This window comes from Macrobrachium nipponense, chromosome 3 (assembly GCF_015104395.2).
Source record: "Macrobrachium nipponense isolate FS-2020 chromosome 3, ASM1510439v2, whole genome shotgun sequence".
Taxonomy (NCBI): Eukaryota; Metazoa; Arthropoda; class Malacostraca; order Decapoda; family Palaemonidae; genus Macrobrachium; species Macrobrachium nipponense.
Genome location: NC_087202.1, coordinates 80365509 through 80429615, shown reverse-complemented (window position 1 = coordinate 80429615; position 64107 = coordinate 80365509). Strand labels below are relative to the sequence as shown.

The 64107-nt window shown below is 36.3% G+C and overlaps 1 protein-coding gene across 1 annotated transcript; it reads right to left on the bottom strand.

Annotated features, from left to right (window-relative positions):
• Window positions 1-5606: 5606 nt before the first annotated feature.
• On the bottom strand, window positions 5607-34769 carry LOC135221839 (uncharacterized). Its single transcript, XM_064259753.1, has 8 exons — window positions 34613-34769; window positions 27656-27851; window positions 24419-24557; window positions 22178-22311; window positions 21297-21474; window positions 11076-11226; window positions 7135-7298; window positions 5607-6581 (listed from the first exon to the last, which is right to left on the bottom strand). The coding sequence occupies exons 2-8, from the start codon at window positions 27847-27849 to the stop codon at window positions 6273-6275; spliced, it is 1269 nt and encodes a 422-aa protein (XP_064115823.1). The 5' UTR covers window positions 27850-27851; window positions 34613-34769; the 3' UTR covers window positions 5607-6272.
• Window positions 34770-64107: the final 29338 nt, after the last annotated feature.

The following is a 64107-nucleotide window of genomic DNA, read 5'->3' as shown; positions in this document are numbered from 1 at the left end:
ACCTGGAGATTTCAATGCTGCTCTCCACTATGTAGTTATCATTATACCTGAAGATTTTAATGCTGCTCTTCAGTAAATAGTTATCATTATACCTGGAAGTTGCAATGCTGCTCTTCACTAAGTAGTTATGCATATTCCTGGAGATTTCAACGCTGCTCTCCAGTAAGTAGTTATCCATATTCCTGGAGATTTCAATGCTACCCTCCAGTAAATACTTATTCATATTCCTGGAGATTTCATAATTGCTCTCCAGTAAGTTGTTGTCCGTATACCTGGAGACTTCAATGCTGCTCTCCAGTAAATAGTTATCCATATTCTTTGAGATTTCAATGCTGATCTCCAGTATATAGTTATCTATAGCCCTGGAAACTTCAATGCCGCTCTCTAGTAAGTAGTTATCCACATTCCTAGAGATTTCATTACTGCTCTCTAGTAAGTTGTTATCCATATCCCTGGAGACTTCAATGCTGCTCTCCAGTAGGTAGTTATCCATATTGGCCAGTCTTTGACCCTTTGTGCCCTAATTCCCAAAGGGGGAAGCTGTGCCACCTACTCCTATCAAGGTTGGGGTATGTAGGCTATGACCCCCCCTTCTCCCATTCCCATGAGGGTGTATGAAAAGGGGGATTATGGCCCTCTTAGAAACGGCTTTCGAATTTCGGATTTTGACTAAATCCTTCCTGGGGACGAGAGGAGTCAATGGTTAAAAATTTCATAGTCTTATTGTGTATAACGAGCAAACAAACAAACTGACAGAAATTAAGTTTTACTATATATATATATATGATATATATATATATATATAGATATATATTAGTAGTGTATATATATAGTATGATATATATATATATATATATATATTATATATATAAGTATAGTATATATAGTAATGTATATATATATATATATATATATATCTTCTATAATATATGTATATATATAGTATTTATGCCCTTCCACTCCCGTCTGTTTATGGTCTTTCTATGCCATTCTATACCCGCACATTTTCTGAGCTCGTCAATCCATCGCCTTCTCTTCCTTCCCCTGCTTCTTCGTTTGCAATCTCTAAGGACCCATTCTGTTATTCTTTTCGTTCATCTATTATCTGACATTCTCATTACATGTCCTGCCCACGCCCATTTCTTTTTCTCGTTATGCACACAAATAAAAGTTTATCTTAGTTTTACCAGACCACTGAGCTGCCTAACAGCTCTCCTAGAGCTGGCCCGAAGGATGAGATATTTTAACGTGGCTAGGAACCAATTGGTTACCTAGCAACGGGACCTACAGCTTATTGTGGGATCCGAACCACATTACATCGAGAAATGAATTTCTATCACCAGAAATAAATTCCTCTGATTTCGCGTTGGCCGAGCCGAGAATCTAACTCGGACCACCAGATTGGTAGCCGAGCGCGAAGTCCACTCGTCCAACGGAAAACTTATGCACACAGAGACTATGACATTTTTACCATAGACTCCTCTCCTCCCCAGGGAAGTTTTAGTAAAAAACCGAAATTCGAAAGCTGTTTCTAAGGGAGTAATAACCCCCTTATTCATACCCCATAAGTTTTTTTTACGACTTTCAGAGTTGACATATATGTAGAAGCCTCTCTCTCTCTCTCTCTCTCTCTCTCTATATATATATATATAATGTATATATGTATATATACATTATATATATATAATGTACATATGTATATATACATTATATATATAAATATATATATAATGTATATATATATTATATGATATATATATATATAATGTATATATATATATATATATATATATATATATATACTATACATGTATATATATATATTTATATATATATACTATATATAATATATATATACACACACACACATATATATATATATATATATATATATATATATATATATATATATATATATATATATATATATATATATATATATATATATATATATATATATATATATATATTATATATATATATATATATATATATATTATATATATATATATTATATATATTAGTCAGAGGAAGACGGACGAAAACCACACATCACTAGGCTGTCTTTTTTATTATTTTGCCGACGTTTCGTAATTGTTTACAGAATTACATCTTCTGGGCTGCACATAAGAAAAGATAAAAACATAAAAAAGTTAAAAGTATAGTCTAAAAGTTCATTTAAAATACATTAGAGTAAAAATGAAATCGATAAAAATAAAAACACAACCAACCTAGAGGTGAGACAGCAAGGAACTAAATGGAAGGAAACCACCACAGTACGAACTTATGCTAAATACAATTGACTCGCAGAAGTATGGGTGTTTAATGATGGTACGAGTTGTTTTATAAACAACGACTCAAGGATTGTTAACTCTTGTGGTTTGGTAGTATGGCCAATTACACTGAAATCTTTGTTGTCAATGTAGGTTTTACATTGTTTTGCATGGTTCCTGATATTGGAGTGCTCTGGGTTTGAGATTCTGCTCCCCGTGCGGAAACTGATTCCCCGATGTGAATCGATGCGCACCTTAAGTAGCCGACTGGTGGATCCCACGTAAATCCCTGAAATACATTTAGGGCAAGTATATTTGTAGATGACACCAGAAGACATATAAGGACACAGCTGATCTTTAATCTTAAACAAGGAGCCTATATTAAGAGGATTTTTGGGAATTAATTTGACTGATATGGCTGGGAAATGGTCATGAATCATTTGCGTGAATCTCTTTTGAAAGGTTAGGTCATGGATATATGGAAAGGTTGCATAGAAACTCATTTTTGGTACAGTTGGAACGTCAGGTTTTCTAGAGAAATGTCTATTTAGTAATTTATTTAATTTTCTATATACTAACCTAGGTGGGAAACAGTTCTCCTCTATGGTAAATTTCATGTTCGGGTGAAGTGTATTTACGTAGTCGAGGAACAGGTCAGCCTCGTATTCACCCTTGAAGAGAGCAAACGTATCATCAATAAACCTAGAATAAAAGAGAGGATGGAATCTTAGAGGGCAATCGTCGAGCATACGCTCCTCCAGGGAGCACATAAAGATATTCGCGAACGTAGGGCCAAGGGGGGAACCCATGGCCATGCCATCTACTTGTTTAAAAAGTTTACCGTTAAAAACAAAAGCAGTGTCCAGCACTGCCAGTTCAAGAAGTGTTTTAAAAAGCGTTCGGTTAAAATTACTAAAAGTGGACTCAGGATCGGGAAATAGCTTGTCAAGAATCAAATCAATGGTCTCACCAACTGGAACATTCGTAGCTGTTATTTTAATTTTAAGGTTAATTCCATTTTTACCCTCCTTAATAGAGCACTAGTCCTCTCATCTAACTGGAATGCCTTTTACAATGAGATTCTATTTCTAGTTAATTTCTTTAAAGGTAACTGTTTTACCACCTAGGTTAGTATATAGAAAATTAAATAAATTACTAAATAGACATTTCTCTAGAAAACCTGACGTTCCAACTGTACCAAAAATGAGTTTCTATGCAACCTTTCCATATATCCATGACCTAACCTTTCAAAAGAGATTCACGCAAATGATTCATGACCATTTCCCAGCCATATCAGTCAAATTAATTCCCAAAAATCCTCTTAATATAGGCTCCTTGTTTAAGATTAAAGATCAGCTGTGTCCTTATATGTCTTCTGGTGTCATCTACAAATATACTTGCCCTAAATGTATTTCAGGGATTTACGTGGGATCCACCAGTCGGCTACTTAAGGTGCGCATCGATTCACATCGGGGAATCAGTTTCCGCACGGGGAGCAGAATCTCAAACCCAGAGCACTCCAATATCAGGAACCATGCAAAACAATGTAAAACCTACATTGACAACAAAGATTTCAGTGTAATCGGCCATACTACCAAACCACAAGAGTTAACAATCCTTGAGTCGTTGTTTATAAAACAACTCGTACCATCATTAAACACCCATACTTCTGCGAGTCAATTGTATTTAGCATAAGTTCGTACTGTGGTGGTTTCCTTCCATTTAGTTCCTTGCTGTCTCACCTCTAGGTTGGTTGTGTTTTTATTTTTATCGATTTCATTTTTACTCTAATGTATTTTAAATGAACTTTTAGACTATACTTTTAACTTTTTTTATGTTTTTATCTTTTCTTATGTGCAGCCCAGAAGATGTAATTCTGTAAACAATTACGAAACGTCGGCAAAATAATAAAAAAGACAGCCTAGTGATGTGTGGTTTTCGTCCGTCTTCCTCTGACTATGTTGCTTGGAGTAGTTCCCTGTGCCTTGTATCATTATATATATTATATATATATATATATATATATATATATATATATATATATATATATAATGTGAATATCTGATTATACGTTCAACATCTACTGTACACTACCATTAAAGAAGCAGAAGTTGGTCACTTTCATTACTGAAGAAGAAAATGAGTGGATGGTAGCGTAAATGATCCAGGCAAGTAATGGAGTGTTATTTAAAAGAATTAGGAAGCTATATTAAACACCACTTTAGGGTAAAAGTGTGAGCTTTAAGGCTGTCAGCGTGGTCGTGGAAGAAATGAAGTGGCTGGTTCCTGTAGGAGTTAAGTGAATAAGTTCGGTTGAATGTTGGGAGTGATTGGTCTGGTAATACTGCTACTACTAGTACTAGTTTATAATGATAATGATCTCATTTTAAATTCTCATTATTAATAACGGCTGATGAAACTTTTGGTGGAAGTGACACTTTTCGATAGCCATATAGTACCAAGGCTCTGAATTTAATGCTACTTTGGCACGCGTCACCTACTCCGATGTAGTACTGAATGCGTATTGTAACTGTAAAGCAGACTGCCGCACGAAGACATCGTTTATTAAATATAACTTACTGACCACACAATATAGAAGTGGGTGTATATAATACTTTGATCCCCGAGGGCCTAGTACTAAACACGGCGTCCCAAGGAGCTTTCGTCATGTTTAGTACTAGCTATCGGAGCACCTTTCCTAGGTATAGTTGAGTGGTATTAAACACCGAGTCCCAAGGAAATTCCGCCCTGTTTTGTTCTAGCACCTCGGAGCACCTTTATTAGGAATAGGTGAATGGTACGAAACTCCCGTGTCCCAAGGAAATTTTGCCCTGTTTTCTACTCGCACCTTTCTTAGGTATGGTTGAGTGGTACTAAACACAGAGTCCCAAGGAAATTCCGCCATGTTTTGTACTAGCACCTCGGTGTATGTGAGTAGGTACGCCAAAGTAGCACCCCGAATGCACAGTTATTCAATTTCAAAACGTTTCCACGTAGTCGTACACTTCACGAAAGCCAATCAAATATAAGATGAACTTTCATAGGTTTCAATCCACGGTGGGAATTCTGTTCAGAGTTGGGGAAAATTGAAGGTGGAAACTTTCCTTGCTTGTTAAAGAAAGAAAAAAAAAAGGTGTCAATATGCATCATGTTTGTTAATGCATAATCGTGTATAGTAAGTAATGAATGTATTAGTCTAATTCCGTGGCTAATTCCGAACAAATCATGGCCTTTGATTTTCGTGAGCTTTATGGCACAATGCTGCCTATAAGTTGGACCATTTCACTTTTTTCAAAATAGGATTTCGAAACAATCATTTAATAATTTCAAAACTGAATAACTGAAAATTATTTATTTATTAATAATTAGGTAGTTTTGGGAGATTTGTATTTTAGTACAGTGATATACATATATATTTAAAACATTATCATATGCAGGCTAGAAAAATTATGACAACGCTCATTGTAACATGAAGACGACTATGATGTTTCTCATATGAGTCCGACAGAACAAAACGTTTTGCATATTTCATAAATAATTGTAAAAAAAAAAAATCATTGGACCACTTGACAAAAGACCTTTGAAGCTCGGATGATCCATGCCTTGGGATGTTTTGTACTTTTCAACACTAGAGAAATGCAGTGAAATTTTCTTTGAAAGCTGATGCTTGGCTACAGTAGCTGGGGTTAAAATATTCTCGAGAATGCCTGAGGCGGCTTATTCCTGGTTTGTATTTGAGTGAAACATTATAGGTCTAGTACCTATCGACTGCTCTAGGGGATATTGCAATAGGCCTAGTACCTATAGAATGCTCTAGGGGATCTTGCTATAGGCCTAGTATCTATCGAATGCTCTAGGGGGTTTTTGCTATAGGCCTAATACCTGTCGAATGCTTTAGGGGATCTTGCTATAGGCCTAGTACCAATCAACTGCCCCAAGAGCAAGAAACAAACCAGCATACTATGCCGACTTCATCAGAAACAACAGGTCTTTTAATTCTTAACAGCTCTCGAACGTTTCCGGTCCCGTGATGACGTATCTCGCCTGTTTGTAAGTCTGCAGCGTCTGATTTCTCGTCTGTCTGACATAGGTGAAGAGCTTCTCGATGACAGGATCGGTGTACTCCAAGTCTGCCAGAACCGACATGTCTTTCGCGTACTGCCACTGCGTCGTGCTCATGTTGTGGAAGTGCTTGGAAGGGACGCCGCTGCTTAGTCTCCCTTCTCTTTCATCTTCAATTTCGGCCTCCATCTGGCTTTTGTCTGGAAGGGCTAGTTCCCCCGTCATGACTTTCATGAAGAAGCGTGACTGGAAAGAATGGGAAAGTGTTTTATGTAGATTTTTTTTTTCTATTCTGGAAACCTTAATTTTACAATGAATGCTTTTCTGGACTGATATACGTGTCAGTTTTTTTTTTACGTTTGTTAATTTTCAGAGTTAAGTTGCTCTTTCATGTCAAGCAAGTGACATAACTATTGTAGATTCACATCAACCGTGCTTTTGATGTCTAGGCCAGTCCCTTACAACGCTCCTGATTAGCTGTTGATAAGCCAATCACAGGGCAGGAGACACTCAGTCTTTTCGAGAGTTCACATGGGTAGGATGTATGTTCCACCTCTCCTGAGGTATACTTTTGAAAGACGTATCCCTCAGGTAGAGGTGGGACATAGATCCTACCCATATGAACTCCCGAGAGAGACTGAGTTTTCAGCCCCCGTGATTGGCATATCAACAGCCAATCAGGAGCGTCGTAAGGGACGGGCCTAGACACAAAATGCACGGTTGATGTGAATCTACTATAGTAAAACAGATTACTTAATACTATTAGACCTTTTAATTCAGTCATGATACCAACACTCACCTGGAAGTCAAAGAATGGGAAGGGGCATATTTGGAAGGGAACTCCTAGAAATGCCATGGAGGGCATTTTGGCGTTGATGAGATGTTTGTAGAGAGGTCTGACTTGGTTATTCTCGATCTGGATACCACAGTCATCGTCCAGGAAGGGGAAGGAATAATGATAACCTGATGGAAATAAGGGTACATTGAATTATTTTCTTAGTTGCAGCTGTGTAAAAATGGATTTAATAATAATAATAATAATAATAATAATAATAATAATAATAATAATAATAATAATAATAATAATAATAATAATAATAATAATAATAATAATAATAATAATAATAAGCATGGCATGGATAGACTATAAGAAAGCCTTCGACATGATACCACACACATGGCTAATAGAATGCCTGAAAATATATGGGGCAGAGGAAAACACCATCAGCTTCCTCAAAAATACAATGCGCAACTGGAATACAACACTTACAAGCTCTGGAATAAGACTAGCAGAGGTTAATATCAGGAGAGGGATCTTCCAGGGCGACTCACTGTCCCCACTACTCTTCGTAGTAGCCATGATTCCCATGACAAAAGTACTACAGAAGATGGATGCCGGGTACCAACTCAAGAAAAGAGGCAACAGAATCAACCATCTGATGTTCATGGACGACATCAAGCTGTATGGTAAGAGCATCAAGGAAATAGATACCCTAATCCAGACTGTAAGGATTGTATCTGGGGACATCAGGATGGTGTTTGGAATAGAAAAATGCGCCTTAGTCAACATACAAAAAGGCAAAGTAACAAGAACTGAAGGGATAAAGCTACCAGATGGGAGCAACATCAAACACATAGATGAGACAGGATACAAATACCTGGGAATAATGGAAGGAGGGGATATAAAACACCAAGAGATGAAGGACACGATCAGGAAAGGATATATGCAGAGACTCAAGGCGATACTCAAGTCAAAACTCAACGCCGGAAATATGATAAAAGCCATAAACACATGGGCAGTGCCAGTAATCAGATACAGCGCAGGAATAGTGGAATGGACGAAGGCAGAACTCCGCAGCATAGATCAGAAAACCAGGAAACATATGACAATACACAAAGCACTACACCCAAGAGCAAATACGGACAGACTATACATAACACGAAAGGAAGGAGGGAGAGGACTACTAAGTATAGAGGACTGCGTCAACATCGAAAACAGAGCACTGGGGCAATATCTGAAAACCAGTGAAGATGAGTGGCTCAAGAGTGCATGGGAAGAAGGACTAATAAAAGTAGACGAAGACCCACAAATATACAGAGACAGGAGAAAGACAGACAGAACAGAGGACTGGCACAACAAACCAATGCACGGACAATACATGAGACAGACTAAAGAACTAGCCAGCGATGACAATTGGCAATGGCTACAGAGGGGAGAGCTAAAGAAGGAAACTGAAGGAATGATAACAGCGGCACAAGATCAGGCCCTAAGAACCAGATATGTTCAAAGAACGATAGACGGAAATAACATCTCTCCCATATGTAGGAAGTGCAATACGAAAAATGAAACCATAAACCACATAGCAAGTGAATGCCCGGCACTTGCACAGAAGCAGTACAAAAAGAGGCATGATTCAGTGGCAAAAGCCCTCCACTGGAGCCTGTGCAAGAAACATCAGCTACCTTACAGTAATAAGTGGTACGAGCACCAAACTGAAGGAGTGATAGAAAACGATCAGGCAAAGATCCTCTGGGACTATGGTATCAGAACGGATAGGGTGATACGTGCAAACAGACCAGACGTGACGTTGATCGACAAAGTCAAGAAGAAAGTATCACTCATTGATGTCGCAATACCATGGGACACCAGAGTTGAAGAGAAAGAGAGGGAAAAAATGGATAAGTATCAAGATCTGAAAATAGAAATAAGAAGGATATGGGATATGCCAGTGGAAATCGTACCCATAATCATAGGAGCACTAGGCACGATCCCAAGATCCCTGAAAAGGAATCTAGAAAAACTAGACGCTGAAGTAGCTCCAGGACTAATGCAGAAGAGTGTGATCCTAGAAACGGCACACATAGTAAGAAAAGTGATGGACTCCTAAGGAGGCAGGATGCAACCCGGAACCCCACACTATAAATACCACCCAGTCGAATTGGAGGACTGTGATAGAGCAAAAAAAAAAAAAAAAAAAAAAAAAAAAAAAAAAAAAAAAAAAATAATAATAATAATAATAATAGCCAAACCACCACCTTGAGGATTCAAACCCTGACCTATGGTTTGCTAGGCCAGCATTATAACCATGAATATATTGTGGAAACATACTAGGCCTACTGTATACATAATTATGGTTTTACCCACTCCCAGCCGCACTAGCTGTGAGTAGACATATTCAATTTTCTTCCTCAAAGGCAGTCAGGTGAAGAATATGTTACCAGGAGGAAATCTCGGTTGGGAATAGATTATAGACATGGGTACAGTAGGCCTGCTAGATGTCACAGTGGTCCTCAACCAAGGGGGAACTGTGCCTACAGATTGGCAGGCTCAAACTGGCTCTAGGACCCCACAAAACGCTGTGCGCATCGGTCTGCACTACTGAGAGGTCATGCTGGTGTGTTTGTGTTCTGTTGTATGTTATTTGGAATGCACCTTTGGAGGTAGACAATTTTGGAAGGGTGGGTCGATGACATTTTAGCATATGATGAAAGGGTGCATGGGCCAAAAAATGGTTGAGAACCACTGCTCTGCTGAGCATATTTATTTCACTTTTTTTGTTTGTGTTCCCTCTGTGGTGTATATATATTATATATGGTATATATATATATATATATATATATATATATATATATATATATATATATATATATATATATATATCTATATAATATATATATATATATTTTATATATATATGTATATAATTTTAAAAATATATAATATATATATATATAGATATATATATATATATATATATATATATATATATATATATATATATATATTATATATATATATATATATATACTATATATATATATATATATATATATATATATATAGTATATATATATATATATATATATATATATATATATATACATATATATATCTACATATACATATACATATTTTCATGTCGGCCTAGAAGATGGTAGGTCCGAAGTTTAAATCATTTACCGTATTTATAAGCGAGATTGCTTGCTTATGAATGCATTAATAATTACCATTATTTTATATAAAAAAACTCATAATCACGAGTCACTAAAATGAGAAAAAACTCACACTAATGTCATCGTAAATATATATCTAAAATAAGTACAACGAAAACGTTTGAAAACTTAACTATCTGATTGATAAGACGATGATCGGAGCAAGTTCTCGAAAGCTCTCGTAGTACTATACATGTTCTTAAACATATATTGACAATGACATCAGTGTGGATTTATTCACCAGAATTATCACTACTATATTTAAGGCAGACGTTTTCATTTCAAAGCATACTCATTTTGATATAATGAGTTTGTCATTCAAACAAACTTTGAATGGCTCGCTACTTTGGCTTGTCATCTACGCGTTACCTACTCCGAGGTGTTAGTACTAAACATGGTCGAAGCTCCCCGGGACGCCGTGTCTAGTGCTAGCCCCTCGGGGATCAAAGTATTATACACACCCAATTCTATATTGTGTGGTATACAAATTATATCAATAAACGATATCTTCGTGCGGCCGTCTTCTTCACATTTAGCACCATACAGTGTTTAGTACTAGCACCTCGTAGTAAGCGAGGATTTTTTTTTTCTTTTAACCAAAATTATCATTACTATATATAATTAAAAGTAGAAGTTTTAATTTCAAATCGTACTCGTTTTGATAACACCAGAATTCGTCGTCATTCGAACAAACTTAGAATTACGAAAGATACTGCGTCCAAGAACACAAAAACCTGCTGTGCTAACCGGTGCAATAAAGGATGAAATCGGCCTCTACAAATGTCCCGTCGATGAGAGTGAATCCGTCGCTGGAAGCTTTCACTGCGCCTTTCACCTGTTTCATATTTGCAGGCAATTCGGATTTGAGTGGCGAAGGCAAGTTGTGCGACAGGATAACCTACGGAGAGATTGGGAAAAATTAAGTCAAATTTCGGAGTTATAAGGCAGAATTTCTACATTCTTGAAATCCCCAGGGAGGTAATGCCGTCAGTGGAACTCATACGGTGCATTGTAGGCATTACTTAAGGTTCTTTGCATAGTGCCTTCGCCCCCTAACTGCAACCACTTTCGTTCCTTTTATTCTACCTCCTTTCGTATCCTCTTTCATCATCTTACTTTCCACCCTTTCCTAACACTTGATTCATACTGCAACTGCTTTTCCTCCTGTTACACCTTTCAAACCTTTCATTGTCAATTTCCACTTCAGCCCTGAATGAACTCATAGGTCCCAGTGCTTGCCCTTTGGCCTAAATTCTATATTCAACTCAACTCAACTACATTCTAAAAAAAAAAAAAAAAAAAAAAGGGATTCTGCATTTTTGAAAAAATGACAATAGCCTACATTTTAAATTTGATTTGATACTCTCAGGATTAAGGTGAACTTCACCAAAGTATGTAGAGTTGACCAAGAATAGAATATAGAATTTAGGCTAAAGGCCAAGCGCTGGGACCTATGAGTTATCAGCGCTGATAGGGAAATTAACAGTAGAAGGTTTGAGAGATGTAAGGAGGAAAACCTCAAAGCAGTTGTACTATGAAACAATTGTCAGAGAGGATGGAAAGTCAGATGGAAGAAAGAGAATATGAGCGGAGCTACAGAGAAAGGCGTGGAAGAGGTTGCAGCTAGGGGCTGATGGGACGCTGCAAAGAACCATTAGTGATGACTACAGTACACCACGTGAGGTGCACCGACGGCACTAACCCCCCACGGGTTGTAGAGTAACCAAGGTTTGATCTTAATATGCATGGCTGTGTTGATTTCATTGTGCCAAGTATTGCTGTAAACTCAGAGGATTTAATTTAAGAGCTTTAAGGACAATTTGTATTTACTATAACTGATTCACTTAAGGTAGATTCTTGGGTGAGCCCTGTGCCTAAGGCCCCGTCCACACGGTCGAGCTTTGGTCGACGAACTTTGTCCGATGTGACGTCAGAAGCGGAGAAACAGCGAGAAAAGTCAGAACTTTGCCGCGGTTTCTCCGCTTCTGACGTCACATCGAACAAATTTAGTCGAGCAAAGCTCGGTCGTGTGGACGAGGCCTAAGAGACGTTTGTTTGGCGGCCTCTGATTGGCTGGTACCGGGAGGTAAGCGGCTCGCTCAGTCTCTCATTTTCGTCTGCAGCTTAGAAAACAAGCAATATGGTTTTATTTCTTCATTTATCTCACGTTTTGCAGAAGATAGGAACGTTTCTGTCATACTAAACGATTCGGCATTAATTGTACAACTAAATCACGATTACCTGAAATCAATAAGATGAACACAAAGGAATTACAACAGTAAAAGTGGAGAGGAGCATATAATTCTTGTACTTGTTTTTACTTATCGGATTTTGCATCATTTTAGACACCAAGATGATAACAAAACTTGTGTCTTCACACAATAAATTCCCCCTGAATATGCTGGTTTTTTCAAATTTGAGATTTGTGTGATATGAGAAGAGAAAATGAAGAATCTGTCTTCTTATGTCGCGGATCACCCGGTTCTGAGAAAACTTTTAGTACTACAACTGCTGACATGCGCTTACCTGGCACAGGGGACACGACCTGGGATTCAGATCTGATGAAGCTTTGCTTTCGTCATTCACCTCTTTCTCTCCCTCCTTCTCGTTTTTTCAGTCTCGTGTGTCAATCAATTTACATTTTATCATTAAAATAAAATAGACAATTAAAGATTCTTGAGAAAAACATAAAGAAATTAAGATTATTTTTCAACTAAGGCTAAATTTAACATAAAAATTCTTTATCTATGGGAAACCAATTAAATAAGCATGACTATTGATCGTAGCGCAGTCGAAATTCATTCCTTCTAGTTTTTCAATATTCTCATCATTTTTGAGGTGCTAAAAGCTGAAACAGCGCAAGCACTTAAAATATAGCACTATACTATACACTGCAATGTTGCCAGATCTCGGATAATTTTATATTAATAGCATAAATTGAGCGTAATTTCCTAAACTAGCATAATATTTAGCACACTCATCAATTTAGCATAATTTTAGCGTAATTCAGGGACATTTGCCATAAAAATAGCATAATTTGAGAAAATTAAGAGAAATACCATGGAAATGTTTATTCAGCAATAAAAATAAACAAAACAATATAGTTTACGAAATTAAAAATTATGTAAAATAATAACGGTCGCTGTGGAGTCTTACACGGTCGACTACGAAATGAAACCGTCCTGGACCTGAAGTCCTGTACATATCCTGTCCGCTTAGTCAAACTCCAGGAAAGCTGTTCTGACAGACCTCATCTCCCCGGACCCAGTAATTACTCATATATACTGGGTTGTTTGGACTGGGTGGTACAGTGCAGCCGCCACTGGTTTGAAATTGTGAATCCTTAGACAGGACAGAGCTGATAATGTCGAAGAAAGGAAACAGAGAGGCTTGTGGTTATCAAGAGAAGCCCTCTACTTCCTCGGACACGGATGATAGTAGTAGCACTGTGGTTACTGGTACTAGAGGAAGAGTTCAGCGCCTCAGTGGCGTGGTTGGTTCCATGCAACGTGAAAACACCATACAAACAAACAAAAAATAAGAGAAAGGTGGCTAAGAAATCATATCCACAGCAGTTCCGAGGTGAGTGGCTGGCTGATCCCAAGATGAAAAGTTTTCTCGCCAGGAATAAAAATTATCCTACAAACCAAAGTGCATTTTGTAAGATGTGCAACTGTACCCTGAAGCCAAAGCTGTCTGTGCTACAGACCCACATGAAATCAAAGAAACACCAGTCACTTGCCGAGTCATCCCAGGGAAGCAATAAGGTGGGTTTTATTAAAATAATCATCATCATAATAATAATAAATCAATCAATAAAATAAAGTAAGGGATTACTGCAACTGAACTATCTTGAATTTTGAAGGTCAGGTTTAAAATATAAAAATAACCGTAGACCTATAAGGCCGAGTCAATTACCTGATTTTTCCTTTATTTGCAGGTATCTAGAATGTTCGAAGAACCCACTAACATTAAGAATGCTACTTCTAAGGCAGGTATTCTGGCAGATGCCATGGCCGTGGAGCACCATCTTGCGTATAAAGTGATGGATCATATGTCTATGGTTTTTGCAAGAATGTTCCTAGATTCAGAAATTGCAAAAGCTTATGCAAACAAGCTCACCAAATGTGCTGCTCTTGTTGACAATGTTCTTGCTGTACATTTCAGGAAAGACCTACTGAAAAATCTTAAAGAAACTCGGCATTTCTCACTCATAATTGACGAATCTACTGACATTTCTATTGAGTCTGTCATGGCAATTGTAGTAATGTATTTTGATTTATCTGTGCAGAAAATTGAAACCCATTTACTTGGTTTACCAGCATTGAAAGGAGAAACTCCTGAGCAACTTTTTGATGTTCTTTACGATGAACTGAAAGCTAATGATTTAGATTTATCTAACTGTGTGGGATTTGCTGCTGACACAACTAATGTGATGTTTGGTAGCCACGATAGCATTGTTTCTAGGTTGAGAGATGAAAACCCTAACTTGCTTTTGATAAAATGTGTTTGTCATTCCATTTCTTTAGCTGTCAGTCACTCAACAAACTACTACCAAAGTCACTGGAACAAGTGATCCGAGAAGGTAATTGTTATTTTTCTCATTCAAGCAAGAGGTTACGGGACCTAAAAGATTTTCAGGAATTTATGCATTGTCAACAGCAACGAATTCTGAAACTTCATGATATACGCTGGCTTTCTTTAAGTGCGTGTGTGTCAAGAATTCTGGATCAGTGGAAAGTTTTGCATTTGTACTTTCAGTTAGCTCATACTGAGGATAGGTTACAGTCTTCTGATTTTTTTTGTACAGTGAATTCAGTATCCATACACACATTTATACTTTCAGTTCTTGGAGTATATTCTGGCAATGACTGACAAACTGAATGTTAACTTCCAAAGCTCGCACGCAACAATTCATCTTGTTGTCAAGGATTGCAATCAGCTACATATTCAGATTGTCAGCTGCTTCATCAAGCCATCAATTTTGAAAGCCCCCTTGCAGCAGCTAATTACTATTGACCCTAGAGACCTTCATAACCATCTTCCTGCTTTGCAAATATATGGTGGTGTGAAATTTGCTAGGATGCTTCAGGATACTCTAATGTGAGGGATGATCGGTACACAAGTCTGATGTTTGAACGCCTTCAGAAATTTTTTGGTAGAATTAGCAATGCAGTTACAAAAGCGGCTTTCACTAAAGGACTTGACTCTGTTAAGGTGTATTCTTTTCTTGATCCCACAGATTTGGCAGGAAGTGAGAAAACACAAGTTTTTGAAATTTCCTCTAAATTTCCCAATATCATTACAGTGTGTGAACAACAAGAGTTAGATAATGAATGGCGTTCATTGTCGAGAAATGGTGACATTGAAAGATTTTTGTCACAGGATACGAACATTGAGTCATTTTGGAGTAAGGTTCATGCTAGTGGAAATTATCATATCCTCTCCAAATTTTCCAGAGCTTTACTAAGTGTCCCGGTCTCAAATGCTGACTGTGAGCGCATCTTCTCATTAGTCAACTTGAAGAAGAATGAGAAGCGAAATAGGCTGTCCAATGCTTCATTGACAAATGAACTCCTATGTGGGGAAGGTGTAAGAAAAGCAGGCGAATGCATTAACTTTGAACCATCACGAGATGTGATTAGACCAGTGAATGAAGACTTCTATAATAAATAAACAGCCACTAGAAATAACCATTCATGTTTACATTTTTTTTTTTTAGCTAAAGAGCAATTTTTTTTATTCATTATTGTGTGTAATGAGTTACTTTATATGGGCCTGGAAGTTTCTTTTGTTTATTGTCAACAGTCAGGCAATTGTGTTGATACCATAATTTCATTTCTACATGCCCATACAAGTAAGGTTGTCCGCCTTTCTTTTCCGTTACATGTTACGGTTAACAATTATGTTCATAATAGGTTTTTGTGAAAATAAAGTAGCTCTGAAAGTCCGCATTAAGTTAGCATAATTTCACCATCCCGATAGCATAATTTTGCTGGGTATAGCATAATCTTGAATGGAGTGTAGCAAAATCTGGCAAAAGAGATCTGGTAACACTGCAATACAGCATAGTGGTCAGTATATACTTAATATATAATAATATATATATATATATATATATATATAATATACATATATATAATATATATATAGAATAATATATGTATAACTGAATCATATTGTATATATATATATATATATATATATATATATATATATATATATATATATATATATACACGTCTTAAGTATATGCTGACCACTATGCTGTATTGCAGTGTTACCAGATCTCTTTTGCCAGATTTTGCTACACTCCATTCAAGATTATGCTAGACCCAGCAAAATTATATATATATATATATATATATATATATATATATATATATATGTATATATATATGTATGTATATATATAGATATGCATATCTATATGTATATGTATAGATATACTATATATGTATATGTTTATATATATGTATATATATATATATATAGTTTATATATTGTATATGTCTATCTATATGTATTATATCTGTTATATCTTATATATATATATGATAATAATTATATTCTCTATATTCTATTTATATATGTATATTAATATATATGTATATGGATTATATATATATCTATATTGTATATGTCTATCTATGTATATGGCTATATAATGTATATATAATGTATAATCTATATATATCTATATCTATATGTTATCTATATTAATGGTATACTATATATATATAATAAATCTTATATGTATTTATCACGTTATCAAGTCTATCTATCTCTTGTAATCTATGATTCTCTCATACACGTATACCTATACTACTATTTATCGATAGCTCATAATCAGATATCATTATTCATCTATATAATATATCGATAGCTATACTGACTATTTATATATATCATACATATATATCGTTTGTTTTATCGTATATAACTATCTCTATGTATAATCCTAATGTATCAACTTATCATCTGTTATATATATAATATATAATATTTATATGGTACTGCTTCGTATGTATATATATCACGGTAATGTGGTATGTCATCTATTCAGTAACATCTGTCTATTAATATGTATCTATATATATCTTTTACCTCGTTATTATCTATATATATCTATTATATTATATATATGACTATTTTCAAATATATGGTATATATAAGATTAGATGTAATATATAATCTCACTATCTTAGATAATATATATCTTCCATATTGTCTCTATATATCTCTATTATCGATTATAATATACATACATAGATATCTTCTATGGTACAAAGCTTATTCATCTATCCAAATCTAATTGTATCATATCTAGTACTTCTCCTATAATAACGATAATATGTTATCTATATATATATTTAAGAATAAATATATGTAATCAGCTGTCTTCTACATCTAAATTCCATGTAATCTATTATATATACATATTCTATATTATTCTGTAATATCTCGCTATATTATGTATATATATGTATATATATATGGTATATATATGTATTATATATGTATCTCTATATGTATATATATTATATAGCTATATATATGTATATATCAATATATGTCTAGATATATATATCATCGTCTATATATACTATATCTATGTATTATCATATTGTATATTATGTATTATATATTATGTAGATATCTAATATTATTCTTCTATATAGTTTTATATCTATGAGTAATATATCTACTTTTATACTATATGTGTCGATATATATTATATATAATCCTATATAGTCTATCTTATATCTATACTATATCTTATATATAGATATAAATATAATATAAATGTATATATATCTATATGTTTCTATTAGATTATTATGTATATATAATATTTTTATCTATATAATGTACATATATAATATATATTGTACTCTCTATATCTATGTTATATATGTAATATATATATATGTATATATCTGTATAATATATATATGTATATATTATGTAATATATATGTATATCTATGGTATTATCGTTAATGTATTATCACGTATATATATGTATATATATGTATATATTTATATATATATATGTATATCATCTATCTTATATATATATAGTATATATATATATGTATATCTATATCTATGTAGATATATATATATATATACTATATATCTAATATATTGTCAACATATACCTATTATAATATGGTATATATATTATAATATGTCATATATATTGTATATAATATGTATATATTAGTATATATAATAATATATGTAATATATGTATATATCTATATGTATATATATGGATAATAGATCTATATATGTATACTATATGTATCTTATATCATTATATAGATATTGTATATATATATTGTAATATATATAAGGATCTATAGATGTTTATATATATATATGTAATAATGTGTACATTGTCTATATATATTATGTATATATAATGTATTATATTATCTAGATTTAATATTATAATCTAATTATATATATGTTATTATGTATCTCTGTATATATATCTGTATAATAGATTGTACAACATATATCCCTATTATATATATTATATATCTATGTTATTAATATGATATATATATATACTGTATATACTATGTATATACTTAATATATGTGTATATATACATATATATATATATGTATAATATATGTATATATATATATGTATATGAGTATAGATATATATATGATATATGTATCTATTATATATATATATATATATATATATATGTATATATATATATATGTATATGTATATATATATATGTATATATATTGTATATATGTATATATATATAGATGTTATATATGTATATATATGTATATATGATATATATATATGTATATATATTACATATATATATATATATATATATATGTATATATATGTATATAATATGTATATATTATATATATTATAATATATATATCCTATATATGATATATATCATATATATGTTATATATAATATACTAGTATATATATGTATATATATATATATATACTATATATATATATATGAGATTATATATATTATATATATATATATATATATATATATATATACTGACCACTAGGCTGTATTGTGTATGTGTATTGTAATAATTTATTAAGTGCTTGCGTTCTTTCAGCTCTTAGCACCTCAAAAATGATATGGATTTATTTTTTAGAAGAGTTCAATAGCACTACGATCACTAGCCATCCTTATTTGATTGTTGTCTAATATGTAAAGAATTTTTATGTTAAATTTAGCCTTAGTAGAAAAATAATCTTTATTTCTTGATGTTTTTCCCAAGAAGTTTTTATGATTATATATATATATATATATATATATATATATATATATATATAGTATATATATATATATATATATATATATATATATATATATTATATATATATATATATATATATATATATAACTTGATCACGAAATATATAAAACGGGATGCTACTGTTTTAACAACCTTTTAGGAAATGGTGGTTAAGACCGAAAGATCTCGGCAGTTCTCGTTTTTCATTTAGCTTCGTGACATTACCTTAATTATATATTATGTAATTTACCCTCCTATCTTGTGAAAAACGTGAGATAAATGAAGAAATAAAACCATTTTGCTAGTTTTCTAAACTGCATACAAAAATCTGAAACAGTGAGCGAGCCGCCTACCTCCCGGTACCAGTCAATCAGAGGCCGCCAAACAAACGTCTCGTTGGAATAGGGCTCCTCACCCAAGAATCAACGTTCAGAGAATCAGCTATAGTACGAATCTTATACCACATATTTTTCGTAACCCTTTCCTGACTTCCCTTTCCATACCATTCCCTCCCCATATATATTCCCAAGAGGCTGGTTTACAAGGTTTCCTCAATGATATTCCAAGCGAAGTAATGACTCTTGCCGGCGCACCCAACACCCGTACATATAGTACCATACGTTGGTCTTTAGGGCCCAAGCTCCTTGGGAGACTGCATTAGTCATTCCAAGACATTCCCCCTGTCGCCACTCACTCCTTTCAAATTCTAATCCTACTTATTTCACAGACCCTGGCAGAACACTATTGCTCCCTATCGAATGGTTACACTCACAGGTAATTTGGTATCTGGCTGTTCTATAAAAACTAATCTTGACATCACATCTGCTCCTTAGTCCTATTTGTGCTCCTTCGCTGTCAGACAGCATCTTCCTTCAGTGCACCACGTCGCCTGTCTTGTCTTCATAACCCCTTACATTGTTAGTTGTTTGTCCCAGTCTCGAATCGATAGTGTATCCAGTGATTGAGACAGGATAAGTGTCTCCCAAGAATGTTTGTCTTCAAATATCTCGACCCTTTCGTCCACCTGTTAAACTATTTTACGGTTGGAAAACACCTCTCTACTTAATATTTTGGCTATTGACAATGAGTTACTATCTATTTATATCTATTGTTAAGCCCATTAATTTAAGGTTTTTGTTTTCAGTGTCATAAGTTCCTTTCTACGTCCTGGTTTTCAATATTAGAATTACCCATTCCTTTTGGGAGAATTTTTTTTTTTTCAAATCTGGAGTGCTACTTTATTTTCCTTTTTGACAGAAATAAACAAGTAGCAATGCATCTAACCCACGCGCCCCCCCCCCCTTTGTTTTTGTTCAATTCAAAACCTCCTTGCTATCTTATAATTTTCCTTGGATTAATTGCTCCATTCAGTTTTTAGAGCGAGCAGCATATAATCTATACAGCTACCATATGGTACGGGCTAGGTTGCTATTTAGGCAATGGATGGTAGCAGTACTCGACAATATTTCGAACTTATATACTTTTCGTTCTTCTTGTAACCCGAAATCGTCCCTTCTTTTGACTAACTGAATTTGTTCCTCCTATAAGCCTAGCGCTCCCACAGATTCACCATTGCAACTCCTTAGTTTCTTCTCGGGATTGGAGCATCCCTTCCCCTAGCCCCCCGCCCCTCCCCACACTCTCTCTCTCTCTCACCTGTTTAGCTACTGTGGAAATCTCCAGAGATATGTCAATGCCGGAAGCCCCGCCACCCAAAACCAGCACAGTCGCTCCTGCGAAGGGGGTTGGTTCTCTGTAATTATGACTGTGCATCTGGCGTCCCTTGAAGTCTTCTATTCCCGGAAGAGTAGGCATCCGAGGAATGGAGTAATGGCTGAAATAAAGAAAGTTAGATAGTAGTTAAGTAGGGACCCCGCTCTATCAAAGCTTTTGGATGTATATATTCCCTAAAACATGGAGTTTGCAAAGCATTTTAACAGCTCTGGCACGTCGTAGCCCTCGTTACGTATAGGCCGATATATCCCTGGATGACAATGACTGACTGTTTCTTAAATGAATTGGTCTAGTTTCATTTAAGCCATTTTTTTTAGTCATAATACTGCTTCATCACTACACGACCGAATTTGTCCTTTTCCCCTTTTGAATACCGAAAAGACACCAGAATTGGCATTCCCTTTATATCCCTCTAAAATCAACGGTGTGTGACTATAGTACATTCACATCAACCATGCATCTGATGTCTAGGCCCGTCCCTTGCGACGCTCCTGATTGGCTGTTGATAAGCCAATCACAGAGCTGAAAACTCGGTCTCTTTCGAGAGAGTTCACACAGGCAGGATGCATGTCCACCTCTCCTGAGGGATACTTTTGAAAGACATACCTCAGGAGAAGTGGAACGTACATCCTACCTATGTGAACTCTCTCGAGCGACTGAGAGTTTCCACCCCTGTGATTGGGTTATCAACAGCCAATCAGGAGCGTCGGATTTCATTTTGGAGGCCTCTCTGACAGCTCATATTCAACCCATGCAACCGTTTTTCTTCCCAGATTGCAAAGATGAAGGCTCTAAATACTTACCCGTTACAGACGATGATAGCCTGGCAAATGGTCTGGGAGGAGGTGCCCTCTTTCAGATCCTTCACCGTGACGGCCCATTGTGGGAATCCATCCTTCTGCTCCAAAGGCTCGACCTTTTCGACGAAATGTTCGAACTGGAAAGAAGGAGAAATTTTAGGATAATTTTCCAGGTGTCTGGGGTTTCGGAGGAAATGAAATGACTAATCATTGTTGTGAGCTGGTCCTATCATCAAAGCTGATTTGCAGCAGAACAGTAACTTTCGTTTTAGACACTTTTTGCACAAAGATAATTAGTGATAACAAAGGATGTGTGTGTTATATACATACATACATACATGCATACACACACACACACACACATATATATATATATATATATATATATATATATATATATATATATATATATATATGTATGCATGTATGTATGTATGTACTATATAACACACATATATATGTATATATATATACATATATATATATATATATATATATATATATATATATATATATATCATATATATATATATATATATATATATATATATATATAATAATAATAATTTATATTTATATATACTAGCTGATTACCCGTCCGACGAGCGGTTTTCCACCCGTCCCTTGAGAGACATAACGCCCATTTGGGCTGGGGGTTGGGGGCGAGGTAGGATGAAACCCCATTATAAACCATCTAAGTAGTCCCCACTATAACCCTGCCAAGTTTCATGCCCATCGGACCAGCCGTTTGACCGTGACTGAATGACAGACGGACGGACAGACATAACGCCCATTTTAGTAAGATTATTAACGGTATCTGGTTATAAAAGCTTATAAACCAGAGTAACTTTAACTTGGTTACTTGTCTTCTGAATTAATTGCGCTTAAGAAAACATAATTTTGAACTGAAAACGGACTAATGTCGACAAGGGGCACATTAAGTTTAAATTTTGTTCGGAGAAGAACTTCTTTGGCGAATATAGATTAAGATGTGACCTGGAAAAATATAAAAGTTAAAAATCAGCTTCGAACAGAAAACAATTAGCAACTGTTTTGAAGGACATTCAATACAGTCTTAATTTTACCTATACATGGCTTGTCTGTTTCTTTGAAAAAACAAGCAGAACTTATTTTCTTCAAGGAAATTGTTATGACTATAACTGTAAAAGAGTATGGATCAGAGAGCGTGTGTGCTTAGAATAGACGTTTCAATGCAATAGACAGCAAATGGAAGACAACGTAATTAATGACGAAGAAGAATTTAAAAGCCTACTTTCTTTCGCTTCGTGTTATCACTGCTTTACTGAGATAACTTCTTTAACAGGAGGTGGCAATTCTCTGAAAATATATGACTGTATTAAAAGCTTAGCGAGTTTTAGGAAAACTACTAAAGAATGCCATGCAAGTAACGCGTTTGCAATCATTCCACAGTTGTGACCTCAGATTCAGAATTGGCTTGCATGATCGAAACATCTGTGTAGTGTATAAGTGTGCGTGTACCTATGTATACTGCGATAAAATATGTTTAACTTATTGCACACATGTCACAAACAACTGGAAAACACGTTAACGACCAAAAGTTTGTTTGTTTGTTTGTATGGTGCTTTTACGTTGCATGGAACCAGTGGTTATTCAGCAACGGGACCAACGGCTTTATGTGACTTTCGAACCACGTCGAGAGTGAACTTCTATCACCAGAAATACACATCTCTAACACCTCAATGGAATGGCCGAGAATCGAACCTGCGACCACCGAGGTGGGACGCTAATACCAACGACGCCGCTGAGGCGTTCTAACGACCAAATGGGTAGAATGAATCTTTGGGAAATGCTGAAACACCACATGAAGCACGGGTTAGAAATACCAGTAAGTCGCTCACTTGTAGTCTACCTCTCTGTGATGTGTGCATGTTTTCCTCTAGTGTAGAGGCATCCTTAGGATAGCGTTAATACCCATGGTTGTGTGGCATTTGTGGAAAATAAAGATCGCCATATCTACGAGCGCCTCAGTGGCGTGATCGGTATGGCCTTGGCCGCCCACCTCGGTGGCCGCGAGTTCGATTCTTGGGCATTCCACCGAGGAGTAAGAGATGTGCAATTCTGGTGATAGAAGTTCACTCTCAACGTGATTCGGAAGTCACGTAAAGCCGTTGGTCCCGTTGCCGAATAACCACTGGTTCCGCGCAACACAAAAACACTATACAAACAAACAAACCATATCTACGTGTGTGAATCGGCAGTTACCTTTATCCTGGGTTCAAGGTTGAAATGGTCTGCATAATCCTGAAGGTACTCTACAACTTTGGTGTGGTGGACGAAGGACTCTCCTCCTTTGGGAAATGGGAAGTCAGGAAATCCCATAACTTCCTTGGGCAGGTTTGTTCTGGAATAGAAAAGTTCCCCTTTAATTGATAGTGGTCACATCGATGCAGAGAAAACCAGTAAGAGGGCAGACTTAAAAGAATTGCTTGGGCCATGCCTGATTAAAACAACTCTGTGGATTATGAGATATCTCGTATTAGGCCTATGTTAGCATTTAACTTTTTTTTTTTTACGAGATACCTCGTGGTAAGTCCAAAATGGTAATTCTAGACAATAACTCCGCACGGACTGCAAGGAATACCACTGGGGATTGGGGCGTCCAATGTATTTCGCCGTGTTTAGTACTAGCCCCTGGCGGTTAAATACAGCCGACCCCCCAAAAAAATAAAGGCAAAATCTTAATAAGGAACTCAAATACTAAAGGAAACTGTAATATCCAAAGGAATACCCGACGCGGAGTTATTACGTAGATCTACCTCCAAATTCTTTTGGAGCACTGATCACAAGATATCTGGAAAGAGGTTAAAACAACGCAGGGAGGTAGTGCCTTCAGTACACCTCACACAGTACACTGCAGCATTATTTTGGGTTCTTGGCAAAGGGACTATTTTGGGTTCTTTGCAACGTCCCTTCGTCCCCTGGCTACAACCCCTTTCATTCTTTTTACCCCACCTCCATTCATATTCTCTTCCTTCCATCTTACCGTCCACCCTCATTTAGCAAGTGTTTCATAATGTAACTGCTTTGAGGTTTTCTTCCCGTTACACCTCATAGGTATAGATTTTATACTCCATTTCATTTCTGGTTAAACAAGATCAAATGATATAATGTGATTACGGCCTGTCCCGTTTAGTCCCACTGAAGCCAGGCAGTGTGTGTTCCACAGTTTGGTTAAATAATCACGAAATTTACACCTAAGGAAAAGGAGACAGTAAAGCTAAATTATGGCAGAGGGAAAGGATATTAAAAGCAAAATTGAAGCGAGGAATATTTTCTTCAGTTATCTGGAGATAAGTACCAAAATTAAGGAACCACCAAGTAGAAGATGAAAATTCCAAAATGTTGCTTTAAACGACACCGGTATTAGTATTAGGATGAACAATTTAAATTATTCAAATATAAGTCTGAAGCACTTTTGAATACCCAGTGAGTTGTACGGATCATCATGTAACAAAACTTGGAAAAATTGATAAGATATGCAAAATCTTTCTCTTGGAAGCGCAGTTATGGGCTATCCTTATGAAAAAGTCTTAAAACAACACTGATAGGTAAAATATACGAATACAATTAAAGATTAAAAGAAAGTACTGTTGAAAGGCAAACAGGCCAAGAGGTTTGGTGGAGTGAAGCACCAGCAGAACTTTCATGGGAGTTATAAGGAGTTACAAGGATTAAGATGTCTCAAAGACTTGTTAGTCCATCCGAGGAGACATCGTGTGCTCACTTATCTCTAGGAGCAGGTCTTATTGTTCATTCAATTCAGGAGAGTTGGAAAATATTCATTTGGGCCAAGATGGAAGTACTGGGTTTTGAGAGGCGAAACTAGACACTGGTAGAGGATTAAGTCTTGATCCATCATGACTTAAATACAATCAAACTGGAAATAACTTCAACAAATTATGGTAACATAGATTTAAGGTTTTTCTTCGATAGGTGGCCAGACTACCACCACTCCTTGTTATTTTTTCTTTTAAACATAACATACGGTTGTTTTAAGGGACTTGAAAGGGAATCAGGAATCTCCGGGAAGAGAGGCTTGAAATGTTTGATGCACATTGTCACTGACGGAACTACCGAGGTAGATGAAACTAAAGTTAAACCAAAAGAGAACGAGAGAGCTTCAAATTGTCCTCCAGGTATTAGCTATTTGATGCGTTGGCAACTTAGTTTGGGTTCTTCAGGTTTAATCCATTCAAGGAATATTAAAAAAATCATTGTCTGGATGAATTTTTTGGAGGGAGGGAACGTTATTTGGGACTTTAAGGAAGAGCGATTGTAAGGCGAATACAGTGCTTTGTTCCATCTTGTCTGCGATCAAGAACTTATGACAAGATTACCTTCCACTCTTTATGTGTACTACAAGGCTTTCTATATCATGGACGCTAAACTCAAAGCGTATGAGGTAGAAATCAGCTAGAACTCCTAGTAGGACTAAAGTAGCCACAAAAAGAAATTTGGTAGAAACGGCATAGCAAAAGGTCAATTGAAACAATACTAAAGGACTGGAAAAATACCGAACCTGAAAAGATCTCGCAAGGAAGTTTTTACGTAACAATGAATTCGTTAAACTTAGTCAACGCCTAACTTACTTTTGGGTTGGATGCTAGACCTAACGGTGTAGATAGAAGCTCGTAGAGGTTTACGAAAAGCATTATTGGACGACTAGTCTGTAGTTGTGGTCTTGTGGAGGTATAGAACTTGGAGCTGGTTAGTATTTAACAGAGGTAAAAATCGGAGTACAGCCCCAAAGAGAGAGAGAGAGAGAGAGAGAGAGAGAGAGAGAGAGAGAGAGAGAGAGAGAGAGAGAGAGAGAGAGAGAGAGACTAGTGTTACAAGTAGATCAAGTGCTTCTACCATTTACGAGGTTGTTAACACAGAATGTAAATAATGGAGGAAATAGAAGAAAAGGGACCGGGTAATGGGTATTTAATATTATCCAGAGTATACTATGCCAGTAGAGGATGTGTGAGAATTAATGGCTAGACTATTCAGATTACCACACACACATAATGTGGTGACTTCTTAAACAGTTCAAATATATTTACCTGTACATTTGTTACCAATTTAGTAATGGTGTGGGCAACAAGAAAGAGAAGCACCACTGCGATCTGCAGCAATAATCTGCCAAATTTATCGGGATCCCGTGATTATAAATAAGTAATAAATGGCTATACGGAATGCAGGAATCCGAGTGGCATAGGAAGCCAGAGGTTTATTTATTAGGCCGAATAGGTTTGTCACTTTACTTAGTATCATATAAATGCTATATTTCTTTTATGGTGGAATATTTTTTTTTCGATCTTAATCATTCGCATGCAATAAGGGGTCTTCAAGAATAAGGGAGATGTTGCCATAGATCTATGCATTCTTTTAGACTTAATTTGAATAGAAAGCTTATTGGAACTGCTGGTAAGAACGGTAACAGTAGGGTATACTTACTTGAGATTTTTATACATGCTCGAGTGGATAGGCAAGCCATTCTCGTCTTTTCCTGTGTCTGGATTATACCTCCAGGTTCCTCCAACGCCCGATGATTGTTCCCATACTATCGGTACGAATTTCCCGGTTGCTAGAACCTGTCGAGCAGCGCAGAGTCCAGCCGCTCCACAGCCAATAATCCCGACAGTCTTCATAGCTGAAACATAAAACGGGTTCAATGTGATGTTCGTAATCCATTTTAGGTTTTACGTTTCCTTTTTCACTGTAATTTGCGACGAGAGTAAATCACAGAACAGTTTAACAGTCAAACGATTCAGAAATAACTGGAGTGAAATACATAAACTTAACGGTTATGGAGTTAAAAATTTAACGAAATAGCGCAACTACTGAATTTTAGTTTCAAGTTTCATAACACGATAAGATTTTATTCTTATCAGGTGATGCAGAGAGATGAATTCTCATCTCTTCCCTGTTTTAAGTTAAACAGATAATGAAGTAATCCTTATGCCAGCTTTGATTTAGTTGGAAATAAGTTTTTAGTCAGATACTTGGTAATTCTCATATTATTATTATATTTTTTTGTAATTCTAGGGATCAGTTGTGAGTTCTTTATGCTTGAGAATGAATTCAATGAGAAGAATTTTGGCAAATGCTTGAGAATGAGTCTAAATGAGAAGAATTTTGGCAAATACTTGAGAATGAGTCTAAAGAAAAGAATTTTGGCAAAGAGTCGGCCTCCAAGTAGCAACTCGATCCACATGCCTTTCGGATGCCAAAATCTCGTGATATGAGTCTAGCAAAATTCAGATATCAGCCGTTGCTAGAGTTATTAAAAAAAATAGACATGACACTTGAAAGACTTTAAGACTACCGTGCAACAGGTCTTTCGTAGAGATGCCACAGTGGCTGTTCTAAGCATCATGTTATTGTTGTCAGTCATTTCATTGTGTCCTCATTTTTAATCAGTCAGCCTTTCCTTCTATCTTTTCCTCTAGATTCCTGCTAGATTCTCATTAGAGCTATGATCATTCAAACGAGTGTGTTATTGTATGTAGTTTGGTTAACAATATTGCTTCAGAACTTATTGTCTCGTTGAAGTAATTCAGATAATCTTGGTTAGGACAAACTGAGCTCATCCTCAGGGCTTATGGCTTTCCTGTATCACTTTTCTTGATAGCAGTTGCAGATCTCGTTTTTATACAGGGGTTGCTGTCTCCTGGATGGAGTCTTATTCCTAATATTTTGTTTTAATTCGAGCCTGACGGTCTTTGGCAGTGATTTTTAGTTGGCATTAAGTAAGGTATCAATGAAGTTTATAAGAATCATGGCGCAACAATGAGAACGACAAGAAAATCAAGATAGTCTGGAAAGGTATGATTTTGTGTATAATGATAATGCTAGGCCGTGGCTCGACTTTGCACTGGTTGACCAATTATACAAGGTTTTTAGCATTTTTCTCTTTTGTAAGGGGTAATTAACATTGCTAACTGTTAGCAATAGTTTACCTGAGAGATGATTAGGTAGTAGTCGTAATGGACTTGAAATTTTCTCTCTCTCTAATGCCAGGGTTGTTCCCTGCATTTGGTAATTTTGCTGATTGTGAGCTGATCACTCGTGTGTAGACCTTATGGCCACATAAGGACAATAACAAACCTGAAGCCTTTACAGTGCAGGATTTAGCAAAAATATTTGAGGGTTAGCGAACCAGGGCACCGTGGGACAACCAGGAGAGAATGGCAACCCTGGTTTTGTGTAAAACTAAACTCTCTCACAGCCACCTGTCCCTTATCCTGTAAAACGGGAGAAGAGTACAGAAAATGTTAAAGTACTAAGGTCTTCCTGGAAAACCAGATTATCCCTCTAAGGAGGCTTGAGTACTAATATGGCAAACTTGTTTTAGGATGACATCCTCGGCATCAGCAAGAATCATGGAACCACTTCACCATTCAAGCAAAAATAAGATTATAAGCTCACACATTTTTAATGGAACCTTTTGGCTTAGGGGGACAAATTCTGAACCTAAAAATCTCTTCAGTTACCCGTGGAAAGGTAACTGCCAGTGACATATATTTCACAACCTCATTCCAAAATTTGGAAATATAGGGAAAATTGTTCTACACCAAAGTGAACCCACAGAAGTTATAGTGTAAGACAGCCTCTTTCTAGAAGGTGTCAAAAGCCATAAAGTAAGACAAGAAATAATCTTTCGACATTCCTTCAGTTTCAGCGCGGAAGGGTTTTTTTGTTTTTGTTTGAAAATAATAATAATTTTTTTTAAACAACGCAAGGAATAGTTACTACGGGAAAATCTTTTTCAAAATTAAAACTGGTCTTTAATCTTAAAACCTGTACTTAATAAGGAGTTCCCATATAGTGGAAGACTTAAGATTTATCAAGTCTCACAGGAATTCCTTCCCATGAGAAAGCATGGCAGCAGAACTTGGAGACCAGTGCTATGACTATAGGCCTATATTGAGGCCTTGCTTATATCCACACAATGTCACGTGGTGAGGATTATAGCGCTTGTGACAATATAACAACCGGAATTCCATTTTTTTTGCCACACTCCATTACGGTGAAGTTTAGCAGAAATAATCTTTTCGTGGTCATATATGACATTGCTCTTGGGGATGTGTATGTTATCTGGCAGGAAGGGTTAGTGGCTGTTTAGGAGTTGGCAAAGCTTTGTAGCGTTTCTTTTGTCTTTCTCCTCTTGGCATTTTTCCCTACTCGTGCAGGTGCAGAGGAAGGCACGTTTGAATGGGAGAAATAGAATTTATTTATTTCCTGCAGATCTTGGAGAAGGGCAAAAGTTTTGAAATATGAAATCAGGCAATCATACACACACACACACACACACACACACACATATATATATATATATATATATATATATATATATATATATATATATATATATATATACACGTTTGAATGGGCGAAATAGAATGTATTTATTACATGCATATATGTATATTCACATACACACACACATATTGTATATAATGTGTGTGCATGTGCCTGCATGTGTATAAATAATTCATATTTAGCACTGTCTTCGTGTAAATGTCTTATCGTGTATTCTTGTTTCTCCAAATGCCAAAGCTTATAGATGATGACAGCAGGGTTAAAATTATCCGCCTAAAAGGCAGAGAAACTTAACCATCAGGATAGACATATCTTGGCTTCAAGAAAGTCCCCCTTAACGAGAGCAGCTCTAAGGTATTATAAACTTAGCCTCATATCTATCTTGCATCATTGCAACAGCTTGACAAAGGTGCAATGTCTTAGCAAGGGAAGAGAGATCAGTGGGCTAAATACTCTGAACATCCCAGTCTTAAGCATGGCCAAGTTCTGGAAGAAGAGGAGGAACTATTCTTGATCAGTTGACTGGGTCACAGAGCATTCTCTGATTCTTGGAGCATTATCATCAGCTCGAGGTCCTCAGAGGTCCCCAGATGAGTCATGTTTGGTTTTGAAACAAATAGTTTGAAAGACAGGAACACAGAAAATGTATTATTAGCAGATTTTATATCTGGTATAGCTACAAATCGGGGTTTTTGTTAAGTGATCCATACTTCATTATTTTAATAATAAGAAAGTATCTACAGGAATATGTATGTATTGCATAAAAAATGTAAAAGCATTTATTCTCTTCTTAAACGCAGTTATTTGGAATTTTAGTATATACAGATGAATAGGTATGTGAAATGAGTATGTATATACAGTGTATAGGTATGGGTATATGTAATGTATATACATAGTAAATTCAAGTATGTTAAGCTATAAAAAATATGAATAATTTCATTGATTCTTGTACATAAATTACATATATATGCATTTATTGTGAAAAGACCTTTAGAGTGTATTTTTTTTTTTTTTTTAAATAATGAGCACTGTATACTTAGGATGTTCAGATTTCGGGTCAGTGGCTCCTGTGGGCTTGTTTCGTCTGAATAATAAAATCTGTAATAATAAAATCGGAGTGGATCTTCTTTGTCCTCTCCCGGGTGACACTAGGGGAGACTTGGCATAGCCACACATCCCCTGTAAACCAGTTTGTCTGTCCCGGTTGGAGGCGGGGTAGGTAGGGGAATGGGAAGGTAGGGGAGACATCCATCCATCCTCCTGCAGACCTGTTTTTCCGTCCATTGTGGGAGTGGGGTAGGTGGGGGATCAGGAGGGTAGGGAAGACAACAGTGCCGGGTTCCAGCGCACGCAGCGCCCGCCAACAAGCTCGTAATATGAATAAAACCAGAGGAGAGCAGCGATCTGCTTCTTGTTTGACTTTGTTTCCTCTTGCTTCTGGATTTCATGAAAGAGATTTTGAAGGGACAGTTTTTAGAGTTGAAAACTTCTGTCATTACCAGGTCAATATAGGTGCCTTCTGTCATTTCAAGGTCAGTATAGGTGCCTTTTGAGTCATCCGCACAAATCAAATCAGTATTGAAGTCCCTTACTGTACCCACTAGGACTAGGTTGTCAGTTCAACATAACTTCAAACAAAGGCACAGTCGTCTTTTCTGTGATTAATTCTAAAGTGTCGACGCTTATTTCTCCCTAATAGTATAAATCATCGAGTGTCTGTTTTTATGGTGTTTTTACGTTGCATGGAACCAGCGATTATTCAGCAACGGGACCAACGGCGTTACGTGAATTCCGAACCACGTCGAGAGTGAACTTCTATCACCAGAAATACACATCTCTAACTCCTCAATGGAATGCCCGAGGATCGTACTCGCGACCACCGAGGTGGCAGGCCAAGACCATACCGATCACGCCACTGAGGCGCTGCTGCTAGGAGAGGGTGGAAAGTCAGATGGAAGAAACAGAATATGAACGGAAGTACAGCAAAAGGAATGAAAGAGGCTGCAGCTAGGGGTTGAGGGGGCGCTGCAAAGACCCGAAAGTAATGCCTACAGTGCACCGCGTGAGGTGCACTGATGGCACTACCTCCGCTGCGGAACCATAAGAGAGAACGAGAACCTTTCTAATCGTGCTCAGAAGAGCAGTAACTAAAACATTAAGTAAAGAAAAGGCAGAGGAATAGGCTAAAATACATCGAGTAAGACTGGTATCATAGAGCAAATAATTTGCCTGAAAAGGGTTAAAGTATCGCCTATCTGGTTAACGAAAGCAGAATCACAAACACGCAGCAATATGTTACGGTAATTTATTACGTGAGAAGCTTTAATATAATCGAGATGAAGAAAAGAAACAACAGCACTAGACCAATAGAGCGCACCCAATCTTTTTGTTGGTGGACTCGGCATTTGAACAATGCTCTCTCAAGATGAGTGAAAAACAACTTTGACGTCCAATATGCACACATATATATGTGTGTACGTGGTGTGCACGTTTTTGTAATCATCTATGTAAGAATACATGCATATTTGATCTATGCTGGCGCCTACCGTTCGCGCCTGATTACGCATTAAAAGATCAAGGATTAAGTTAGTATAACAACAAGGCTGTCTGCAAGAATGATCTCTCCCCCTCCCCACAAACCTCCTTCAACAAGGACATGGTCTAAAAATTCTAGTTTTTCATACCCCCGTGATAGGCTCGACCCGGCCACGTGATATGGAGGTGAGTTTCAACCATGTAGAGCTCAACAGATGTTTTTTTTCTTTTTCTTTCTGATCTATTCACCATTATTGTTAAAAAATAAATTCCACTGATAAGCTTGTCAGTTCAGAAAGGAATAGAACGCTCCCAACGATTATATTGTTCCTCCTCCCACCCCAACCCAATCCCTCCCCATCGCTGCCCACGCGACGGAGCTAAATACAGATTGTGCTAATAAAAACGCAACGTTTTTGTCCGTAAAGTCATGTACATCGGCCTTGTTGAACGTTATCTTTCAAATGATGTTTGTTTGCTTGTATCTCCTAATTCAGCACAAAGGTTTTGAGAGCTACTCTAGCCACTTAGGTCAACAGTTCATCAGAAGATAAAACTTGACTGATAATAACGAATCCGCTTTCACCGCCAGATCCACTGTAGCATTTCTAATAAATTTCCGAAGGAAGTTTACTTATCTCTCTAAAATATGCGGTTTTCATGCTTTGTCATAGTGGAATACTTTATGATCATCTCGCCCAGGTGAAAGAGCCACCTTTAATCATCAGCATTATCACCAGTTACGTTTTGGCCCAAAAATTCAGCGTTTTCCAAAGATTGGGTCAAGGAATTAGAATGGTTGAATTCAAAGAAACCTCATAATCACATGAGTTAATAAAATAAAATGGAAAAGTAAATCCACAATAATATGTCTGATCTTGTTATTTAAAATACAAAGCAGAAAGCTTTCGAAGACCTGCACAGTCCTTGTCAATCTGAATACAATTATTAAAAGCTTTCTGCTTTGTATTTTAAATAAGATCAGATATATTATTGTGGATTTACTTTTCCAATGGTTGAATTGGTAGCGCATTAGACTAAAGTTTTTAACTTTCTCAGGTTGAATTGGTTGCACATTAGACTAAAGTTTGTAACTTTCCCAGTTAAGTGGCAAAATTTACAGCACACACTGGAAAAGAAGATTTTTTTTATGTGCATCTTTGAATGCCCTTTACCACTGAACATTAGCGAGTACAGTAAACCATTACATAAGGAATTAGAGTCACATTAAGAGTCACCGTAGACCAAGAATCGCGGAAGGGATCTTAAACCAGTTTGTTAACTACAAGTGTTGCCATCTAGCGTTGTGTGAAGTTGCCAAATTTATATTATTGTTTCCATTGACTATTCCACTAACCGGCGACTAATTATGACTAAATTCCACCAGAGTAACCACAGATCAACCACCACCAACCATTTCCAACACTCGCCAGACGTCAACGTTTCGGAAAAGGTTGATTTTCAGAAGCAGATGTCAATTTCCAAACGGTAACGGCCGCCCGACTCAAATTGGAAAACATTCTGAGAGAGAGAGAGAGAGAGAGAGAGAGATACCTGTATCTGTGAGCGCTCGGTGAAGGTCGTAGCAGCCGGGGCCGATGTGAAATGGCTGGTTGACTAGTCTTCGTCTTTATATATAGTATACTCTTGGTAGAAGGGGGAGGGGGGCGTTCCACGTCATGGAAAATTACGACGTGTCTCTGTCTCTCTCCCCCTGTCGGGCACTGCTCCCCGCCATTCTGGTCCCCTGTCGTACTGTCCCTAGGACCAGAGAATTTGGAAATCCATCGTGAGTTATAAATAATCCTGATAACTTATTTAGTTCAGAACATTTTACTGTTTTCTTTCAGTTTAAAATCTAATCTCGAGGTCTCTGTTATCTTTGCTCGTAAGTTTTTTTCGTTTTTAGTAAAGCTCATAGTCGAATAGTGCAACATTATCAGACATTATTATTGAGGAATGCATTATTTGGTATATAGATATATATATTATATAGATATATATATATTAAGCTGCAAAATCCCTTAACATAGATGTCTCTTTACCTTAGCAATAAGTTAAACTCAACCCATTAAGAGAATGCTGTGTGATTAATGATTCTACACGAACTAGGTTTAAAATTTATGCCTTCCGGTATCTTGGTGCAGACATTGAGTGGTATCTCGTGTGGCTTTCCTAGTATATATATATATATATATATATATATATATATATATATATATATATATATATATATATATATATATATACATATCATATATATATATATATATATATATATATATATATATATTTGTATATAATATATATATTATATAAAGCTATATATGTATATGTATATTATATATTTACCCAGAACATAGTTAATTAATCATATTTCGACCCAGTAAAATAGAAAAATTAGTAACTTTTCTGCTTCACTGAAATAGGCTTATCCTTGAACAGGTGGAGTGAAGATAGACTTAAGTTCTCTTTGCAGTAGTCAAACTCTCAATCGTAAGTATAGTAGGCTATTCAGAAGCGTATTTTCGTACGATAAGAGACTTTCTCGTCTCGTTGCTTCGTGTTTTCGAGTAAACGGGAGGAGTTACTCCGTTCAATGATTCATCTCGGAAAAACTCTGTTGGCCGTCGGGTCCCTAAACATAGAAAACGGGGGAGGTCGGCCTAGTTGTCGATTGTTTGTAAAGATTGACACTTGCTGTACTTCATCCATGTATAACTGACACTGTATCCTGTATACTTATACCATTAAATGGCTTCGCTGTTACCTGCGTTATCATAAGGCTGTTACCATGTTCTTTTAAGGATAAACACTTGCTTTACTTCAAAAGTGTTTACTGATAGTTCTACATATATATACTATACACTGATACCATTTAACGTCCTCGCTGTTCTCTACATTATCATAAGCATGTTACCAGGTTCTTCAGTTCCTCGTTGGACGAGTGGATTACGCGCTCGCGAGTTCGATTCTCCGCCCGGCCTACGTGGAACCTGAGGAATTAATTTCTCCATAATGTGGTTCGGATCCCACAATAAGCTGTAGGTCCCGTTGCTGAGAAACCAGTTGGTTCCTAGCCATGTAAAGAAATGTCTAATCCTTCGGGCTCTCTTAAGAGAGCTGTTCATCAGCTCAGTGGTCTGTTTAAACTAAGATACACCTAACTTTTTTACCAGGTTCTTTTTTATGGAAAAACACGTTCTTTACTTCATCATCGTATTTTGATAGGGCATACTGGGTAATGTTACCATGACATGGCTTTTAGTGTTCCCTGTATAATAAGCCTATTTACTAGGTTCTTTTTAGACCAGGGTTATCTTAGACGCATACAGCGAATTTCCAAACAGTCTTAGTGAAGCCACGATTTAATTTATTTATTTATTTTTTTTTTATGATGTTTGTCAGTTTCTCAGCAGCGGTGGACATACTTCAGATAATCTTGTTATTTTATTCTTGAGAGATGCCATTGAAATTATTTTTCCCCTGTTGGTGTAGTAAATATGATATATATATATATATATAGATATATATATATAAAAAACATATATACCATACACATCACACACACGCACACAACACACCACACACACACACACACAACACACACATATATATATATATATATATATATATATATATATATATATATATATATATATATATCAAAACTTATCTTTTTCAGTGGGGGTAGTACCAAGGTAGTACCATCTGGGGAATCCGCTGTCAGTGCATGTCAGTTGGTGCACTGTAGGCAGTACTGAAAGGTTTTTGCAGTGCCTCTCCAGCCCCTGGCTGCGCCCAATTCTTAGACTTTTTACTTTCCTTCCGTTCCCGCTTCCTTCCTTCAGTCTTGCTGTCCAACTCCTCTGACGATTACTTCATAGAGTTTTCTGCAAGAGATTTAAAAATACAAATACTAAATAAAACTAAAATAATGTGTTTGTGGCTAAATAGTTCACCCATTTCTGAAGTTTCTTCTTTGTTGTTTCTCGTAACCACTTATTCTGTCCGCCTTCAGATCTTAAGAACTACTGAGGCTAGAGGGCTGCGAATTCGTATGTTGATCATCCACCCTCCAATCATTAAACCTACCAAATTGCAGCCCTCTAGCCTCAGTAATATGTAGTTTATATAAGGTTAAAGTTAGCCATAATCGTGCGTCTGGCAAAAGCATTCATGTCTTTAGATTCTTCGCAGCGTCCCTTCGGCCCTTAGCTCCAGCCCCTTTCGTTCCTTTTACTGTACCTCCTTTCATGTTCTCTTCCATCTTACACTTCACCCTCTCCTAACATCTGAATCATAGTGCAACTGCTTTGAGGTTTTCCTCCTGTTACACCTCTCGAACATTTTACTGTCAATTTCCCTTTCAGCACCGAATGACCTTATTTGTCCTAGCACTTGGCTTTTGGCCTAAATTCTATATTCATTTCAGCTGAATTAAATTCAGTTCAATTTAATCTAACGTTTATGTTAGATTGCGAAAAATGGTCAGTGTGATTTGATAACAGATTCCAGGAGCAGTTTTTTTGCGTATTTCGTCAGAAGTGGAAAAAAAAAAGTGAAAAAATATTGTTAATATTGACTCTGAGGTTCTCTTTTTCTGCGTTTAAATGCACTTCTCAGCCCAAATAGTATGTATAGGCCTTGTGAAAAGTCATATCCTGATATCCAAAGCTGACACTTTTCATTGAGAATCTAATTCAAGAGAATGGTTCTTGTGTATTTAATAAGTTTTTTTTGGACATAAAGGCGGTTTTAGTTATATTTTATGACATTATCAGGACATAAAGGTATTTCTAGTTTATCTTATGACCTTTTAGGACATGAAGGCGGTTTTAGTTATATTTCATGACATAATGAGGGCTTAAAGGCAGTTTTAGTTATATTTTATGACAGTTTTACGACATGAAGGCAGTTTTAGTTATATTTTATGACATTTTTACGACATAAAGGCAGTTTCAGTGATATTTTATGACATTTTTTGGGCATAAAATTAGTTTTGAGTTATATTTTAAGAAATTTTAGGACATAAAAGCAGTTTTAGCTATATTTATGAGATGTTTAGGACATTAAGGAAGTTTTAGTTATATTTCATGACCACTGTAGGACATTAAGGCAGTTTTAGTTATATTCTATGACATATAAGATATGAAGCCAGTTTCAGTTATATGTCATGACATTTTTAGGACATGAAGGCGGTTTTAGTTATGTTTATATGACTTTTTTAGGACATTAAAGCAGTTTTAGTTATATTTTATGACTTGTTCTTAGGATATGAAGGCTATTTTAGTTATATCTTATGAAAATTTTTTATGACATAAAGGCAGTATTATTTATATCTTATGACATTTTAGGGCATGAGGGCAGTTTTAGTTATATGTCATGAAATTTTTAGGACATGAAGGCAATTTTAGTTATATTTTATGACATTATAGGACATGAAGACAGTTTTAGTTATAACCTATGGCATTTTTTAGGACAAGAGCAGCGGAACTTTGGCAGTTTGGCGCTGTTTGTTAGTGAAATTAGCTTAAGAATGGCAATAAAAGTAATAGTATACTTTGACTCAGTATTTAGTGAAACTCTCAACTATCAATATGACTCCTGTACATCTAATAAGCCACACTAGCAGGTGTTTATCTCTGTGTTTATTCACAAATGGAAGTAAAAACGTACGTCCAATGAATTTTCGTAGTATTACGTGGATAACTGCCACAGAACTTTTACTTTTATAGGATGAGCCTTCCTCAGAATATAAATTGTTCGATAAAATATACCACACAAATGGCATCCGTGTATTCGAATACGAAAGAAATCGAAAAAACAGACTGAACTGCTTCTTGTTTTGATGTTGGAAAGTCATGAAATGTTTTGACTTGGTCCCTTTTACTTTGTTCCCCAACAATGTCTCGTAGATGGAAAACAGGTCAAATGTAATGATATACGACGTGTCAAACGTTATTTATTGCCTGCTCTTTTCTGATGCCAGACCCCAAGAAGGGTAAGTGAACTGAAAGGATTGTCTCATTGTATTTCGGTCCCAGATCTAATTTGGCAGATGGCAGACGCCATTAGCAAATAGTAGCCCCTTTGTTCTCTAGAAATCACACCTCCTCATGTGTGGTCTGTCTGACCTCACTCTTACCTTCTATCGATCCAATTAGCAGTCCATTGTACTTCTTTTTCCACACCTCCTCTGCCGGCGTCCAATGACCTCTTTCAGGTACCTGCAGCAGAGATGAAAGGTTCCCAGAGGATTACTCCAGTTTTAGGAGATCAATCCAGTTCTGACAAGATGGCAGGAGATCACTCCAATTTTGACAAGATATATCCAGCGTGCTGAAGCTTGATATAAAAATGGGCCAGTAAGCCCTACCACTGCGCACGTTGCCTTAGCCTTCCACGTGGTAGTATGTCCTGCAGCTCGCTCTAACTACCTCCTGCACTAATCTCCTCTTCGGAAATTGTATTACGCCCGACGACTCGGCCTGCTGCTATCTCTGCCGCCCTGTGTCTTGATGCTGAACCTGGCTAGCCTCCTATACCCCGTGCGCTACCTGCAGACTGGACTCTGCCTAGACGTCTGCCTTGACAACCTATCAGACCTCGTCCTCAAAGTTCTCGGACTCCACGAATGAGAAGCATCCTCTGTCGATTCCTTTGTGAAGCCCTGCAAGTGGCCTCTGTCCTTTCACCAACACTAAGGTAGATGAAATTGAAAATTGTTTTGTTGGCCCTTCACCCACTGTTCCTTGCACTCATTCCCTGTTTCAACTGCTTTTCTGATATTCCCATCTCCGTCAGAGACCCCTGTGAGTTTAAATAACTGTGAATTCCTTGTAAAATACATTGTATTAGTACGCGCTACTTTGCTTCTAGCAGTTTTCATTGCATTAACGTAACTGATTATCTCATATAATTCTCACATTGGTATTCGTATTTCAACTCTGGTTTGCAGATTCGTGTAGACTGCCCCATTGTGTGCCTTCTCCGGTAGATCAACAGTACCGCTCAACTTCTGCCAGTGCTAATCTTGGGATATTATCCCTGGTATTCCAGCGAAGCTCACGCTTGCATACAGTGCTCCACTTCATAGTATTAATTAATGTTGCTACATTTGAGTTCTTGACCCATATCTCATACACCTGCGAGATCCTGTTAGGTCAAGTGATTCTACTCGCAATTTGGTGGCATCTTGGTATTGGTATAGTGAATATGAGTGTTAACGTCACGAGTTCGACGGAGCCAGGCAATGCTCCGGTAATTATACCTTCTGATTACCTTATAGAGATTATAGTAATTTAGTGGACAAATTACGTTTACATTCAGTCCCTTCGAAAGTAATTCTGGTGTTTCAATTAAGGCTGTTTACTTTTCTGAAGGATTGCGTGACCCCTCAGGCAGTATAGACGTGTAATTACAATATAAGCATGTTTGAGAAGAGTAAAAATTTTTCATTTCTCATATTAAACCTAATTCCTGGCATGCAGACTATGGAAATATATATATATATATATATATATATATATATATATATGGTATATATATATAAGTATATATATATAGTATATATATATAATGTATATATATATATATATAATATATAGTATATATATATGATATATATATAGTATATATATATAAATATATATATATATATAATATATATATATATATATATATTATATATATATATATATATTATATATATATAGTATATATATATATATATATATATTTATATGTACATAAATAGATACACTGCAATTCGTCTCTATTACAATTGAGTTGTACGTGGTGCTCTTCTGGTCTATTTCTGATCAGAATTTCTGCTATATTGATCGAATTCTAACCTTAGTCGTATATCCTAGAACTAAGTACTGAATGAGAATTACATAATAGTTTTAGCAATCGTCACTTACAAGTCATAAAGCAGGACATTTTCTGAAGTGTACAAAGATCCCGAATTATATTTAGAGGCTTATTGCCATGAGGACAGATGTTGGAGGGGGGACCTTTGAGCCGCCTGTAATCATATTCTGATAACATTTAGCCCCCTTTACCTTTCATAATCAACCTGCACCCCTCCCCTCCCCTCCCCTCCCCAGACGGTCTCGATTTGGAAATTTAGTCACCCAGATTTTGAGACGACTGTGAACGTTAGTTTCCATTTCTGGTCGCTTCAGGGCCTTCGTGTCTCCGTCGTCTATTCCTTAGCAAGTCGACAGCGTCGCCATCTTGCATTTTTCCGCTAGTTTTCGGTTGTGAAATTGTCGAGGACGAACGAAGGAGGGGAAGGAGGGTTGGGGTGGGGGGCGAGACGAAAGAACCTGGGGGAGAAATTGGAAATGAGATAAGGCCGGTGATAAATCGTTGTATATCGCTGATAAACCTATCTGGAAAATTCCGCTTAGTTATTTTTAGTATTTTGTCCGGTGAAATCAATCGACGACTATAGATTTATGCTTTGAAGTAATACATATATACGCTTTACGCATTTCGATTAACATTTATTCACTACGATATACCGCCTCTGACAAAACGTTAATTGTCACGTGTTATGTCCCTCCCTGCGTATTATCAGCTGTGACGTTTATTCACTAAAAACTAGATGTTGCTAAGCATACGCACGAACACTTATGATGTGTAACATATTCTTTAAATAGGTCGCCATATTTGAATTCAAATCTCTGCGCATTCCATGCGATTCTCTGCTTTTTACGAGTTACTAAGACAAACTAGAATATTATAAATGTTGATTAGTTGACAAACTCAAGAAATCAAACATGACAAACTCATGTTGTCATTTCAAACACCTTAATGCGTAAGGGAATTTAAAAGTCAAAATACACAATTACATTGTGTAAATTACCACGAATATATTTGCTTAGTCAGTAATTTTCTCACAGTTTGTGTTTGTTCTCACTGTAGTGAGTGAATTTTCACAGTCATTTAAGTGTGTGTGTGTGTGTGTGTGTGTGTGTGTGTGTGTGTGTGTACGTGTAAAGAGTAGGAAAAACATTCCATTTTTCGTGACTGGAATGAAACTTTTTTCTCAGAATTTTAACTTTTGAAGGTCAACAATAATAGATACACACACCCATATCTATATATATATATATATATTATATATATATAGATATATATAATGTGTGTATGTATGTGTATGTATGTATGAATATTTGATTACGCGTTCAGCATCTACCGTATATACTACCTTTAGGGAAGCAGAAGTTGGTCGCTTTCATTAATAAAGCAAAAAAAATGAATGGATGGTAGCGTAAGTGATCCAATCAAGCAATGGAGTATTGGAAAGGAGAATCTGCGGATGTTTGAATGAGCGAGCTTTTAAATGCTTAAAAAAAATAGAAAGCTAATATTAAACATAAAGGTAAAAGTGTGAGCTTCAAGGTTGTCAGCGCAGCCGTGGAAGAAATGAAGTTCCTGTAGGTAGCCAGTGAATAAATTCGGGTGAATGTTGGGAGTGATGACCTGAAAAGTAATGCAGGGTGTCCATAAAGTCCCAGTACCATTACAAGTGGTTATTGCTTATAATGGTACTGGGACTTTATGGACACCCTGTACAATACAGAAGCACTTAGTTTAACCTATTATCGCTAATGCTGTGTGACAAGACAACTGGTCTACGAATATTGTTGAGTTCGTGACAACAAAATGTGCGGACTTTCTTTTCGCAGATTATGGAGATGATGTGAAGCCCAGAGAAGGTAAAAGTACTACTAAAAGTGTGTACAGTATTACACACTCAAAGATATTTAAAGGATTGCAACCTATCTCATAAGTTAAGTATATCTTAGCTTAACTAGAGCACTGAGCTTATTAGCAGCTCTCCTAGAGCTGGCTTGAAGGATTGGAATTTTTTTACGTGGCTAGGAACCAATTGGTTACTCAGCAACGGGACCTACAGCTTATTGTGGGATCCGAACCACATTCTATCGAGAAATGAATTTCTAATCACTAGAAATAATTTCCTGTAGTTCTGCATTGGCAGCAGTGGGGAGCAAACTCGGGCTACCAAATTGATAGGCAGGTATGTAAGCTACTCATCCAACGAGGGACTGAGAAACCTATCTCATAATTGTGTATAGCTCCAGTTCCCTTTTGATTAGTTCACATAATAATGAAAGAGTGAGAATAAGCAGTTGACCATTCGTTGATTAGGCATGTGGTCAGAAATGTAGTTAATAGGCAATCAAATGGTCATTGGTTGGGGTGGAGTAACAGGTAATGTGAGTGACGTACCAGCACGTGGCTATGAAGAGAGACTGGCCGATGTGAACCTGGCGGCTAAACCTGGGTTCAGCAGTGAAATCTAGCTGCTTACAGAGCTCTGCTGCCACAAGAGACTATAAGAAAAGAAGTGTACTTGTCTAAATGTCATATCAGGTATTTTGCAAGTCATTCATAGGCTTATAAAATAGCTGCTGTCAAAACAGAATATTTATCCATTCTTGATTCACAAAAGGTTGGTGATTTTGGGGTACTGGTGCGTTGCATAAAATAGATAGGTATGTATACAAAATGCAAATAACACAACTGTTTTCAGTTTTTTGGGATGGTGATAAGGTACTAGTTTGCAATTAGATGAATCTTGCACAAAGCAAGTCTAAAATAGGGGATTATTGTATTATATATCTACAAAGAACTGTTCCACATCTTGACTCGGTGGTTGGCTTCTTAGGGGGAGGGATGTCATCACCTTCCTGGTATGTTGACTTTAAATGCTGGTTTTAACCTGTTGATGGGTATAACCAAGTACTCATGTCTGTGTTATGTATTTTTGAGAGTTTTATCTAAATGTTCTAGGTAGGGGTAGGGCCCTGCAGACATTTGTTGATGCTGTGATGGACACTTATTTTCTTGGGTGGATACTCAGCTCATTCATGTTGATAAATATAGAAGATGGGTGTTTGTGGCCACCTGTTCTGTTGCTACTTGTTTGGATGCTTCTGCACAGTATTGGTTTGAGTTTCCTCATCCTGGTCCTGGTTGCCTATGGCCTTGCGGATGAGATAGGCATTGTGTTGCGAGCCTTGGAGGCCTCCATCAACTTGCCTGCTGTCTTCAGGAGGCCCATTATAGGTAGACTATTAAGTGCTGGAGAGGATGGCTTGGGTGTTGGTTGAAGGTTGGTGACCCATATTTTCCTCACCAGGTCAACCTTCCTGAGCCTTCCAATGGTGTTGAGTTCTGAAACTATATGGAAGGACTTGAGTTCGTTCCAGGCTGCTCTCACCTCTTTGTCCATCGTTTGTTGAGGGCTCGTCAGGGGCAGGCAGAAGGTGGCAGGGAAAACTTGATTACCATGAACTTGCACTGGTCATTGTATGAGATCCTCTTGCCCTGAGTGTTAAGTCAAAATGTAATCCTGCAGAAGGGAGAGCCTGGAATTGATTTGCAGACATACTCTGCCTGTTTTTGTTAAACTCGTGATGACTCAAAGGCAGAATTGTATGTCTGCTCTTCAGAATCAGGCAGATAGTTTGGTCGTGGAGAAGGGATGCAGATGGAGGTTTATGGCATTTTTTGTTTGTTTATAGTTTAGAAAAAGTGGTTCTTGGTGGTAGGTTTCTGTTGCCTAACATTAGCAGATGGTCTCCTGCTTGTCAATTTTTCAAAAGTTGTATTTTAATATGGATCTTTCACATTCACATCCTTTTTCATTGCCAAGAGGAACTAGATTTGCTGAACGGTAGCCCAATATGCCTCTCAGTTTCAGAGGTCCTATATTCCTCATTTCTGTTGGACTGTGGAGTAGTCTCCCTGAGAATGTTGTGCAATTGAAACCTCTCAAGTTCAAGCATAGGTGCAATGCATTACTACCCTAAAACAATTCTCCTTGTGTCTTAAAAAAGTGACTGAAGCTTTATAAGTGATCTCCTCTTTCAGTTTTTCATATTACCTTCTGTTATATCTTTCAAATGAACACCATAATATTCTTTGGAAGCTTGAATTTCAAGTCAGTGGCCCCTGTGTGCTTGTTCTATATGAACAGGGTTCATTTCCTAAATAATAATAATAATAATAATAATAATAATAATAATAATAATAATAATAATAATAATAATTGCCTTACAGTGTTAGGCATGGCTGTGTTTCGTCCCTTAGTCACCAGTGGCTATAGGTTAAGTGAACAGTGTTGGGTGTAAAGAGAGTTATTGATACGATCTTTAAGGTTTATCACACACAGGATTCTAGGACACAGTGTGAGGGATGTCATACACAGGATCCTAGGAAACAATAGAGTAAGGGAGGTCATACACAAAATCCTAGGAAACAATAGTGTGAGGGAGTTCATACACAATACACAGGGTTCTAGGAAACACGCGACTTCATCTGTATGATCTGACACGTTTTGAATTAACATGTGGACAGAAGTGCAGTGACTAAGAGGGACTCAGTGACTGACTGCCGAAAACAAGGCGGCTAAATCTGGTTTCAGCAGCGAGGCTTGGAAGCTCACGGTACAAAGGAGCTTCAAGGAAATCGCAGATGAAGAGAAAAAAGTGTAAGCGAGCAAATGAGATCCCTGAGTAAAGCGTGGGTGTCCGTCCTTCTGTGAGCGTCTGAGTGGTAAAGAGTAATCACAACAAGGCTAGGGTAGGGGGTCTCGTGAGAATCATGATGAAGACTAGGACTTTGGTCATTTTGTAAAAGTGTCATTTGCAGTGAAAAGTGTCGCTTGCTATATATATATATATATATATATATATATATATATATATATATATATATATATATATATATAGAGCACCTTCCGCAGACACCAATGCTAAGAAGAAGAAGAAGAGAAGAAAAGACGTTTAGCTGTCTGAACGTGAGTGTCTGCAGCTATGTGTGTGTGTGTGTGTCTGTGTGTGTACATATATGTGCGTGTACTACGCCGTGCGTGCGTATGCTTGTGAGTTTCTGGATTGCAGAGCCGTAAATGTTTCTGCGATTATGGTAATTTAGAAACGAGGTGTCACCGTAATGCGTGCACCATTAATACCCATTGTCATTATTAGGCTAATGGTCTTAAGAGTGTGCGCAACCCTTTTTATATGGCAATTCTTTCTTTAAATGACAATCCTTTTTATATGGCAATCCTTTTTATGTGACAATCCTTTTTTTTATGTGGCAATCCTTTTTATATGGCAATCCTTTTTATGTGACAATCCTTTTTTTTATGTGGCAATCCTTTTTATATGGCAATCCTTTTTATGTGACAATCCTTTTTTTATGTGGCAATCCTTTTTATATGGCAATCCTTTATATATGGCAATCCTGTTTTTATTTATAAGGACAATCCTTTTTTATATGGCAATTCCTTTTTATGTGACAATTCCTTTTTTTTATTGGACAATCCTTTTTAATGCAACAATCCTTTTTATGTGGCAATCCTTTTTATGTGGCAATCCTTTTTTATATGGCAATCCTTTTTATATGGCAATCCTTTCTTTATAAGACAATCCTTTTTATATGGCAATCCTTTTTATGTGGCAATCCTTTCTTTTGTATGACAATCCTTTTTATATGACAATCCTTTTTATATGGCAATCCTTTCTTTATAAGACAATCCTTTTTATATGACAATCCTTTTTATGTGGCAATCCTTTCTTTATAAGACAATCCTTTTTAATATTGGCCAATCCTTTTGATGGGCAATCCTTTCTTTATTAAGACAAATCCTTTTTTATATGGCAATCCTTTTTATTTTTTAATTCGGCCAATCCATTTCTTTATAAGACCCAACCTTCCCATTTTTATACTGGGCAATTCCTTTTATTATGGCAATCCTTTCTTTATTAAGACAATTCCTTTTTTATATTGGCAATCCTTTTTTATGTGGCCAATCGCCTTTCCTTATTAAGACAATCCTTTTTATTTTTAATGGCAATCCTTATTTTATATGGGCAATTCCTTTTTTATATTGGCAATCCTTTTCTTTTATAAGGGACAATCCTTTTTACTATGTTCAATCCTTTTTATATGGCAATCCTTTCTTTATTAAGAAACAATCCTTTTATTGGCCAATCCTTTTTATTATGGCAATCCTTTTTTATTGTGGCAATCCTTTCTTGATTATGGACAATCCTTTTTTATATTGGCAAATCCTTTTTATGTGGCCAATCCTTTTATTACGGCAATCCTTTCTTTATAAGGGACAATCCTTTTTTATTTTTATTGGCAATCCTTTTTATATGGCAATCCTTTTTATATGGCAATCCTTTCTTTATAAGACAATCCTTTTTATATGGCAATCCTTTTTATATGGCAATCCTTTTTATGTGGCAATCCTTTCTTTATAAGACAATCCTTTTTATATGGCAATCCTTTTATTTTAATCTGGCAAATCCTTTCTTTATAAGACAACCTTTCCTTTTTATATGACAATCCTTTTATTTTTATTTGGCAATCCTTTATGTCTGGCCAATCCTTTCTTTATAAGGACAATCCTTTTTTAAATTTGGCAAATCCTTTTTATTTTTTATGGCAACTCCTTTTTATTGTGGCAATCCTTTCTTTTATTTTAAGACAATCCTTTTTATATGGCAATCCTTTTTATATGGCAATCCTTTCTTTATAAGACAATCCTTTTTATATGGCAATCCTTTTTATATGGCAATCCTTTCTTTATAAGACAATCCTTTTTATATGGCAATCCTTTTTTATGTGGCAAATCCTTTCCTTATTAAGGACAAATCCTTTTTATTATGGGCAATCCTTTTTATATGGCAATCCTTTCTTTATAAGACAATCCTTTTTATATGGCAATCCTTTTTATATGGCAATCCTTTTTATATGGCAATCCTTTTTATATATGGCAATCCTTTTCATGTGGCAATCCTTTCTTTATATGACAATCCTTTTTATATGGCAATCCTTTTTATGTGGTAATCCTTTTTATATGGCAATCCTTTTTATGTGGTAATCCTTTTTATGTGGCAATTCTTTTTATGTGGCAATCCTTTTTATATGGCAATGCAAGTTTGTAGAACATCCCTCTATTATATTAATATGTGGGCAACTACTTTTTTTATTAGTTGTAGTAAATAGTGATTGTTGTGTGTTACAGTTTCTCTGTTAACTCTACGAAACGAAAATCCTCTCGTCTCTTGTTCAGGGGAGGCGAGCGAGGAGCAGCTAGCAGCAGCGGCATTTATTTCCAGATTTTACCGGTTATCAAACTGGAATGCGATAACAACCATGTCTGGGGGCCTTCTCTTCATTAGGACTACACGATTTGTTTGTTTACCTTTGGCCGTTAAGTCTACGATTAGAGAGTTAGATGCTGCCGTTCATGAAGGCTAAATGTGGATTTATATCCAAGCCACTCTGAAATAACATGTTACGCCCAAAAAGCCAGAAACAAATGCCAAAAACACATATAGTACTACAGCTCCCACCAAAATACTCGTAGGCCATGTTAGTCTCCTCTACGCGTCCAAATATGTATACACAGGCCAGACCTTGAGCTCTGTGGCCGTGATAGTGTGACTTCCCTCTATCTGAGGCAGGGGTTCCCAACATAGGCATAACCAGGAGCCTATTAATAGTGGGGCACCTAGGGGCACAGCTGCATATGGGGGGCCACTGGGCATGCACAAATTATAATACTCATTCTTTTTTTGTTTTTGTTTAGTCATATGGGAAGATATTAAGGCTGTTTTGAAATATTCAAGCCTATCAATTTGTGAATCACGTTTTTATATAAAAGAAAAAATTTACTTATTTCTTATAGTAAAACTCGACTTATCTTCCTATTCTACGTGGTGCTCTATGAGCAAGAGCCCGTGCTGGCATAATGCCAGCTTAATCACAAACAGCAACATCTAATGAAAAATAAAGACAGCCAAACTACTTGATATATAAATCTTTAACATTAATAATAATAATAATAATAATAATAATAATAATAATAATAATAATAATAATAATAATAATAATAATAATAATATAAAAATTCTTAGGCTTGTACTACAAGCTTCATGAACTCAAAATTGGGGGGGCACCTGGGAGGGGCACCAGTTTTAAATGGGGTGGGGGCCATGTGGCCCTCCCCCGTGCCCCTCCCCCGTGCCCACCCGCAGTTACGCCTATGGTTCCCAACCTTTTTGTTCCAATGCATCTACCCCTTGGGCATTCTTATAGTTCCAAGTGTACCCTTCAAAAAATCAGTGAACTTGATATTGTGATATGATTTTATGATGAAATTTGTTTGTGTAGACTGCATGAGAATATTAATCTTATGATTATTCATAACGAGAGAGAGAGAGAGAGAGAGAGAGAGAGAGACGACATTGTGCAATATCAATGCAGATTACATGTATTACGCAGTATTGGCTACTTTCTCAGGTCCAATGATTGATATGTTAGTTCTTGCTGGCGTCGCAACGAAGAGGTTATTGACGCCCAATGTACCACTCTGAAGAGTACAAAAGAGCACAAATGTACCGCTGGGGGTACACGTGTACCCTAGGTTGGGAAACCCTGATCTTAAGGCCTATGGAACAAGTTTATAGGTCTATCTAGCGATTGGGGAAATCGAAGTGGATATTCTGATTTTAATAACATTAGGCTTTTGTTAGTGGAAAGGCTTTTATTAGTGGTAAGGCTTTTATTAGTGGTAAGGCTTTTATTAGTGGAAAGGCTATTATTAGTGGTAAGGCTTTTATTAGTGGTAAGGCTTTTATTAGTGGTAAGGCTTTTATTAGTGGTAAGGCTTTTGTTAGTGGAAAGGGTTTTATTAGTGGTAAGGCTTTTGTTAGTGGAAAGGCTTTTATTAGTGGTAAGGCTTTTATTAGTGGTAAGGCTTTTATTAGTGGTAGGCTTTTATTAGTGGTAAGGCTTTTATTAGTGGTAAGGCTTTTATTAGTGGTAAGGCTAATTATTAGGGGAAGTGGTAAGGCTTTTTATTAGTGGTAAGGCTTTTATTAGTGGTAAGGCTTTTATTAGTGGTAAGGCTTTTGTTAGTGGAAAGGGTTTTATTAGTGGTAAGGCTTTTATTAGAGGAAAGGTTTTTATTAGTGGTAAGGCTTTTGTTAGTGGAAAGGCTTTTGTTAGTGGAAAGGCTTTTATTAGTGGTAAGGCTTTTGTTAGTGGAAAGGTTTTTGTTAGTGGAAAGGTTTTTGTTAGTGGAAAGGCTTTTGTTAGTGGAAAGGCTTTTGTTAGCGGAAAGGCTTTTATTAGTGGTAAGGCTTTTGTTAGTGGAAAGGCTTTTGTTAGCGGAAAGGTTTTTGTTAGCGGAAAGGCTTTTATTAGTGGTAAGGCTTTTGTTAGTGGAAAGGCTTTTGTTAGTGTAAAGGCTTTTGTTAGTGTAAAGGGATCACCTGAAGAATTGTCACCCCAAACCCCGTCAGGGTGACGATTCTTCAGGTGGGAATTTTTTTTTAACTATCTATTTTGTTTTCAATTACCTTTACACTGGCATTTTGAATTGTTACTGTGTAACTAGCTTTTTTGCTTCTTTAAACGACCACTTTGTGAAATTATAACTTTCATTCCTCTTCATCTATTTTTCGTCTTGAAAATTCACTAAGAACTTAACCATGGCCCGTAATACGTTCCAAGATGTGGTTCTTCCATTTTTGTGCGAAGACTCCATACAAATTATTCGGTGGTTTCAGCAGAAGAAAATGATAAAGAGTGAAGTTAAGTGTGATTCTTGTACTAACTGGATGAACTGGACGAAATACTCCAGATCTAGGATTGTTTTTTATGGAAATGCCAATTCAAGGAGTGCTAGAAATATAAATCCACCAAGTCAATAAGAGTGGGCTCTTTTTTTTTTTTTGCACGTTCAACTATTTCTCTTCAGAAGTGGCTTCATATTATGTATCTGTGGTGTGAACGAATTGGAGAAACAGCGGCTGGCCGTCAAGTGAACGTTAGTGAGAAAACGATGATCGATTTTTATAGTTTTTTAGGGAGATCTGCACCAGGCATTTCCAAACAAATCCAATTCAGCTTGGGGGACCTGGGATCACTGTCGAAATTGATGAATCATGTTTCTCCCATAAGCCAAAACACCATCGAGGACGTGCTCCTGAAACTCTTATTTGGGTTTTTGGAATTGTTGATAAGAGCAGAAGCCCTTCAATTGGTTACATGGAGATTGTTGAAAAAAAGAGATGCTGCCACCCTTCTTCCGATAATACAGAAAGTGGTTCGCCCAGGATCCTTCATTCACTGTGACGAATGGCGAGTATACCGAAATATTCAAGGACTTGGCTATGCTCATAGAACTGTGAATCATTCAGTGAACTTTGTGAATCCAAGTTCCGGTGTACACACTCAAACGATTGAATCATATTGGAATAAACAGAAGAATTACATAAAGACCATGCGTGGGTGCAAGCGTAGTTTCTTAAATACTTATCTTCACGAATTCATGTGGCATGATCGTTTTTGAAATAATGCTTTAGAAAGTTTATGTGAACACATTGCTGTTCAATATCCATTGTAAAATTTGGTACTTGTGTACTCTTTTTAGTAACGCATTAATAAAGTGTGTACAAAAATAAAGTGTATTATTATTTTTATCATCTTTTTTTTTAACAAACTAATATCTTATGACTTCAAATGAAATGTATCTTCAAGGTAACTATTCCAGAGATTCAAGGGTGACAATTCTTCAGGTGGGAAATTCTGGGGTGACGATTCTTCAGGTGGGAAATTCTGGGGTGACGATTCTTCAGGTGAGAAATTCTAGGGTGACGATTCTTCAGGTGGGAACGGGAATTCTTGGTGACGAATTCTTCAGGTGGGAGAAATTTTCTAGGGGTGACGATTCTTCAGGTTGGGAAATTCTGTTACGAAATTCTTCAGGTGACGATTCTGGGGGACGATTCTTTCGTGGGAAATTCTAGGGGTGACGATTCTTCAGGTGGGATTCTGGGGTGACGATTCTTCAGGTGGGAATGCTGGGGTGACGATTCTTCAAGGTGGGAAAATTCTTGGGGTGAACTTCTTCGGCGGAAATTATGGGTGACGATTCTTCAGGTGGGAAATTCTGGGGTGACGATTCTTCAGGTGGGAAATTCTGGGGTGACGATTCTTCAGGTGGGAAATTCTAGGGTGATGATTCTTCAGGTGGGAAATTCTAGGGTGATGATTCTTCAGGTGGGAAATTCTAGGGTGATGATTCTTCAGGTGAGAAATTCTAGGGTGACGATTCTTCAGGTGGGAAATTCTAGGGTGATCGATTCCTTCGGTGGGAAAATTCTGGTGTGATGATTGCTTCAGGTGGATTCTAGGGTGATGATTCTTCAGGTGGGAAATTCTGGGGTGACGATTCTTCAGGTGGGAAATTCTGGGGTGACGATTCTTCAGGTGGGAAATTCTGGGGTGATGATTCTTCAGGTGGGAAATTCTGGGGTGACGATTCTTCAGGTGGGAAATTCTGGGGTGATGTTAATTCAGGTTGAAATTCTTTAGGGTGATGATTCTTCAGGTGGGGGAAATTCTGGGGTGACATTCTTCAGTGGGAAATTCTAGGGGATGATTCTTCAAAGGTGGGAGTTTCTGGTTTGACGGGAAAATTCTCAGGGGGATTCTTGGGGTGATGATTCTTCAGGTGGGAAATTCTGGGGTGACGATTCTTCAGGTGGGAAATTCTGGGGTGACGATTTTTTTTCTTCAGGTGAAATTCTAGGGTGATGATTCTTGGCAGGGTGGGAAATTCTAGGGTGAAATGATTCTTCAGGTGGGAAATTCTAGGGGTGACGATTCTTCAGGGTGGGAAATTCTGGGGTGAGATTCTTCAGGGTGATTACTTCAGGGTTCGATGATTAGGTGGGAAATTCTGGGGTGACGATTCTTCAGGTGGGAAATTCTAGGGTGATGATTCTTCAGGTGGGAAATTCTGGGGTGACGATTCTTCAGGTGGGAAATTCTTTAGGGTGTCACTGAAGTTCTATTCAGCGTGGGAAATTCAGGGTGACGAAATTCCTCAGTTTCGGTGGGAAATTATCTGAGGCCAGGTACTATTCTTCAGGTGGGAAATTTCTTTGGGGTGAAACGATTCTTTCAGGTGGGAAATTCTAGGGTTGATCTGATTCTTCAGGTGAGGCAAACTTCTGGGGTGACGATTCTTCTTCAGGCTGGCCGCGGGAAATTCCTGGCGGTGACGATTCTTTCTCAGGTAATGGAAAATTCTGGGGTGACGAACCTTCTTCAGGTCGGGGCAAAAATTCTGGGGTGACGAATTCTTCAAGGTGGAAATTCTGGGCGGATGAATTCTTCAGGTGGGAATCTCTTCGGGGAGGCTCGGGAAATTCCTTCAGGTGGGAAATTCTGCGGGTTGACGATTTCGTCCAGTGGGAAATTCTAGGGGCTGACGATTCTTCAGGTGCGGGCAAACCTTCTGGGTGACGATTCTTCAGGTGGGAAATTCTACGGGTCGCAATGATTCTTTCCAGGTGGGAAACTTCTGGGGTGACGATTCTTCCAGGTGGGAAATTCTGGGTGGACGAAATTATTAAAGGTGGGAAATTCTATGGGGACGATTCTTCAGCGGTGGGAGAAATTCTGGGGTGACAATTTCTTCAGGTGATCCGTGGAAAGGCTTTCATTAGTGGAAAGACTTTTATCAGTGGAAAGGCTTTTATTATGGTAAGGCTTTTATTAGTGGAAAGGCTTTTGTTAGTGGTAAGGCTTTTATTAGTGGAAAGGCTTTTGTTAGTGGTAAGGCTTTTATTAGTGGAAAGGCTTTTGTTAGTGGAAAGGCTTTTGTTAGTGGAAAGGTTTTTGTTAGTGGAAAGGCTTTCGTTAGTGGAAAGGCGTTTCATATCGTTGACAGATATCGAGTTACATTCTAATTTCGTTAGCTTTGGAGTTATCTACGTAGCGAAGATGGCTATATAGAGATATGGAAAATCTCTCTCTCTCTCTCTATATTTATTTTATTGTATAACTATAAATACCCATATAATTTATATAATATATTATATATATATATGTATATTATAAAATTACATTATATATTTATATTATATATATTATATCTATATATAATATTATATATGGATTAATTATGTATGTATGTATGTATTGTATAAAATGTGGTATTTTATAAACAACATATATATATATATATATATATATATTATATTTTACTTATATATGTATATATCATACATAGTATATATATCATTCGAGCTACAAATGTCCTTTAATATCTAAATTCACTCTACCTCCGAATTGATATATTTTTCGTATATATGTACCGAAGGGGAAGGGGAATTTTTTTAGTTGATAATAATTTCATCCCCCCATGGGATCGAACCACCGTCCAAGTGGACGGAACGAAATTAGGACAGACAGTGACGCTATCCAATCAGCCAACAGATTGGATAGCGTCACTGTCTGTCCTAATTTCGTTCCCGTCCGCTTAGACGGTGGTTCGATCTCATGGGGGGACGAAATTATTATCAACTAAAAAAATTCCCCTTCACTACATATATGAAAATATATCAATTCCGAGGTAGAGTGAATTTAGATATTAAAGATTTGTAGATCGAATGATATATAAATGATCACGGTTCGATGTGATAATTATTCATAGTGTATATATATATATATATATATATATATATATATATATATATATATATATATATATATACACTATGACGTGTATATATATATATATATATATATATATATATATATATATATATATATATATATATATATATACACGTCACAGGAAACAGCAGTCATTCGAGATATATTCTCAAGGAAGGAAGGGAGACGTCTTCTGGTAATTTAAAAGGCATAACTATTTTTACTTGGAACCTTTCCTTCTTCTGGTCACTTGTCTTCTTCCCTTCACTTGAGATGGTAATTTTCTTAGCATTGTAGTAGGTTTTCTGTGAATTTTAAATGTTTGTTGGCTATTAGGATGAGTCTTTTTATTATGTTTTATGTGTATCAATCCTTTTTACAGCCGTGATGATGGGGCTGGACCCCGAAACGTCGCTTAATATAGCCTTTGAAATTACCAGAAGACGTCTCCCTTCCTTACTTGAGAATATACTTATACGTATATGGATATTTATCTATCTATCTATCTATCTACCTATATATATGACACATGATAATTTCTCGTATTTTCATATTGGTAAGCGTTAAGCCAAAGCGGTAGGCATCTGGTAATACATTCTCCTCCCCTCTCTCTCTCTCTCTCTCTCTCTCTCTCTCTCTCTCTCTCTCTCTCTCTCTCTCTCTCTCTCTCCATTTCATTAGGTCATCAAATCAGAGTCGGAACTACAAAAATATACTTTTATTGAAAGTAAAGTATTAATTGAATAACTTAGATTCTTACAGGATAATTAAATGGAATGATAACTCAAAGTTCATTTAACTCAGATAACCCCCAGGTAACTAACAGTCTATAAAGTAATTAGTCATCGCCATTCCTCCATATATGGTTCCCCCTACCAGAACACAGTCCCCTCCACTAGATCCGCCTGTTTAAAAGACAGGAGGAACACACTAATGAGCATACACAATTGTAAAGACAAAGTCAAAAGATTAAATGAAATAGAACATCTTTACAAAATATAAAAAATACAGTCAAGCCACACCTTTGGCTAAAACACAGTAATTCTTACCCATTGCTACCAGAATCTCACTACACAGAATAAATATATAACGTTCGCAGAGCTATCCCGGCTCTCTCTCTCTCTCCAAGGCAACCGTCTCTATCGTCTGCCTAATTACCTGCCATTATGAACGCAAAGAGGCTCGCACGGACGCACGAATTCACACCCTTCGTCCACGCCCCATAACTGCTACAAACTGGCTTCATAGTCACCTCTCTCGAACGCCCAAACCTGCAGGACGAACGTTGACCTGCTTAGGTAGAAACTTTGACATCACGCCACCCAAAAAGATACATCAGCATTTCCTAAGCTGAGATGTCTTGTCACTTGGACTCTCTGTCTCCATGGAAGTTAAATGATGACTCTCCAGTTTCTAAGGAATGTCAAAGTACGTGACATACAACAATGTCTCATTATTATATTATCAATCTTTATATTACAGATAGCTCGGCCACCATCCTGGCTAGCCCCTGCCTAGCCACAGGCCACATAAAACAGCTCATATATATAAACAAAACACATTGGCCGGCTCAATAAACACAAAATATAGTAATAACTGCACGTCTCTGGCAGCACAATGTAATGTCTATCACTCATAATCTCCAAAAGCCTCATACCAGGGCTATAATAACAATTGGGCGTAGAAACTTTTCTCCATCTTGAATCTCCCTCTTTGTCTGCAATTGCCTGCACAGACTCGTAGAAACACTCTGTAGGAAGGCGAAACGTCTCCCAGTGGAAGACATCCAACGGCTATCGTAGACCAAAAGAGCTGTAGAACCCCGTAGATTCGTAGAAACTCTCATAAGCAGGTACACAACAGCAACATCTTTGCAACGGCTGGTGGGTGTCTTGCTAGCGTTGGGGAACGACGATTATAGTGTGTTTCAGTATGTCAGTCCAGTCATCAGTCAAATAAAAGAATTAACCCCAGATATACTTCTGTCAAATAATGACCTCAAAAATTCCCAAAAATACTAAATGAACGTCTCCCAATTAACCCCATTCAACATTACCACTGAACTAATTTCTAACTTCAACTCGTGAAGGAACTCCACAGGATCGCTAAATCATGTCATTATCACAACCCCGTAAAAAAAAACATTAAGTTCTCTAACTTAATTCTCCAAATTCATACATTAACACACACACCACCCAGAACTCAGACTCACAGAATCTCCACGGACTTCTGTCATCGCACTTCAAACTCACAAATTCTCACAAGTAAAAAAAAAGAAAAAAGTAATGAGCCCATAACAAACACGTAACAAGCCCAGCCCCAATTATCACTGAGAAATGGTCTCTCAAGCTCTGATATTTCAGTAACCCACAAAATCAGTAAAAACTCTAACTTTCTAACAGCAAAAACCCTTTTACTGCTTGTATAATTAATCTCTATGAGACGAAATGTCAAACGCCCATTTATGCAATTCACACCCCCAACAAATTACTTCTCCCGTCCAAAAAGAAATGATATTTAAAGCTCAACCCCGATTACATCTCTCGCAGGAAAAGGAAAAACAGAAAAAGATAAAAAAAGGTAACAAGAAGTGAACTTTCCCCATCACACAATGTATATAATATACATAACCACGCATTTCCCCCCATAAATGCGATATGTATCGATACGCTATTTTGCCACTGCAACTTTTCCATCTATCGGACACGGCCAGAAAGCAACCCCTTACGCGTGCATTTTCATGAAATAATATGGTCAACATTTCCAGATATTGCAAAAACTCTGAGCAATCACCACTTGAGGAAAAGAGTCATCACACCGGACTCATCACAGTATTTTCAGCAAAAAAAGAAAAAAAATCCTCATGTGAGCATGTCATGTGCTCAAACTGCAGCATAAAAATGTCTAGTTACTTCCAACTTCAGAAACTCATGATTTCTGCAAAAAATTGATCTACACTGACACCACATAAGCACATTTCACAAAATTATCTCCAGGATATGACTAAGGTGCTCAAAAATTGTCTCAAAGACATAAATCTCACAAATGATACTGCCCAATTATATAAAAAATTATCACCTATTCGGGATAAAAACTACGGTAAACTCACAATTCGGCAATTGTATGCCACCAAAAATAACTCACTGGTGAATATAAAAAATACGACAACTCCATAGGACCACAATGCAGTAATGCCACTCCCCTCTAATAGTCACGAAACCAAAAAGAACCACAGAACCCCTCTCTTGGCTCGTAAAACTCCAGATATTCAACTCCAAAAATCATAACCACAAAAAAAAAAAAAAAGTCACCCCCAAAGATTAATGCCACTCACACTCACACACACACACACACACACACACACATACACACACACACACACACACACACACATATATATATATATATCACCATATTAATAATAACACCACTCCTGTGATAAAAATATTTCCTCCATTTAATTAATAACCCCACAACACAATATTCCCTCTATCTCATCAATAGTCACATGTGGAATAAAACAAGTCTCCAAAAAAGATTATTACACTCCAAGCAGGATAATAAAAAATGAAACTCCATCTCCAAAAAAAATGCACTCAAAGCATCTAGCTGATACACTCAAAAATATTGCCCCATATCTCCTCAAAAAGATTTCTCTTTGCAACAAAAATGGCTGCAAAATAATTGAACTAAACTTAGTTCTCATTACCATAGGCCTAAACTGTGGAATATCTAAAAAAAAAAAAAATCAAATGGCCAAAATATTATATCTCCAAAATATTATATCTCCAATATATTATATCTCCAAAATATTATATCTCCAATACTCCAGGAAAATAACTCAATGTTATAGTCAAAAACTATAAACCCTCTGTTTAGCATAACTGCTAAGAAAGGGCAAAGAACTCGGCAAATAAAAATTGCCCAGGAAATTCTAGAAAAAATAACCAGTGTGTCACATCTCATTATAACAGAACTCCAAATATAAAGTGTCTAAGTAAAGACTTCTCCATATGCACTACGGCCTAGGCCACTAAAAACTTAACCAAGTTTCCTAACTCTGGCAAAATTGCAACAACACAATTGTGCAAAAGGCCAACAATTTCTGGAAGACAAATATCCAGGAGAAAAAAAAAAGATGTAGTGCCATTATGTATACATTCGAAAAATGCAAAAAATTCTCCCATAAATCTCTATGCAGCATCAAACAGCTGAATGTATAAACACATTCCAAAACAGTCACGAACTGAGATATTTAAAAAAATTCACACAAACTGGAGAGAAAAATAAATTCAAACTCGCCCATGATAGTGAAAAACTTTCGTCAGCGATGGCTAACATCTGTGACTCACGTAGACTTCAAGCAATTATCTGCTGAACTCATAAAAAAAAGAAAAAGAAAAAATGTGTCGTTAGTTCCTCCCATATCCACACAAAAAACATCACCACCCTTAGTATCATCACAACACCCATGTTAGTATAAAATAAAAATAACACCAATATTAGAATTATCAGTATCAGAATTCGCCAGTATCAGTAGTATCACCAGATATTAGTAAATATCAGTACTCGCCCAATATTAGCACTCGGCCATTCACCAGCATCAAGTATCAGAATCATCAACTATCAGTATCATCAAATATTGCTATCATCAAATTCACCAAAATCCACCAATAATTGATATCACCATCCATAAAATCATTGGCACATTCTCCAAAAATTATTAACATGAACTCTGACAGAATCCCCTAAAATATCTCGAGTAATGATAATTCTACTTAAGTACCCCACGTAAAATATCTCAAGTAATGATAATAATAATAATTCTCCATAGTAATAATTCTCCTGTAACACCAGTATAAGCATTAATATTGCTATTTCCCCAGTATTTATCAATATTGCCACACCAAAACTCCAAAATCAACACCAATCATCACCAATCATCACCACTCAGCAATCATCATCACTCAGCACCATTTTAAAGTAATCTCCACAACACCAATCAAATCTCCACTAAAAAAACAATCTCTGAATCCCCAGTCATAATTATGCCCTCTAACATTCCGTAAAAGCATTCTCCAAAGCATAAGGAAAACTTACACCACATCCATATGTATATTATTTAATTTTCTCTTCACTTAAGAGAAAGAAAAAATCTTTCTAAAAAAAAACCCTACGTGCATCTCACATCAACAACCTGCTGTTATCAGCTGATATGACGGCATTGAAATTTCCTTATTCAAGGCCAGACTCAACCCCCACTGCCCCAACACAAAGAAAAAAAAGAAGAAATTCACCCGCAGTCAGCACAAATTGTGCTGACTGCGTAAGAACGAATGGGCGCTTTGTCTCCAAGAGGCAAAACCACAGTGTTTTATGTATGAAAACCATTCATATACACACGTATGTATTAAAACAAAGACGAACGCGTCTCCTTTAATATGTGCCAATAAAGAAACACATCACTTTCTACTCTTATGAGGGAAAAATATGGAGTATTCTAAACCAATTCCATAACTCACAAAATGATTCATACACAAAGACAAATACACCAGGGCCTCAAAAAAAAACACATCGTAACACTTACCCCTTCAATGGATAAAAACCTGACCGCAAAATCGAGGACGAGAGAAAAAAAACATGCCAATACACACACACTCGAACGTCTCGGGGACCGCACTCACAGACTCTGTCATAACTGACTGCCCGCCCGGCTCCGTCAAGGCATCACCATGGGCAAATTTGATGACTCCAATAGAATTCCTTTCGCTCAGTACAAAAACTACGACTCCATAACTCTTATGTCCGACGCTTATTAACGACATCCTAACCCACTTTAGCAATCAGTCTCTACGGAAACAGCATTTTTAAAGCTGTTATTAATCTAACAAAAGGCGTAACAACGGTTCACGTCCACTGCCACCACTGATACATGATAATTTCTCGTATTTTCATATTGGTAAGCGTTAAGCCAAAGCGGTAGGAATCTGGTAATACATTCTCCTACCCGCCCCCCCTTCTCTCTCTCTCTCTCTCTCTCTCTCTCTCTCTCTCTCTCCATTTCATTAGGTCATCAAATCAGAATCGGAACTACAGAAATATACGTTTATTCAAAGTAAAGTATTAATTGAATAACTCAGATTCTTACAGGATAATTAAATGGAATGATAACTCAAAGTTCAATTAATTCAGATAACCCCCAGGTAACTAACAGTCTATAAAGTAATTAGTCATCACCGTTCCTCCATTTATGGTTCCCCCTACCAGAACACAGTCCCCTCCACTAGATCCGCCTGTTTAAAAGACAGGAGGAACACACTAATGAGCATACACAATTGTAAAGACAAAGTCAAAAGATTAAATGAAATAGAACATCTTTACAAAATATAAAAAATACAGTCAAGCCACACCTTTGGCTAAAACACAGTAATTCTTACCCATTGCTACCAGAATCTCACTACACAGAATAAATATATAACGTTCGCAGAGCTATCCCGGCTCTCTCTCTCTCCAAGGCAACTGTCTCTATCGTCTGCCTAATTACCTGCCATTATGAACGAAAGAGGCTCACATGGACGCACGAATTCACACCCTTCGTCCACGCCCCATAACTGCTACAAACTGGTTTCAAAGTCACCTCTCTCGAACGCCCATACCTACAGGACGAACGTTGACCTGCTTAGGTAGAAACTTTGACATCACGCCACCCAAAAAGATACATCAGCATTTCCTAAGCTGAGATGTCACTTGGACTCTCTGTCTCCATGGAAGTTAAATGATGACTCCCCAATTTCTAAGGAATGTCAAAGTACATGACATACAACAATGTCTCATTATCAGTCTTTGTATTACATATATAATATATATATATATATATATATATATATATATATATTATATATATATATATATATATATATATATATATTGTTACGAAGTGCCAAGTATCTGGTTACCATGCATCAAATATTACCTCACCAAAAGCCAGACACCTGAACCCTCATAACACATTTAAACGACTGAATACTCTAAAGGCAACAGTGATCCCTTAACACTTACCAGTATTGCAGAAAATCAGACTAAGTTCATCAAAACAGGTGTGAGGTAATCTTGTAAGTAATTAAATTAATCAAAGGGCATCACTCCATCAACAACTTTCAAAACTCTAAGTATTTCCCTGATTTCAGAAGTCTAAGTACTTCCCTGGTTCTAAGTCACTTCAATTAAATTGAAGGAAAGCAAATCAATTACCCCTCTATGTCTCTACCTATCATAAATATAGTCATAATTATATATTTATACTGGTGTAAGATAAAGAAAACACTTATAAAAATTTTAAATACAAAAAATTTATTATTAAAATTCAAAAATTTTATAAGTGAAATTCACAATATCAGGGAAAATTACTGTTACTTGAAAACAAAGTAAAGTTTAATTAATTCTTGAATCAAATTAAGTAAAATTAAATCAAAATTAATTTATCATAAAATTCAAGAGAATTAATTCAATCAAAATTCAAAAGTGTTAGGCAATAACTGAAAATTTGGAATTAATTCACAAGTGCTAAACAACAATAAAACTTGAAAAGAATTCTAAGTAAATGCAAATAAATTCACAAGTGTTAAATTTAATTAAATGTGCAATGATAAAAGCAATGAAAATAACTAAGTCAATTAAATTGTGAATGCAAATGAAAATATAAAACAAAAAGACACACTTCATAAGAAAATGAATAAATGCACAAACAATGGAACAGACACAAACACAAAAAATATCAGCAATGTGTAAAAGTGTAAATCTTTTTCATTCAAAAACACTAACCAACAGTTTTTACCAAACCTTCGTAACAGACAACAGTTCCTATCAATTATTAGTTAAACACACTATTATTAGTTAAACACACTCCCTATCCATTATTAGTTGCAACTAATAAAAATATAACACACTTTACCTTTTTTGGTATGCCAACTTCTTTTCTTCTCTTGTAAATTACACTTTCACAAAAAACCCAGGCGCCGTTACGAAATGTTTGTTCAGATTCCACAAAAGAAATTAAATAAACTAAATAAATTCTAAGAAATATCAAATATACAATTCTCACAAGTTATGAGTGACCAAATTTACGTTACGTTAAAATAATCTCGATGTCGAGTGAGAGAGAGAGAGAGCGAGAGAGAGAGAGAGAGAGAGAGAGAGGGAGATCTAACTGCCTCGAGGTCTTAAGATCGAATGAATATCTCTTCCTTTATGGAAATGACAGAGCAGATGTCTCAAAACGTTCTAGGCACGAAAGCTTCTCGAAAGTTCTGAAATCTGACGCAATCTTACACACATAATGTGCAACATGCACGTGGCTTTGATTAAAGCATACGCGTACAAGACAAGACTGCTCAACAGATACCTACCCGATTGAAACGGAGGGTAAACGATAATTAAGATTGACATGTTTTTGATGACAACGAGCTCGCTATCAAACGCGCTGACAGAGCAGGGAAGCAAACGGATCTCGCAGACTCTAATTTTAAAGTGCTGACATAAAAGTTAAACATTTGCAGCTTTGATAAGACAAGGATCTCTCTCTTTACGTTATATATATATTCTTTTACAAGACGTTAATGCGAAATCTGGACACACATTTTAAAACATCCTATTCTAAGCTATCTAGGAATCTGAAAAATTGTTACACAATCCACAAGACATTTCAAAGAGGGGAAACATGCATTTTGAAAGTAGCAATATATAATAATATATATATATATATATATATATATATATATAATATATATAATATATAATATATATATATATATATATATATATATATATATATAAACACATGTACACACGCACAAACACATGCACACATGCACATTCATGTACTTACACACACATATACGTGTGTTGTATATATATATATATATATATATATATATATATAGGTATATATATATATATATATATATATATATATAATACACTCACATATATATATATATTTATATATATACGTATATATATATATATATATATATATATATATATAATATATATATATATATATATATATATGTATGCATATGTGTAGTGTCGTTTAATTTTAAAGTGGTCAGCTTTAAGGTATGACTGTATACCGCCGATCATAAAAATACGCAATTCTAATGCATATAGGTTTACAAATAGGATTAATCTTATCACCTCGATTTTAAGAAACACAATAACTTACAGAGCATCTGTATTCGATTCAGACTTCGTCGCTTTGCAATTGTCATTGTCCTCAGCCCATGGCTGTCATTACCTCTTGACCGGGATTTTATTTTTGAATAATTTTTCTCATTTATTCAGAATATCTATTCATTGTTTATATTTTGTCTTTTTCGTGTATTTTGCTCGCTCAGTTTTTCCATTATGGTCTTATATTTATTTGAAAGGTGGTTAAGAAATTTGAAAGAAGTTAGGTTTGCTCTAGAATGATAATA

What these genes read in the sequence shown, in the direction of transcription:
- LOC135221839 (XM_064259753.1), bottom strand. Translation starts at nt 27,849, where the DNA reads ATGAAGACTGTCGGGATTATTGGCTGTGGAGCGGCTGGACTCTGCGCT. An exon ending in GCTATCATCGTCTGTAACGG is followed by an intron (nt 21,475 to 22,177) that starts GTAAGTATTTAG and finishes TCTTTATTTCAG; the next exon opens with CCATTACTCCATTCCTCGGA. An exon ending in TTTCCACAGTAGCTAAACAG is followed by an intron (nt 11,227 to 21,296) that starts GTGAGAGAGAGA and finishes ATCTCTCCGTAG; the next exon opens with GTTATCCTGTCGCACAACTT.